This window comes from Mytilus galloprovincialis, chromosome 10 (genome assembly GCF_965363235.1).
Source record: "Mytilus galloprovincialis chromosome 10, xbMytGall1.hap1.1, whole genome shotgun sequence".
Lineage (NCBI taxonomy): Eukaryota > Metazoa > Mollusca > Bivalvia > Mytilida > Mytilidae > Mytilus > Mytilus galloprovincialis.
This window is the reverse complement of record NC_134847.1, coordinates 68,466,359-68,527,306: the sequence shown is the minus strand read 5'-3', so window position 1 is coordinate 68,527,306 and position 60,948 is coordinate 68,466,359. Positions and strand designations below refer to the sequence as shown.

Sequence of the window (60,948 nt, the reverse complement as noted above, 5' to 3'; positions counted from 1 at the left end):
GAAGGGCAAAGCAAATATCCAAGAACAGTGTAAAGATTGTTGCCAATCTTTAATTTAAAACAATATCTTTGGTTTCTGGATATTAAATAATGACTAAACAACTTTTAAAAGTATCAGAGATTATTATTGTCAATAATAATAAATACAAGTAAATGAAATACAATATGTTAAAACTAGGGATGTCATAAGATCTGAAATTTAATACTCGGATACTCGGTCATAATACTCGAGTACTCGCAAGTACTCGGATGAATCTTAAACGTCTATTGAAAAGTTTAAGTTAGATTTTAGGTGGGATGCAGTGCTTTTGTTATTTAATACCTTTCATAAACACATTGACGAAATACAAACGTACTACAAACATAGCTTGCTCCTCTGTTTTTTGTGTCAATAAAACAATAAATAAACGACTGCCGTTTTTTACAAATAACCTATCATAATAATAATTATTGTTTGATTACGTGTTTATGAACCAAATTTCAATAAAATCAAAATATTTTATAAGCAAAAATCAAAAATATTTGCATTTTAAGTCCGACAAAGTAGACAATATATTTAGCATCTGTTCCTGAGGAGTTGGTATTTTTTATAACACGAGTTGTCTATTTAAAATTTGTCAACAACAATTATGATATTGGACTTCAAATTACTTGTGCTTTTTCGTGTTGCTCAGTATTACTTTTTCTGTGTTTTTTTTTGCACTATCGTTTGTCTGATTTTTTTTTCTTTAATAGCCATGACGTTGTTAGTTTATTTTCAACTTTTGTGGTTGAATGTCGCTCTCATACTTTCGCATATCTCTAAATTGTAAATGAAACAATTATAGTTAAGCTTTAAAAAAAGAGTAATTAAATTAATTTAAATATACATCTCATACCAATCAGAAGTCTTGATTAACAAACAAAGGTTAGTTTTTACGGCTTGTGATGAGCTAATTATTAATCCATGAAAGTGTTGATCCGTGTACAAACACCGTTAAAAATGTCTCAATCAGTTGTGTAGGGTTCCCCGCAGGTTACTTTGATTTTGTGTTCGTTTAAAAATATGATCTGGTCAACAATTTCAGACGAAAGACTGTTAAACTCTCTATTTTTTTGTTACAAGGAGTGCACATGAAAATATTCCCTCGAAAGGAAAGGACGTTGCTGTTACTACTATAACAGATATTATCATCAGGATAAACATAGTAATGTTATTAATTTATTTTATTGAGTATTACGAAGGAGAAATTTCAACAGAACTAAAATTGAGTGGAAATGTGAAGAGAACTATCTCAAGATGTATAAAAAGCAAACGAGTATCCGAGTACTAAAACTGTACTCGAGTACTCTGTCTTCCGAGCGAGTACCCAAGTACTCGAGTACTCGTTGCCATCCCTAGTTAAAACGTTTGAATGTGTTTTTCGTGTATGCGTTGTTACCTCTTGTATTCTTTCAAGCTTGGTTCAAATTCGTTTCGTTATAAGAAAAATCCGGTTTTTATAAGACTTAGCACGCCTTATCCTTGCGTGTAAGAATATAGTCCGTAGCCGGTCAAGGTTAAATCATGTAAATAACTGTCAGTACGTACATACATATGAATTATAAAGAAAGCAAGCATAATTTCGTACGTCTCGACACCGATTCAACGATATAAAGCATGTAAATACAAGTAACTAAAGAAATGAAGGATTCATAACAAGCTAGAAAACAAAGATGTTATTCGAACGCCACATGTTGGCGGAATTTCGTAACGTTAAATCGGCAACTGTCAAATTTGCCGGGAACGACGTTACGTTTACAAACAGGTACTGCCGCGATATTTAACGTTCACAACACTGCCCTCCGTCAAAAATAGAATTTCGTCTCGAAATTTAAATAACTACGAAAGATTAAATCATTATATACAATCGAACAAAATTTAAACAAGCACCTGCTGTCTCAATAGAATATTAAAATTAAGAAAATTTGTTTTTGTCTAAATCACGAATAACCTACCACGATCTATGACACGTATACATAATGATAAAATTGTACGAACGGCATACAAAACAATATGCATATAAATAATATCAACAAATGTCTAGTTTTGTGTCTTTTCAATATAAATAAATGTTTTTTAAAATTTTCAACGTCTTCTTTTCCAACAACTTCACTGTATTATTCGTTCGTCTCTTTTTGTCCTCTTCTGTTCTTTGCTCCTTCTGTGTTCTCTTCTGCTATCTCTCTTCTGTGTCAACTTTTCGTCTTTTCTTCCGTTTCCTCCAATCTTTTTGTGTATCTCGAGTTACATGTTCCTCATTCTCAAATTCATTCGTAATTTGGTCTAAATCTGTTTTATGTAAACCTTCTTTCAGTTGACTTATCTTTTCCTCCTGACAGAACATGTTTCCATCCTCTTCTGTAACTATAACATTTACAATTTCTTCAGTAACTGGAACATTTTCATCTGTAACACTTAAATTATCTTCTGTAGCATGTTGCAAAAGTTCAGGCAACATTTGGACATCGACCTTGTCCGTCTGATTACCCTTATAACTTGCACTTGTAATATTTCCTATATATTCACACATGTCTGCATGCGTACTTGCTACCATAATTTTTCTACTATCTTCAACAACTGGTTCAAGTATAGAATACCGGCTGGACAATCCTTCCGTGTCATAACCCTCTCCAGCAATAATTATCTCAGAATTGGCTTGTATGGTAATTGCTTCTTTTATCCTAACTCTAGCTATACCATCTATTTGTCTTGTGGTTTGACATTCTATCCACTCACCATTTAATTGGAGTCCCCTCTTGCAGTTGATAGTTATGTCCTTTTCATCAATCAGGTCACATCCTAACAATACGCTGTCTCCTATTGGGGCTACATACATGGGCCATGTGAAAATCTCATTTCCTAGTTTCATCTTTATCTGTTCTATTCCCCTTGTTGTCATATGCTTCCCAGCCTCTGCAACCACTAAATTCCTTGTTGCCTTCTTCAGTTCTGGTCGCATGTCTTTTGGAATTTTAGAATACAGTTCCTCACTCAAAACTGTCACCTCCGCTCCAGTGTCAATAACTGCCTTGGTTTCAACCTTGTTAATGACCAAAGGAACAGTAATGGTAGCTGCCTTCACCCGATCAATGACGATATTTTTCCCTATTGTCTGACTCGGTTCAGCACTGCCAATTACATCACTAGGTGTACTCTTTTGTAATTCATCAAATCCCTCAAACAACAAATTCAAGCTCAGATCATGATTCAATGCATCTAATTCATCTCCACATGGTCCATTCCTGGTAGTTATATCCTTAACTTCAATAATTTTATCAATGGCTGATACTTGGTCGACAGTCTCAGCCCTTATTAGTTTAAAGAATCCTCTTGTGCCTCATTGCTGTTGGAAAAATCTCTGTTTTCCGCACTGCTTTTACTTTTTCTTGGTTTCTTACAGTCTTTGATGTAATGACCTTCTTCATTGCAATTAAAACATCTCGTGGTTCTTGTTTTTGTTCTATTGTCTTTGTTATACTGCTGGTTTTGCCTATAACCTTGGTTAACATTTGTTTTGTTAAATTTTGTCATTTCCTTCTGAATTATCTCCCCTAATGACTGAGGGATGGACTGGGTGATGGAGTCTTTCATTCCTCTTTCAAATTGTGTCAGCCTCTCCTCAGTTACATATCTTTTCCCACCAACTTTCCTGATTTCAATATCATCTCCACCTTCATCTAAATCAACAGTTTCTTGCATACTCAGCTGACGGATGTTTCTATCTTTATTTCCTCTTTTATATGTTTCATATAAAGTCACCTGGTGGATAGCTTCAGTCATACTGGTAATCCTCTTTGTCAGTAATTCTATAGCAATGCTCTGATCGGGTAATCCTCTTAACATGTACTCTACACTCAATGTACTGTGAGTGGCTACGTCAATAGTAGGAAATGACCGTCTGAATAGCATTTCTACTCTGGAAGCATATTCATGGATGTTTTCTTTGCCCTGTTTCCTTAATGTGTGCAATTCCTGTCTATACGTCTCTGGATATCCATGGTCACCAAATCTGTTTGACATAGCTGCACATAGCCCAAAGAAAGATCTTTTGGTCTCTGGTGAAAGGTAGGAAGCATAAACCATTGCCTCATCTTTCAGTGCGGTTACTAATTCAATGGCTTTAGTATTAGTATCCCATCTGTTGATCTCTGCAATAAGTTCAAATTGCATAAAATAGGCATTCCAGGGATCTCTGCCGTTGTAAAATGGCACTCTGTTTCTTCTCCCATTGTCTATCTTGGAGTTTTCATAATTATGGTGCTGTTGCTGTGGTCTGCCATACTGTTGCCTAGGTAACCAGTTTGGTACTGAGGAATTGTTTGGATACTGATCGTAATCTGTACGTTGCTGGATTTCAGGCATGATTGTACTTGTACCAGAATAGTTTGGACGATGCTGTATCTCAGGTATTGTCATATTAGCATAGGCATATGATTGTTGTTGCTGGGTTTCTGACAATGCTGTATCCATGTATGTATGTGTAGAACGTTGCTGGGTGTCTGGCAATGTTGTGTTATTATAGGAGTAGGTTGGACGTTGCTGGGTCTCTGGCAATGTTATACTATTGCAGGAGTTTGTGGAACGTTGCTGGGTCTCTGTCAATCTTATATTATTACAGGAGTTTGTTGAACCTTGCTGGGTTTCATAACTATTTTGACTGCTGATAACAGGGTCAGATTTCATCTGAATGAAATGTTGAGCATCATTCTTCATCTGAAGGTTCTTAAAATTTCTTAATGCCTCTAACTCTTGTCTCATCTTTACCATTTCTTCACTCTCATATGATTTCTGAAGGTTTTCATTTCTTAATGCCTCTAATTCTTGTCTCATCTGTATTATTTCATCACTCTCACATGATTTTTCTTTTGTTATAGTCGCTATAGCACTATCACTCTTACTTTGAGTTGGGAAAAGAAATGGGTTTGTGCTTACTTTTCTTTGAATATTATTTGCAGTACTACTAAATGGCATGGGGCTTGTATTTATCTCCCCCTGGTTTAAACTAATAGCCTGGTTTGAGGCTAAATAATTATGAGAAGTGACATCACCAAATGAGCAGGTATCAATATTTGTAGATGCAACAGACCAAGTGGGAATGATTGGACTAGCTAATGTGGTAATTCCCCTACTAATAGAATTGGACCCCTGTGGTATACGAGATCTGTCTCTTAAATTATACATTTTACTTTTAATTGCCAAATGGAATCAAGAGTTTCAATTTACTAATCAACTTGGATTAAACTTTATCCTTGTTAATATTGTACTTTTTCAGAATTATTCAACTTAGATTACTTTTTATCCTTGTTGAAATTGAAAAAGAATTTCCTATGTTTTACTTATAAACACCTTTTAAATTATGAATATATCCTTACTTTGTGAAATAGACTATATAAATAACAAATTTGAAATAGACTATTTTTTTCCAACTTTGACCTTATCCAAATATTATTATCTACAACTTAGATTTATATATCCTTGTAGTAAAAAAGAAACTTTTGAAATAGACTTTAATTTACAACTTTGAAATAGACTATAGTTTTTACAACTGGACCCTTTTGAAAAATTATAGTCCTAATACTTAACTTGGATTCAGATTTATCCTTGTTAAAAATAGACTCCTAAATTTAAACTCAACTTGGATTAAAATTTATCCTGGTTGAATATGGCATTTACTTTTACTATATTTAAACTTTCAACTTAGATTTAAATTTATCTTTGTTGAATTGTACCCTTAACTATTTTCAACTTGGATTTATATTTATCCTTGTTGATATATATTCTAACTAACTATATTATCACTTTTCAACTTGGATTATAATTTATCCTTGTTGAATTTTAAATTATAACCTTTTCAACTTGGATTAGATTTTATCCTTGTTGATATAGATTCTGACTAACTAATATATTTTTCCTTTTCAACTTGGTTTAGAATTTATCCTTGTTGATATAGAATTTAACTAACTATATAATTACTTTTCAACTTGGATTAAAATTTATCCTTGTTGATATCTTTTAAACTCAATAACTATTTTATTTCAACTTGGATTAGAATTTATCCTTGTTGAATTTAAAATTACTTAAATATATACTATAATCTAATTTATATTCACCAACTGTACTATCTATTTCTTTCAGCTTTCGTTGAAGTGTCTTTTTTTTTATGTTCAGTTTTTTTTTTTTATGTGTAACCAAATATCATAAAATATGGACAGAAACAATGTATATACTTAACAATTGCGTGCCTAATAAAATATTCACGTAGATTCTTAAAATTTTCTTAAAAAAGAAAACTAAATTCGCTGCCACCAGTGTAAAGATTGTTGCCAATCTTTAATTTAAAACAATATCTTTGGTTTCTGGATATTAGATAATGACTAAACAACTTTTAAAAGTATCAGAGATTATTATTGTCAATAATAATAAATACAAGTAAATGAAATACAATATGTTAAAACGTTTGAATGTGTTTTTCGTGTATGCGTTATTACCTCTTGTATTCTTTCAAGCTTGGTTCAAATTCGTTTCGTTATAAGAAAAATCCGGTTTTTATAAGACTTAGCACGCCTTATCCTTGCGTGTAAGAATATAGTCCGTAGCCGGTCAAGGTTAAATCATGTAAATAACTGTCAGTACGTACATACATATGAATTATAAAGAAAGCAAGCATAATTTCGTACGTCTCGACACCGATTCAACGAAATAAAGCATGTAAATACAAGTAACTAAAGAAATGTAGGATTCATAACAAGCTAGAAAACAAAGATGTTATTCGAACGCCACATGTTGGCGGAATTTCGTAACGTTAAATCGGCAACTGTCAAATTTGCCGGGAACGACGTTACGTTTACAAAAAGGTACTGCCGCGATATTTAACGTTCACAACAAACAGTAACAGGCCCTGGTTTGCGTTTTCAGCCAAGGGGATTGACAATATCCAGAGCGGGCGATATTGTAGCTTGTAATGAGGCAAATGGAGAAATATATGTTTATGATGTCAAAGGACAATTGATGGAAACAATAAAATCTCAATCGATTGGAATAACCGATATACCATGGAGTTTAGCTTTTGACAAATGGGGTCAGTTAATTGTTGGCACTATGGTTAACTATCAACTGAATGTTCCGACTATTTGCTTTGCTGAATACCTCTACCGCTAACCATATTAATGATTAATAGCGAAAAACTTATCCATTTATTGAAATACTTCCGCTAACCGTGTTAATGATTAATAGCGAAAAAGTTCAGCTTTCATTCATAGAAAAAAACCAACTTAAGGTCTAATTTTGTATTTTTATTTTTCAAACTTTTACGTCTTACTTACTTACTCACTTTACTTCACTTTACTTACTTACTTACTTACTTACTTACTTACTTACTTACAGCAAACAATTTGACCAAATATCAGATGTATTTTGTCTAACTCTGAGGAGTAGCATTTTGCAGAAAAGGCACGTAATGGTTAATTTTTCAAATGTTTGTGTTACTTCTAGTAGTTTAAAATGTCTATATGTCAGATTCCGCTTAATTCTTTCATTGATTTGTACAATTAGTGTCTAAAAATTATAATATGCTGTATATTGTCTATTGGCTTATTATATTGTGTAAAAATTCAATAAGCTGCATTTGCTTACGGAAATACAGTAATATCCGTAATGTATGTAATCTAAAATTTAGAAATAATTGATGCAAGTTATACTTTATTGTAGTTTTAAAATGAGTAAGCATTATATTCGTGATTATTTTTGGCCGAGCGATACAATAAAGTATAGCTTGCATCAATTATTTCGATTCTGATTAGGATAATTAAGGTAACTTCTATGTCCGATGTGTATAAGGGTAATGCGATTGTGTAGGCACTTTCATGAACCTCCTTTTCTGTTTGTAAAGAAGCAAACAGCTGGCACTGTGATTTTTCAGAGGGAGGAGTCTTGAACAGCCAGCACGAACGGTTGTCGTATTTAGGTCAAATATGTCAATTTCGGAATGCAACACATTACAGTCGTAATAAATGAATCAGTAACAACATGTGCATCATTTAATAGTTTGGAAGTGTTTAAAGTTAATGAAATAAATTAAATGCATGCCAATTTGATAAAATTCATTATTTTGCAGTAGTCAATATACGCATGTGAAAAAAACATATTGGAATAAGAGCATGGGTTTACTCATAAAGCGAAAGAAGCACGTCATATTATAATAACAAGTTATTCATGTATACCATTTCATAGTGAAAGTCCATGAAATGGTATACATGAATAACTTTTTATTTTAGATTAATTATGAAAGTGAACTTCTAATTGTCATAAAAAACTGTATGACAAGCCACTGAGGAAATATCCACAGGAAAAGAGCAAACTAACCAAATTCATGAGTATTGTTGTTTGTCAAATTGTTTTAAATGAAAACAAGATAATAGAACTATAAAAAATGATAAAATAGAGTTTTTTGAATATTGCAAAATGTATGTAATGTTACAAATATTGAACACACAAGAAATGAAAATGTGTTAAAGGTTAGGAGCATATATATTTAATCTTCTTTTTTTTGATACGAAATCACAAAGTCAATATTTTGAAAGAAACCATGACTGTTGATCCATAAAGCAAAGGCAATTTGTGAAAAAAAACTTTCGTCAATATAAAACTTAGCATTTGATTTTCAATAGATAGTCATAATATCTATTTATAAAGTTTTATCAATAATAAACAAATATATATTCTTGAAAAGGCGTTTTTTATCACATAATGTGCTCTTCAAAATGAGATAAAGTTGTATAAAGTACAATGTGTTTCTTTTTACCCGAGGTAAACAGACTACAATTTTTGTCCCTAAAAACTTTCCTAGTGCTTCGAAAGGGCCCTTGTTGAAATGGACATTACATATATGGTTTACATCTCTTTTATTAACCATGATTACAAATTTAGATTAACTCTTTTAAAGATAATTCATGGTTCGATTATTTCAATTAGAAAGGATTTATTTTTACTTGAAGGTTTGAATATTAAACATTCTTAATTGGTCAGACAATACTTGGTAATTTTTTATGAACATTTAAAACCCTCGACTACGCTTCGATATTTATAAAACATGAGCAAGTATTGTTTAACTTAAAAATAACACTTATTTGGGAATATCAGGTAAGGAGAATGGGTGAAGCTCAAATAAACTTAAATAAAATTCTTTGTCTTAATTAATATAAAATAGGGATGTCAACTCGATGAAGATTACTTGAGTACTCGCTCGGTAAATTATTTACAAAATGGAAACACAAAATCATAGTTTGTATTATATTTATGTATTGTGGGTCATTGTCGTGTGATCGTAAAACCCTAACATTATTACCTAGGACTAGATAGTAGTTAAAGGAGTTTACTACGTGTACCAATTATGTAAACTGGTAGTAATCTAATCAAGTAACCAATTAATATCTATGGTAAAAAAATATTACTCCAACCACTCCAACAACAGTATTTGAGAACCGTAAACACACATTTAATGATCAACACAGGGGAGATGATAATAATGTACTTTTTTGAGGGTCGATACAGGGTGCATCGAATTTGTTCTTATTCAAGAATATTTGTAAGTCAACTTTTCTTTGGATGTGGCAATTTACGCAATTTTTACGCAATTTTGTTAGGTAACTTACAGTACTGATGATGAAAATATATACTCTGGTAGTACAGAGGTGGAAGAGTGACTTAGATTACCTAAAAGTGTAAACCTGGGAAAAATACTCTTGTTCATATATCCTTCATGTACCTCTCTTTGAATGAATTTTAAATGACATGTTTATGCAAACATTGGAATCAACCTTAATTTTCATTAACTTTGATTAATGTATAATTTCATGGGAGACGCGTTCAATATAAATATTTTTTGTTTAAATTTAAGAAAGCAACAACATTATAAAAGAAACCCGATTAATAGAGTATCATTTCGAATACTCGTTGACATGCCTAATAAAATATTATATTTGAATCAAGGAAGCATACAAAAATGGTGCATTGTTAACTGAAGTAATATTTTGTAAATACAGTATTTATAAGATCACAACAACATAATATGTGTTAGACTGTGTTTAATTGAACTCCTTCACAAAGCTTAAACTTTGAGATTAAACTAGTTACACACGAGGTAAAATTATTGATCTATGATATACACACATATCACATGATAATACTTGGTTTACATACAGGTAAATATAAACAACAATTTGAATCCGAAGGTATGTCTTATTGTTAAGTTTTTATGGTTTAACTGTTCATTATGGGGCTTTCTGTGACGATATAAGACCAGCCGATTTCACAGTACAACATACAGGTACAGTGTTCTTACGTACAGTTCCGGTCTTAATGTCGTAAGTGTTACATAATGTTGACGTTAAGACAGCACCTGCTACAGTCAATCAGTTCGGGATTAAAAAAAATTCAAGAAAGGGATTCTAAACAGAAATATAACGATAATGAAATGTCCTAAGTCATAAGCCTGTAAATCGGTGTTTTTCGTTTATTTCGTTGATAATGTTTTACGTACATTTGAGCCAAGGCTCCGTGTTGAAGGCCGTACTTTAATCTATAATGGTTTACTTTTTAAATTGTTATTTGTATGGAGAGTTGTCTCATTGGCACTCACACCACATCTTCCTATATCTATTTGGGAGTTAGTTTGGTTTCACAGCCTTTTTATAGCTGACTATGTAGTAAGGCCTTTGCTCACTGCTAAAGGGCCGTATGGTGACCTTTAGTTATTAATTTCTGTGTCATTTTATCTGTTGTGGAGGGATGTCTCATTGGCTATCATACTGCATCTTATTTTCATATATTAACAAAACGATATCAATAAATTTTTCAGATGAACCTATACTTGAATGAGAAGGAATGAGATGTTGTCGAAGATTCACAGTTCTGAATTTTGATTTAAACAATAATAAAAAATTATTACTAGTCCTTCTATTCAAATGGAACCACGAATTACGAGGCAAACTGTTAGAGGAACATCACAAAGCAACATACAGCTGAATGAACAAAACAAGAAGATGCGTAAGAAAAAGACAAAGTCTGTAGTTAAAACAAATAAAAAATTAGTATCGAACACGTCATTACAAAGTTCGGTTGTTTCAACATCTCATCATCGAAAACGGAAATGTGACCAGAGAATAGAAGAACCAAAAACAAAGGTAGCTAAGGCGTCAGTGCCATCTACAGAAACAAAGGTAGCTAAGGCGTCAGTGCCATCTACAAAAACAAAGGTAGCTAAGGCATCAGTGTCATCTACAGCAACAAAGGTAGCTAAGGCATCAGTGCCATCTACAAAAACAAAGGTAGCTAAGGCATCAGTGCCATCTACAAAAACAAAAGTAGCTAAGGCATTAGTGCCATCTACAGCAACAAAGGTAGCTAAGGCATCAGTGTCATGTACAAAAACAAAGGTAGCTAAGGCATCAGTGCCATCTACAAAAACAAAGGTAGCTAAAGCATCAGTGTCATCTACAAGAACAACTGCCAAAAAGAATAAACGAAACTCGAAAGATTCTTCAATACTAAGGACTGGAAAAAGAGAAAGAGGAAGACTGTCTTCCCTCCACTATCATCGTACAAGAAAATCCGAAGAGATTAATTCAAAAGATATTAAACCCGACTCAATAAAAACAAAGAAAAACAAAACTGTAAAGGTAAGACGACAACAACGGACACATTTAAAAGTAACTTCTTTAACAAGTAATAGAATGATAAAAAGGAAAAGATCAAAAACTTTGGATTTAAAAAGTGAAACACAAATGGAGAAATGTAACATACATAAAAAGAAACGTTTAATAACAAAACCTCCAAACAAAAGTAGACGTCAGAGGTTGCCGTCAAAGGATATTAAGTTTGATAAGATAAAAGAGACTACGGAGAAAACGTCGTTCATTCGCCCATACTTGAGTTTTGATACAAATCTTCCACGTCTTGTCTCCAATATATGTTGTGTTGACCGAAGCACTTTATGGATAGGACGAATGGCTTATGGTAGCATCTTGAAGGTGACATACAATTCATCAAAAACACTCGACATCGTAAAAGAATTTAAGCATCCACAGTGTGATTTTTATGACTTTTGCTATGATCGGAACAAAGATCAAATATTATACACGGATCGAAGGAACAACAGCATAATGTCTATTTCATCAAATTATAAGCTGACAAAGTTCAAATGTGTAAAACCGCTGAAACCAACATGTATAACAATTTCTCCGGATGACTTTATTTTCTTTGGCCTTGTCGATGAGTATTCATATCAGGCATCTCCAAAAAGAGAAATTGTGAAAATGGCTAAAAATGGGACCGTCATTTTTCGAATTCCATCAATTCATGACAATATTGTACGCTTTTCTATTCCCCACCGAATTGCCATTCACCCTAACAATGATATAGTAATAGCAGCTAACGACATAAATGGGGGAGTGATACTCATGTTTGATCCTGAAGGGCAAAGCAAATATCCAAGAACAGTAACAGGCCCTGGTTTGCGTTTTCAGCCAAGGGGATTGACAATATCCAGAGCGGGCGATATTGTAGCTTGTAATGAGGCAAATGGAGAAATTTATATTTATGATGTCAAGGGTCAATTATTGGAAACAATAACATCTCAATCGATTGGAATAACCGATATACCATGGAGTTTAGCTTTTGACAATTGTGGTCATTTAGTTATTGGCACTATGGTTAACTATCAACCGAATGTTCCTACTATTTGCTTTGCTGAATACCTCTACCGCTAACCGTGTTGATGATCAAGCCAAATTGAATGCCAAATATTTGATAACTTATTTTATTCTGTGTAAAGGAGAACGGTTTTATCAATTTATTAAAATGTAACTATTATGGTCTAATTACGCATAGGCATTTGGTAACTGAAACAGTAAATACCAAATGCGTAAGTTAAATGAAAGAATACCTAGCTGTTGAAATTGAAATACCATTGAAAATTATTAACCTTAAACTACTGAAACAGAATTACTACGCCACAGCAAAATATTCCCGCCGTTTATATAAATAATGACTTATGAATTACCCTTCCAAAAATTTACGGACGTTACCACCAGTTCACCGTTATGGAATATTTGTTGCACAGATGATGACGGAACTGTTGTAAGTGTTGTATTATCAATCCCGTCTCCTTTCCTCGAATGTGACCTACTGAATTTGACTTATAATCTGGTGTGTACTTACATGAGCAAATATTGGTACCATATGTGGAAGAAGGTCTGGTTATCTTTCCAGAGAACATGAGATCGCATCTGTTTGTGGTGGGATTTATGTTGCTTAGTCATTTGTTTTCTGTGTTGTTTTTGTGTGCTGTTATTTGTGTCTTCGTCGTTTTTTGTTTGTTTTTTAACATGGCATTTTCAATTTGTCATCGACTAACAAGTTTGAATATCCCTTTGGTATCACTTGCCTTTCCTTTCTATTGTTGTCATACACCATCATTGTAGTAGAGTCAAATATTATTAAAGCCCGATTACTCCTTCGAAAACAGTCAAATAAAATGACGGTTAATAATTCTACTAAATATCAGATGTTTTTGTCAAACTCAGAGGAGATGCGTTCACAAGGTGTCGAGTTTTACATTACTAGAAAAATCGCAATGCCCCATAGCTTCCGCATACTATGAACAATTATAAATAAATGGTTAAACAATCAGTACAATTAAAATATTCTGTCAAATGATCTCAAAGGAGTTACGTTCACAAAGTGTTTCGGATACCCAAACGGACGGACAGATGAGTATTATTGTCATATCTCTAACGCCTCGACTCGGTGGATATAAACAGATGCGAAAGATACCAAAAAGATATTCAAAGTCGAAGACAAAAGGACAAAATCATGGGAAAATATACAAAAGAGAACCAACAGTCGTAAAAAACTGACTGCATACTTTCGCATTCTTAGCTATAGGTCTTCAAATCAAGAAAGGTTGAGCAGTATGCCGACGTTGCTTTTAAAAGAGATAATACTTAAAAAAAATACCTCGCAAACTTGCAGTGACATTATGGCCTCATGGGTGTTTCAAATACATACATTAACTTCACGATTGCTTAATTTTTTCAATTCAACTCAAGGATTATAAACACAACATACTATAGGATCAAAAGGCAAGATCTTAAATTTATTCACAGCACTTCTTCTTAGAACATACTCATCCTTCTCGTCCAATGGAAAATCAGTATTTTGCCTTATACTTTTCATACTACATTGCTTTCACTATGAAATGGTATACATGAACAACTTTTTATTTTAGATTAATTATGAAGGTTAACTACTTACTGCACTAACGAAGTGTATAACAAACCCATGGGGAAATTACCACAGGAAAAGAGCAAAAGAAAAAAATCATAAGTATTGTTGTTTGTTTTAAATGAAAACAAGATAAAAGAATTATAAAAAATCTCAAATAGGAGTTTTAGAATATTGCAAAATTTATGTAATAGTACAAATGTAGAGTACACTAAAGAATGAAAAGGGGTTAAAGGTGAAGGAGAAACAATATTTAACCTTATGTCAATGTGTTGAAAGAATTTAAGATAATTGTTTCTATTTATGTTTAGTGCAAACGGATAGATTTGAATAATTTAAAAGATATATTAAGCAATTGCGTATGTTACTCTATGAGAGAAAAGCCTGATACTTGCAAGGTATACAATACACCTCATGGAATATGGAATAGGTAACGAATAGGTAACGAATAGGGAATAGGGAATAGGTAACGAATAGGTAAAGAATATGGAATAGGGAATAGGTAACGAATAGATAACGAATAGGGAATAGGAAATAGGTAACGAATAGGGAATAGGGAATAGGTAACGAAAAGGTAACGAATAGGTAACGAATATGGAATAGGGAATAGGTAACGAAAAGGTAACGAATAGGGAATAGGGAATAGGTAACGAATAGGTAAAGAATATGGAATAGGGAATAGGTAACGAATAGATAACGAATAGGGAATAGGAAATAGGTAACGAATAGGTAACGAATAGGGAATAGGGAATAGGTAACGAATAGGTAACGAATAGGGAATAGGGAATAGGTAACGAATAGGTAAAGAATATGGAATAGGGAATAGGTAACGAATAGATAACGAATAGGGAATAGGAAATAGGTAACGAATAGGTAACGAATAGGGAATAGGTAACGAAAAGGTAAGGAATAGGGAATAGGGAATAGGTAACGAATAGGTAACGAATATGGAATAGGGAATAGGTAACGAAAAGGTAACGATTAGGGAATAGGCAATAGGTAACGAATAGGTAAAGAATATGGAATAGGGAATAGGTAAGGAATAGATAACGAATAGGGAATAGGGAATAGGTAACGAATAGATAACGAATAGGGAATAGGAAATAGGTAACGAATAGGTAACGAAAAGGGAATAGGGAATAAGTTACGAATAGGGAATAGGGAATAGGTAACGAATAGGTAACGAATAGGGAATAGGGAATAGGTAACGAATAGGTAATAGGGAATAAGTAAACAACTTGACGTCCATACTTTATTCAAACTTTTCTAATGTCATAATAATTGATATAAACTGCATGTGTTTCTATTGACACAGCCTTGCGATTTTTAACTGGCAATATTCTAACGACAGAAAGCTATGGCGTCAGAAATTCAATATTTTTAAAGTATTGAATTTATACAAAAATGTAGATTGCTAATATTATACAAAAGATCATAAAATATAATGTTTAAAAACTTGAAAAAGCTTTGAGAGTCTTTGTTATATTGTGACAATTAAATTCCTTTACAAAATATCCTAAAATATAATGTTTAAAACCTTGGAGAACTTCATCCATTGTGTACCTAGTTATAATTAATTGTATTGATTCCTTCAGAAAAGCTTTAGCTAAGTAAACACACATTACAAAACTATATAACTATATCACATGATCAGATTTCTTTACATGTTTAGTAACGCATGTAAATATATAGGTAAATGTAAACAACGTTTTGAAAAAGCCGGTAAGTCTTTATATTACTAAAGTAAGTATTAATTTTTAATGATTAATTTTGTGGTTTTATATGGTAAAATATTAAATTGAAAATGGAAATAAGGAATGTATGTGTCAAAGAGAAAACAACCCGACCAAGGAGCAAATAACAGCCAAAAAGGTATCAATAATGGCACGCCACATTTTTAGTACTGTACAGCAGATAAGATATTCTTTAATAGTTATCCCATAAGGACGCGGTGTGTCAGTGTAAGATCATCCCGATGGCCGGAGGCCAGAGGGTGATCTTACATTGACACACCAAGTCCGAATGGGATAACTATTTTACATCCCAGCTGTTTTAGATTAGACGAAAAACCATTTACAATTCATAAAATCTAGTTTAGAACGCCACACAACCATTATTATGTACTTTATATATTACTATATGATGTATACCCTTTATGACCCCTTAACACGATGAGTAGATGTCAAACAATGTCAACTCGCCCCAATGACCTATACATTGTTGCATTTATATCCACGCCATATTGACTTTGGTAGATGGTCTCTTTTGTAGCCATACCATATCACTCTGTTTTTATAACTTGAGTTTAACGAATTCAGCGAGTATTAAAAATCAACTTCATAAGGGCAAAGTTGAACTTTTTTTATGTCCAATTTTGGTGATATAACCCATCAAGTATTTATACTCCCATCGCTTTCATTGTATACTGAAGTTTTCTCTGTAAAGGCTAATCCACGAGGGCATTACTTTTCACTTTACATGAACTATTTCAGAAATGTTCATTTTCTGTAATTTAGTGTTTATGTAACATTAAAACTCATGTTTGTTTTTACTCGATTTAAAGATAGCCTTAGCCGTATTTAGCACGCCTATTAAAAGTTTGGTTAACGATGCTCTTAACATTTGATTTGGCTCTCAAATTATTTTAGTCCAGCGCCACTGATGAGTATTATGTAGACAAAACGCATATCTGCCAAATTTTGAGTCTATTATCTTTGATGATTTTTTTTAAAGATTACATGTATGTATCATCAGAAATGTTGCCAATGACAAAAGGCCAAAATGACCAGGATGTTAACAACTACCGTAAGGTAAAACAATTAAGACAATTATTAAACGTAAGACAATTAATTATAAAACGTAAAACAATTATAAAACGTAAAACAATTATAAAACGTGAGACAATTATAAAACGTAAGACAATTATAAAACGTAAAAACGTAAAACAATTATAAAACGTAAAACAATTATAAAACGTAAGACAATTATAAAACGTAAAACAATTATAAAACGTAAGACAATTATAAAACGTAAAACAATTATAAAACGTAAAACAATTATAAAACGTAAGACAATTATAATACGTAAGACAATTATAAAACGTAAAACAATTATAAAACGTAAGACAATTATAAAACGTAAGACAATTATAAAACGTAAAACAATTATAAAACGTAAGACAATTATAAGACGTAAATCAATTATAAAACGTAAATCAATTATAAAACGTAAGACAATAATAAAACGTAAAACAATTATAAAACGTAAAACAATTATAAAACGTAAGACAATTATAAAACGTAAGACAATTATAAAACGTAAGACAATTATAAAACGTAAATCAATTATAAAACGTAAGACAATTATAAAACGTAAGACAATTATAAAACGTAAAACAATTATAAAACGTAAAACAATTATAAAAACAATAACCGTGATGGAAGATGATCACATTAAATCAAAATTATTGTGACTTACAGTAATAAACGACAGCTATCGGACTATAGGTTTCTGGCTTGTAAGAAACATATAATTTGGAGGATTTAAAGATTTGTTAAGCTCTCAGTCTTCACCTAAAACAGTGGTGTTTATGGTGTCGGACCGCAAATTTACCCTTTCCAATTTGGAACGTATGTAAAAACTAAGGCCCTACTTTTACACAAAATAGTGCTTTTTGATGTTGTTGTTATATCAAACTAGCCAACACATTTGCAGAAATGAAACTTTTGGTGAAAGAGAAAAAATGTACTTGTCTATGCGTTGGCATTTAAAATTGAGGATTTATGCGCTCCCTAGTATACTAAATTTACTCTTTCGAAGTAAATAGACACAGATATATAAACCATGAGACGACTGGATGCAAAGCAATACTAAAGTATTGCTAAGAAAGGATCAAATCGAATTAAAATAAAACATTTAATTTTGGCAAATTATCGGCTATCGACGGCAGAATGAAAAACTTAAATTTCTTTAAATCACAAGTATATAAAGGAATTAATCAAAATGCATTGTTATGTTATAAAATTCATAGCAAGTTGTATCATAAGCTGTATGTAAAGAACCGAAATAATTCGAACAGTATAAAGTCATTTCTTTAATCTCCAGTCGCCCAGTATAATATATATATTTAATTAATTAAAAATAGCACTTTAAGATTTTTTCCAAAAAAAAACCCGCCCAAAAACAACTGGTTATTTTAGTAGTACATCCGAAAGGCAGTTCTTTCTTAGAAACGTTAAGACTGATAAATAAGGATTTTGAATTAGTGGTCCGACTCTTTATGTGCAGTATGTATGGCACAGTATATTATTAGAACGAACCGTTAAAATACTTTAGGAACGTATGGACACATTATATCTGTACTTAGTACAAAAGCAAATAACCCAATGTCAGAAGACAATCATCAATTCGATTTTCAAATAATAAATAGATCGAGTTCTCCTATACTAGAATTGCAATCAACATATATCTCAAACGGATTAGGTTGTAGATACGATAAGTAGTTGGAGACATGCCTCAATTTGTGTGCAATATGTTTAACTTTGTTCGACCCACTGTTTCGATATTTACCTATGAGTTTGTTTTCTTTTTCAGCAAGAAATTGTAAATGTTCGTTGAACATGAACCAAATATGATATACAATTGTTTGCATGCTTAAAAAACAAGAATAAGTCAACAAAGCTATTGGATAAAATCCAAATTAATAGATATCGAACATGGAAGAAAGCAAACACCCCAAACAATATAACTTACGAAAACGTCAAAATATCAGCAAACCAGATGACAATAAAAATGGACACACGATCTCAAAAGAAACAAGTACAAAGTCGAAGTATTCAAAGAAAGAAAACAAATCATCTGAAACAGAAATGATCTCGCACCGTAAACCAACAATAGAACTGCTAAAAGACTGGCAGATCATTTACACTAAACTTCACCAAGTATCAACCATCTGTTCTGTTGATGACTATACGATGTGGTTAGGAAGTCCTAGTGGCAGTATACTGAAGGTAAAATACGACCTAGTCAGATCTAGCACAATTACTTATATAAAAGAGTTCGAATACCCAGATGTTGACTTTTACGATTTCTGTTACGACTTTGAAGATGACAGAATTTTATACAGTGATCGTAAAAATTCCAGTATTACTGCAATAACTTCTGAATATGAAATATCTTTATTCAAATCTTTCCGCCCGTTGAAACCGTCATGCATTACTATTTCGTCTGATAATTATATCTTTGTTGGTCTTGTGAACAAATATTCATACGACGAATCACCATCTAGATCGATAATTAAGATGTCTAAAGATGGAACAGTCTGTATAAAAATAGACTCAATTCAGGAAGGGAAAGTTATCTTTACAATGCCTCACCGATGCATAGTAAATAATATCAACAATAACCTTATTGTAGCTGCTTTTGAAAAATCAAAATCTAAAGGAAGGATATTAGTTTTCAATGAAGAAGGACGTGTAATCTCCATGTATACAGATGACAGACATGATGTTAAGTTCAGTCCAAGTTTCGTAACGTGTTCACCAGGAGGTGACATTATATGTTCTGACGAGGAGAGTGGTGATATCTTCATGTTAGATAGCCATGCAAAACTCCTCAATATCATAAAAAAGGGAGATTGTCGAATATATGGCAATTCGTGCAGTATGGCTTGGGACACAAATGATCAATTGATAATTGGAACGAAATCTCATCCTTCTGCAAAATCCACTGGTGCTATACAACTAGCACGGTATATTCACGATACAGAGAGTAAAGACTAGGCAAGATTAAAAAGATCATTAAGTAATGAAGAAAAATATAAATATACTGTTACGGTTGTAATAAACTAGTTCTATCAATTTTAAAAATATAATGTATATATTTATAATTCGTCTAAATAACAGCCTAGCAATGTTACATCTGTAAACTTGCGAAAGCAAATATTTGTTCTTCCTTGGACGGATTCGAACTCATTCTACTGAGATATCTTGACACCAAATTGCCTTTCACTATGCCAAGCGCCACTCAACCACCTAGGCTCGACAAATATTCATGTTGTGTTCTGTAAATGGATATAGTGCGACACATAATCTATTTGTTATTTACATGTTGTTTAGTTTAATGAAAAGTTAAAAATGTATTGTGCCATTATTGAATTTGATAAAGCTTTTGATAGTGTACGGAGAAAAGACTTGTATAAGAATTTGCTTCAACACAAAATTACATGTAGTAGTAGAATTGTAAGTAATGGTCAATCATCTTTCCTTGTAATATTAGGATAAGATAAGGAGACAAATTCTCTCCGTTTTTATTCGCTATTCGCCTTATACTTGAATGATTTGGAATCTTTTTTTACAAGTGCATATGTTTTGGGCCTAAGTTATATATCTGGGTTTGGTTTAGTATCGTGGCGGCTACATAGGGATACGTAGATTTATGACTATTGAACCTGTAGCTAGCCTAGCAGATACATAGATATTGATAGCAACTAGGCTAGCTAGCTAGGCTAGTTACTCGTTCAGTAGACACAATTCTACGTAGCACTACGTAGCCGCTACGGTATTGAACGCAACCCTGGTGAAATTGAGAATGAGATGAATAAACAAAGAAGATGTGGTATGCTTGGCTATAAGACAACTTTCCACAAGAAACTAAATGGCACAGAAATTAATAACTGTAGGTCATCATACGGCCTTCAACAATGAGCAAAGCCAATTCCGCATAGGCAGCTTTAAAAGAAATGACAAATATAAAACAATTCAAACGAGAAAACTAACGGCCTAATTTATGTACCAAAAAAATGAACGAAAAACAAATATGTAACACATCAACAAACAATAACAACTGAATTACAGGCTCTTGACTTGAGACAGGCACATACATACAGAATGTGGCGGGGTTAAACATGTTGACGGGATCCCCCTAACCTGTGACAGTGGTGTAACAGTACAATGTAAGAATGAAATATTAAAATCATTTGAAAAAGGCTTAACTTATCAGATGGATACAAATAGAAATATATCTAACAAAAACGTAGAGTGGACGTTGCCGGATAGTTGTATATCCAAGCAACAAAACGACGCTAAGTACTGACCTGAGAGTACTCGCAGTTGCTGACGGTTAGTTCAAAGCCAGTTAAAAAAAAGTCATGCATCAAAGACCAAATTATCAATAAGTACACATCCAACATCCAATAGATTTCGTGTAAAGACGTCATAAATAGTCGGGAGAAAACCATGACCTTGAATATTTATATTAAACGTTTGGCTTTATTATATTGTTGATTATTTTTATTTCTTTAATTCTTAATTTATCGTAATTGTCATAAACTATTAGTTATGTTGATAATATCTGTATAATCATAAAAACATATATTAAATATATGTCAACTTTCTATAGCATCTATTTTTAGTTTATTCCTATTCAGTTTTTTGTTTATGGCTGTTTTAAGTTAGGGACAGTATTGATATAAGTATTATCCATTTTAATCTAATTGACTAGAGAAATGTTGAATCATGGGAGCTCAAAACTAGATATGAACAGGCCACTCTTTTATAGCGTGCAAGCTTAAGATAAGGAACATGTTAGTCTATAAGGGAAGATACTGTAGATGTATATGATATGTTCAAAAACATGTATGAAATAAAAAATGTGTGTCAAGAAGGTTTTTGTTCACATCACCAACCCTCTTTTTCTAGAATTTCTCAATAACCTTAAGATAAGAATTTAATCAGTATTCCATCAAAAGAAATACATTATCTAATATATTTTTTTGTGTCAAGAATTACTATGAAAGTTCGGCCTACATGTAAATGCAAGATGCAGGAGGGTGCAGATGTGTAAAAGTGGGTCACTGCATTACACATTGAAGAAACAGTCATAAATTATTAGTTATGTTGATAATATCTGTATAATCATAAAAACAAAGGGTCACGATAGAATTGCATATATATATATATATATATACAACTCGTCTAAACATCAACCCAACAAAGTTAGATCTGTAAATTTGCTTTCGCAAATTTTTGGTTCTTCCCTCGCCGGGATTCGAACCCATGCTACTGTGATATCGTGACACCAAATCGCCTGCACTGCAGCCGTCCCGCTAGACCACACGACCACCTGGGCTCTCAAAAAAAGAGCTTTCGCTGGCCATGTGTTACCTTTCCACGTCAGTTTTAATCTAGCGGCGTACTACAGTACATGATATATAAGGCATGAAGATGTTATTGTTACAGATCAGCTAAATTATCTATAGTAAAGGATCCTACAAATGAATGTAAGATACAGTCACAGAAAATAATTACATTCATAAGTACGTCTGAGTCAGTGACAACCCTACAACAGATGTATCCATCGGATCGCTATCAATGATGGTGATACATGGCTGTGTACATGTACTATATATACCATGGTTTTTACGAGTTAACATATTTAAACAAACGAATCCGAAGGATGAGTTTGTTTAAATATGTTAATGAGTAAGACACATGGTATATAAAATTTGTAATATAAATAAAATGATTGACAGCTTCAAGACCTTCAACTAATATTGGAAATTGATGACGTTACAGTTTTATCCAATGAAATGGAAGCTAGCGCAAGTCACTTTTGCGCTTCGTGTATGATCGTCTGTGTATTTCATGTAATAGAACCCCTGAATTTGCAGAAAGTAAAGAAAATGTCGGATTTTCCCGATTTTCTTTTTAGTTTTGCGCCCCGCGCAGGTAATTTCATAATGTCATCAGACTGAGGTAAACAAAAATGTCGGATTCCAGCGACAAGGATTAAATAATTATTCTAATGACGGTAAGAATTGTTTTTTTTTTTGTTTTCAATGTATCGTACAAATTAATCATATTTTACAGAATTTTCATCTAATTGAAAAATACTTTTCTTCCGTTATTTTATTAGATTATTTATTAAAACACAATTTTAATGACTAAAACAATATTTTAACAGTGGCGAATCCAGGGGCGTAGATAGTGTACGTCCCCTAATCATGTTTTTTCACAGATATTTGTAGCCGATATTTATTCCTTTTTGTATAGGTACCCCCATTTTTAAATCGAAATTTAATTGAATTTTCGCAAAGGAAATGATAGTTTTACATTTTATTTTTTTTTCAAAACTGAAAGAAGAAACATTTAGTAATTGTTTCCAAAATTAAGGGAATTCGTAATACTCCTATATAGTTTGTGCTTTTTCTTATAAAATGAAAACAAATGAAGATCTTGACCTTTTAGTACGTTTTACAGTTTCCTAAATATTTTAGAGGCGGATACATTTAAAAAAAAGGTGGAGCTTCAGCCATGGAATAACATGAAAATGAATATGTTATACCATGGCTGAAGCTCCGCCTTTTTTCCTTTGGATTCTAGTCGAGTTGCATATTTAATTAGCAAAGTATGGTACAACATAAATTTGCATATAATATACCATGGTTTTCCCTCACCCCACTTTTTAAGCAAATTATTTCATAAAAACATCAAAGGAAAAAATCCAATTTATGTTACAAAATGTATATACAACTCGTCTAAACATCAACCCAACAATGTTAGATCTGTAAATTTGCTTTCGCAAATTTTTGGTTCTTCCCTCGCCGGGATTCGAACCCATGCTACTGTGATATCGTGACACCAAATCGCCTGCACTGCAGCCGTCCCGCTAGACCACACGACCACCTGGGCTCTCAAAAAAAGAGCTTTCGCTGGCCATGTGTTACCTTTCCACTTCAGTTTTAATCTATCGGCGTACTACAGTACATGATATATAAGGCATGAAGATGTTATTGTTACAGATCAGCTAAATTATATATATATAAAGTTCCTAGATGATGCCAGATCTCTTGTTTACGTACAGTAAGGGGGGATTTTGAGGAGGGGAAACGAAAGTGATTCAATTTTTCAGAGGGAGGTAAAGGTTTTTTCTTCCTTTTTGTTTCACATGTTTCCTTGCCAGGTGGTCTTTTCTTACAGTACTTCGTGAAAATCATCAAAACAGCTCCACAATTATTTCTGTGCAATGTTTTTGCGATTTTAATTTCATGTGTTACAGTGTTCCGGTATCAAGTCTGTTCACGCTTTTGACACTTTCGCACCCTTCATGTTTACACCACTCATGTCCCCCCCTAGGTTGGTTCGCACCGTATGCATGTTCAAGTCAAATTTTCATAAAAATTCCAGTTGAATTATTAGATATTTTTTCATACATGTATGTATACAAATGTACATTGTATGTATTCCAAAAGAAATATATACTTTGATGTAAAGTTCTGCATGTATGTTTAGCTTGGAACATGTATGAGTAAAAACAATTAATGCACTAACCAAAATTTGATTAAGATTTATTCAACACAAAAAATGTTGTCTCTGACTCAGAATGACACTTTATTTTAAAACAATAAAACAAAAAAATTTATAACCATGCATGCTGCACAATGCACAAACGACATCAGGATTAAGATTTATTGAACAAGAAAAAAAAATCAGTATCTTATATACTTTATTTTGAAACAATGAAAAAAAAATAAAATTAAGCACTACATTCACTGACCAAAACATGATTAAGATTTATTCAAAATTGGATTTATTTACAAAATTATTAAACAAAAAACATCTTACCATACAAATCCTTGACAAAAAAAATAAAACGAGTTTGAATGGACTTTGGATGTGAACGTGTAAGGTGAGAAAGTGAAAGTGAAAGGGGGCAAAAGAAAACGGGCGAAACATGTTTTTGGGCGAACGGACACAGATTCCCAGAAGTGGATTTAGGGGTTGGGGGTTGTGGGGGGGGGATTTTTCTTGGGGAAATTATTAATTGTTGATATATAGGGATTCACTGAAGCATGACCAGAGCCCCCCTCTTAGGAAGTTATGAAAATTTCTGGAACCTCCACTGATTTCTGTGTTCAGACCTCCACCTATCATCATGATTGTATTGCCACATTTTGGACAAAATATAGGATTATAGGTCATAATTGTGATGCATAAAAACCTAATTCTTTATTCCATGCATGTTAAGTCCTGGATGCATGATTTTTTTATTAGTTGTTAGAGGCTTTGAAATAGCTGTCAGATAACTGTGAGTTCTCTCAGATCTGTTCCTAGTGTCTTTTTATTGTCGGGATGTACCCGGCCATGTCAAATTGTATTTTTGTCCATCTGATGAGATAAGCCTTTTTCAACTGATTTTTATAGTTCGTTCTTATGTTGTACTGTTATACCACTGTCTCAGGTAAGAGGAGGGTTGGGATCCCGCTAACATGTTAAACCCCGCCACATTATTTATGTATGTGCCTGTCCCAAGTCAGGAACCTGTAATTCAGTGTTTGTCGTTTGTTTCTGTGTTACATATTTGTTTTTCATTCATTTTTTATATAAATGAGGGCGTTGGTTTTCTCGTTTGAATTATTTTACATTGTCATATCGGGGCCTTTTATAGCTGACTAAGCGGTATGGGCTTTGCTCATTGATGAAGGCCGTACAGTGACTTATAGTTGTTAATGTCTGTGTCATTTTGTCTCTTGTGGATAGTTTTTCTCATTGGCAATCATACCACATCTTCTTTATTATATAAAGGTTTGAACAGGTCAGATTTTTTTATCTTGGGTTATATAGTACGTACATCTTGACATCGAATATGTGACTGCCCCAATTCCAAGTACAAAATTTTGCTTTCTAAGAAAAATAATATTATAGCCGTCATGGCTTCAAGACGTCATATTTGTTTGGACTACCCACGTTTCCATACTTAATCCTGCTGCAAATGTTTGCACCTGTCCTAAGTCGGGAATCTGATGCATAGTAGTTGTCGTTTGTGTATGTTATTTATATGCGTTTCTTGTTTCTCATTTTTTATATAGATTAGACCGTTTGTTTTCCTGGTTGAATGGTTTTACACAAGTAATTTTGGAGTCCTTTATATCTTGTTGTTCGGTGTGAGCCAAGGCTCCGTGTTAAAAGCCGTACATTGACCTATTAATGGTTTACTTTTTCTAAATTGTTATTTGGATGGAGAGTTGTCTCACATCTTCCTATATCTAATTAAGAAAGTTACTTACATAGTTTTTTTTTTATTATTTTAATTTACATATATTACAATATGTATGCAGGCATTTCGTAAATAAATGAGGCATTTCTTAAAAAATCTTACATTTCGAAAATCCAATGTGATGTTCAGGGTTAGCATCAGTCCAAATAATAATTACGTCTGGCAAGGTTATTTTATTATATTTCTGGGACGCCTTCCTACGACGTTGTAGGGCGGTGTCCCAGAAAAAATAAAAAATAAAATAGCCTTGCCAGACGTCATAATTATTTGGACTAGGTTAGGATTATCATGATGATGATGATGTTATTTTCAAGTTCCATCGCCACAGACCCTTTCTCACTTACTCGTCGTATTCTGTTGTGTTGAATAAGAGTGATCTTCTTGCGGTACATTCCAACGCTTCTTCTATGCCTCAGAAACTTTCTCGTATCGTGACTTGTACTTTTTTGTGGGAGAAACCACCTTTCTTGAATCGTCCCATTGTCAGATTGTGTCGTCTGGCGATTTGTTTACATTGCCGGGAAACGGCGCGTCATTCGAAGTGTCGTAAAACTCGTTATAACTATTTTATTTTAACAATAAAAATATTTTTAATTATTCTGGAAATATAACAATAACATTTTTGTTCTTTATTATTTAAATTAAAAAAAAACTTCGACCTCGTTTTACGATAAACAACTGATTTACCGCAGCCAAAAGCTGAACAGCAAAGTCTCAAAAGAGAAAATACACGTATAATATAAGTGACATATCAATTTAAACATCCGACACTTTCGAAAAAATATAATGTCCTAGTTTCCTATAATTTAAGATTGATCAAGTGAACATGCCGAAATCGATCGGTCACTGTGAAAACTGTCTAATGATGAGAAAATAAAGGTTGGCAGGTAGGTGAAACTTACATAAATGAAGAGATAAATGAAAAATGAACAGATTGATGCCAGATTTATATAATTCCAAGGTCGTCAGTCGGCACCAGATGCGACGAAGCAGCGCATCTATTTTGGGTGGGCAAATATCCACTTTTTGATATGGGACGAGCTCTGACGTCCCACGGCCCCAGCTTGTCTGGCAAAACAGCCGTTGGACGTCAGAGTAATCTCGGACTAGTGAACATGTGTGCACGCTTCACATATTTTTTAAAAAGTACATTGTTGTAAGACTGGTCACATACGATTTACAAATATTAAGATAATACGAAAAACGATACTAAGAAACTTATCCAAGAAGTCTGATTTTAAGACATATTTATTTACAAAATACTTTTTCAACTTTTAGTTAAACGAAACCAATACTATGACAATACCGCATAATAATGATAGAAATATGACAAAAAGGCTGCAAATTAATGTGCACAATCAATGTAGTTATAATTGTTTAATATATCTATTTTTGTTCAACGACAAATATTTCATCGAAAAGCTAATTCAGAACGTGAAGAAATCAACAAATGTTTAAATAACGAGAAACGTGGGCAATTTTGAAATTATTATATGTGTTTCATCATTTGTGCCAGAAGTAGGATTAGAGGTATACGTCGTTGCAGTAGCACCCTCAAGGAAATGGACGATTAAAAAGACAAGATCACAGCAAAGAAACTCATAATAATCATTGACATGACTCATCATTAACGCTCGAATCAAAGAAGTTAAAAAGCCCAAATAAAATACGAAGATGCTTATGCACAAGTATTCATGTTCTTTTTTTTCCCGAAACTATTAGTTCTGTGATATAATTTATTTCCTAATATGGACTTTTCATCTGACAGATTTTCTATGTCTAAATTTTACAAAAATAAGGTTGCAAATTCCAGAGACAAAATTTACTTATACAGTTAATGTCTCTTCTGCGATACTAGAGTCGGCAAACCATGTAATAATACAAAGGTTAAAGAACTGATCAAGTGAAAAGGGACCTGAAGTATACTAGCATAATCCAGACAGTAAGGGATACATATATATATATATTCATAAAGTCAAAATAGATTTGTAAAATTGCATTACAGCAAATTTCGATCAAACAATTTCCATATTGATATTGTTACCGAAGTACTGTTTACTTAAAACTGGTGATATCCTCGGAGAATAACGGTCCCAAACAGAGGTATCGACAGGCTAGGAGTAAAAACATTAACAGTACCAATTTTACCACAACAAATGCTCATTTCGACAATTAAGTTCTTTTTATTGACGGTACAAACAAAGCACAATGTAGTTTTAAGGCACTGGAACTATTTGTATGAGAAATGTTATTAAGGTAAATGACGATAATTTTGATATCGTACTTTAATTTCTTATCTACACAAATATATACACACTCAACAAATAAAACACACAAGGGATAATATATCTGTTAAACAACACAAGGAATGATTATTTACGCACAATTTAATTAATATTTGCAAAGTTCCACAGTTGATGATATTCTAATTGAATTCTTGTTATATATAAACAGACATAAATACATGAATACACAGAGCAAAATATGTACACTATTTACAATTACACTGATAGTATTTAGCCAGGAGAGCACACAAGGGAATTTATAAATCTAATGCAAGTACACAGCTTTCTCAATTTAGATTTTTTATTTAAATTCATAATTTTCTTAAACATTATTATATTTGGACGATTTACATATATTTAATCAATACATTTGTTTCTTTTTACTGACATCTCTGTGCACATCATTATATAATGTTAGAGTTACATAATTTACAATTTCGTCTATCTCTCTGAATATTTGTCCATCTCCCTATCTCAATGGGTAATTTATGGTTGATGGTTCTAAATTTGCATAAAGTATAAATATCACGAAATTCTAAAATATCAAAATAGTTCTCAAAGCCAAAAGTATCCTTAAAAATTCGATAATTTAATGTCTTCGAACATGCTTGCACATTTGAAAACCATGTTTGTTGAAACGATCTTGTAGTGATGTTCTGATTGTATTCTTTAACTTAATGTCACTAATACATGTTTTAGATGACCCCACAAAAGATAATCCCGTTTCATTAAAAATGGATTCAACAAGGTTTAACCAACTAAACTTTACATCATTTTCATTTGGCAGCGTACACAGTAGTTTATAAATGGTCGCTTATAAATTTATTCGGTTTAAATTACCACATACTAATTTCACCCAAAATGATACCATACGGACTTTAATATCTAAATTGATAGGATATCGTCCAAGTTCACCATATATTAAACAATTTCGGGTAGAAGACTTTAGGTGCAGAAGAAGCTTACAGAATTTTAATTGAACTCTCTCCAAAATGTCGTTATTCCCAAACCCCCAAATTTCACAACCGTACAATAATACTGGTTTCACTAATTTGTCAAATAAATCTAGTTGACAACTAACAGATAACCCATGTTTTTCCCCCTTTTTGATCACCTCATACATTGCCTTCGTAGCTTTTTCCGCTAGGTGTTTTCTACAGTATTCAAATGTGCCATTTCGTGAAAAATAGATCCCAATAAAGTTGAATTCTTGAACGATATCTATGACAGAGTTATCATAAGTAAAACTGCGATTTTTGGGTTGCCTTCCATTACTAAAAATTACAATTTTTGTTTTTTCTACATTAACTTTCATTTTCCAGACATCACAGTATGAGTGGAATTTATCTAGCAACAATTGAAGATTTTTGGCCGATTCCGCCATTAGCAAAGTATCATCTGCATAGAGAATTGCAAACAGTTTAACATAAATTATATCTAAATTTTCTTCGAGTGCATCTTCAATAGTGTTCAAACCAGTTAAGTTCTCGTTGATAAAAAAAATTAACAAATCATTTAAAAAAAGTTTGAACAGAAAAGGAGATACGTTTTCCCCTTGACGTAGGCCAATATTACATGAAAAATAATCTGATATATTGCCATAATAAGATAAACATGACTTAATATTATCATACATCTTATGAATTATGTTATACATATGACCATTAATGTTATTCAATAACATCTTATACCATAAAGCGTCTCTTCTGACTCTGTCAAACGCTTTTTCAAAATCCACAAATGCACAAAAGATTTTGAATTTATTAATAAGAATTCATCGAAAATATCGTCGCCACATGCTTTGTTACTTTTAGTTTCTTAATACACTTCATAATCTCGTCATTTGTAATTGGACTATTAAGTGTACCATTTAAATCAAATTAATTTTTAAAGCATCTTGATCTACATTTGGTAACTCAATAGGATCGGGGGTGCCTGAATTAAGATCTCTGAAAAAAATTAAGCAAATTATCAAAATTGATGTCCGGTTGTTTCGTGTGTTTCCGCTTATTTAAAATATTCCAATACTCTTTTGAGTTTTGAGATCTGAGGTTTTTTGATTTTTTAGCCATATCACGTCTATGAGTTTTAATGGCTTTGTCCATAACTTTTTTATATTTCCTCTCAGAATCTTTAACTTCGTTATATAAGGAAAGCGAAGGTGAAAATTTGAGCCTGCGCTTAAGCTTTCTAAAGTTTTACCACGCAAAATTTGCAGTCATAATTAAACCATGGCTTGTCTCCCTTCTTTTTAGGGGCTCGCTTTTTTTAGTTTATCAGTTCGTGTTCCAAACGTTGTCTTAGCAGACTCTAAAACAATTAATCCAATTTCATTTACAAATGCGTTGACATTGTTACCATCAACTTTTTCCAAATTCACAAGTAATTTCTAAACATAAAAAAATAAACATGTTTTGGCGTTCAGCACTTCGCAGTAAGCATGTTATAGCTTTCAGCACTTGGCAGTAAACATGTTGCTGTGCTAGGCATGTTTAGCTACTTCGTTAAGTATATGAAGCTAAACGTGTTTTAATTCTAAGCACTTTCAACATTTAGATACTTTCCTAAACATGTTTAGAATTACAACACATTTAGGCCGAAGACGGCATTCATATCACGTGATACTTTTTGAGCGGGAGGACGAAACAAAGAACCCGAGGTCAAAAGCCATGCTGTTTACTACTGACCATAACTGACCATAACTTGACTATTTTAACAAGGTAAGGAGTTATGATTATACTGTCTTTTATTTTGTACTGCCAATTGTAAATGATTATTGGCAATTATTTACAAGTACACTACCGTATAGGCAATGCAGGAGAAAAAAGGGGGTGGGGTACCATCTCACGAAACCTTGAAGTCAGTGCTTGTAGGAGTTTTAAGTGTTCAAACTATCTTGTGTAAAGATATAAAGAGTTGTTTAATGTTCAATCATATAAGTTTTCATTTATATTTAATTAATGTGCTTGGAATAAAGAGTTTGCGATGATACTCGGTACTCCTCGGCAGATTATGATGTAACAGGGAGGGGAATCTACAGAGTCTCACTAGGATGAGGTGCATTATTTGCAAAGCCAGTGTCATTTCGAGTTCATTGTTTTTGTAACTACTTCCGAAATGGAGAATCAACATTTTTCTCCAAAATATAAGAATTATGCTTGTTTATTTCAATAGTTAAAAGAGGTTTTGCTTTTCTTATGAGTTATATCCCTGTATTGTTTTATTCTAGATTGCAGAGAGCAGAATAAATCACTATCTGTCTTGACATGCTACAAGAGGAAATAAGAACAGTGATAAATCTGTTGCAAGAAGGTAAGAATCAGAAGTATATTTTGATTTTAAAATGCCAATATGTATTTTAACAAATTTAATGAATAAAGTGAAGTATGAAAAGAAGTTTTTATATTAAATCAATTGATACATCAGTAAATGTATGCTACCACTTTGGTCTAAACGTTGTTATCTCAGTTGGGATCTAAGAAAGAAGAAGTTCCATGACTCATTGTTCGATGATAAACTGAAGATAAACCTGCCAGAAGTATTATTATTATTACATTTCAAAAACTTCTAGAACATGGCATTTACTATTCTACGAAGAATAACAATCGTCAAAGGACGTGAATTGAAGTAAAGCAACAGTTATATGGTCTAAACATGTTTACATTCAAAACACTTCACAGCTAAACGTGTTTCCAGACAAAACACTTCACAGCTAAACATGTTTCCAGATAAAATACTTCACAGTTAAACATGTTTACAGTCTTAGCACTTTATAACTTGACACGTTTAGGCTGTTAGCACATCAAATATTAAACGTGTTTAGACTTAAAACATGTGAAAAATCGGTTTCATAAATGTGTTTAGGAAAGTGTTTAGGCTCTAAACACAATTTTTAGATATAAAATGAAGCTTGAATAGTAAAAATAATATTTGCCAGATTTTGACATAATAAGTTTACAAAAATGGGAATATTACACGAGCACTATTTAGAAAAAAAACTTATGTATACTCTTGAATCATGACATTTCGGTCAAATTAAAGTGGTTAAAGTTATGCATGCAAATTCACTTGTATAAGAAAGAAAATATAAGACACTAGATGCAATAATCTGTTGAGCTGAGCATGTGTATCCATTAACAGAATTATGCATGCACATTTATCATTCTAATCGTCTTTTTCAAATACTTTTTTATATGGACACTAAAACTGTTGTAAATGATTCAGCAGTCAGATTCTTCCACTTTTGAAGATTTCCATACTTTGATATTAGCTCGTAGTATCTCTTCATAACAGTTAGTTTGAGTATCATCAAGGGGTGCTATGCACGACATAGAATTGTAGCGCGCAAGTCTACCATCTTTTACATACAAATCCTCGTCACTTTCTTCAAAATAAAATGTGGCATCGTCCATTGAGTTTGGTGACTCTGAAATAGTAACAGCAGAAGTCCAGTAATATACATTTCATGTCCCCCCATAAATATTGTCATATTCACGCCTAGCATGACGCCTAGCATGCAATATTGAGAAAAACAAGGAAAAAAAAATGTTATCGTGCATAAAGTTAGATTCCTCTTAAGCAGGTATCTACTACCAAGGAAATCATGATCGGGAAAAACCTCATTATAGATACTGGGGTTAAAATTGTGTACGCAAAACGTGAAATTCGTCTACAAACGACTCATCACTGCAGCTCGAATAGAAAAACATAAAATGACAAGATAAAGTGCGAAGTTGAAGAGCATTGAGGACCCATAATTCCAAAAGGTTTGACCAAAAACAGCTTAAGAAACTCACACTCTGAAATACTGTATCAAATTTATTTATGCAGGCGCTGCTAAAATATTGCTACATAGAAATACTTATGGAAAGGTTACAATTTGGTATAACTGTTAGTGTGTAACAAAAGTTGCCAAAAAGCCCCCAAAACACACGATCATCACACAGTTTCAATACAATGTATTACAAAGTAGAATGAATCTACAAAAATGTAGATCTACCGAAAAAAAAAATCCAACATAAAATCCGAACCTTCTAAAAAAAAGGGTTAACATAAAAATCATCCAGAGTTATAATAGTTATCAAAGGTACCAGGATTTAGTAGGCTACAGTAGAATACATGACATATTATCTTTATTCAATTATGTATTGGTGGTTACTTTGAACAATAATTTGAAATAAGTTTTATCTGTGAATGAAAAGAAACGAAAAGGTTTAAAGTAATTAGCAAACGATGCAATGCCGTGTATGTTATTCTATACAATGCAAAACCAAACAAAGTATCTATGTATATGTTGTATAGTTGAAGCAATAGATTCTATTCTATTGTACAGTTTTGACTGTACACACAATGTTGATGAATTAGTTTTTGACAATACTGTCTGTTATATTACCTTGTTTTTCAAAGTTTGACGTTGAATCGGTACTGCTCAACCTGCAGAATGATGGTGTACTCTGTAGTCTTCTTATTGGTTTCTCAACTCTGTCTTTTATATGCTGCAATCGTTGTGACCTTTTTGTACTGATACGACTTTTACATGACTGCGTTCTTGTCATGGTGTGACCCTTGGTAAGTTTCTGTATAGTGTCATTTATAGAGAGTAATTGTTTCATTAACTCAACATCAAGACTTCTCATTTGAATCTGAATTGGACATGTTAAAATAAATAAATAGATAAAAAATAATTGTAACAAAGTTAGTGGACGATTTTCCCCCGCTGCAGCTTATCTGCCGCCACTGTCTGCTCTTCGGCTTCGTAAGAGATTGCACATAGTGTTATTGGGAGTAATAGTGTCATTGTCTCAACATCAACACTTCTCATTTCAATCTGTTAAATAAGTAAATCAGTCAACAAAATTCTTTCGGTGCAGATTATCTGCTGCCACTGTCTGCTTGACAGCGTCGTTATAGATTTTACATTACAACTGTTTCCAATCGAGCGCCCATGAAGGTGAAACACGTATTTGGCGTTCTCAAATGTAGAAGCTCTTTAAAACCTATAAACCCTGTACAATCATTGTTGTTTGAGGCGTGTAATAATCTGTTCGTAACCTATGCGGGAAATTTTAATTTATCATGAAATCAGTCAGTGAGTATAAACAAAGTTATGAGAATTATTTTTATCCTAGTATAATTCAAAATATCTCCATGGACAGTTGTAATTAAAGATGGATATGAGATTGTCATATACTTTACTTCAACTCCTGCTTTAGTTATCATTGACGGACTATATTCATCGCTCAATTCAAACATACGTTGAAAATATCTACATTACTTATATATATAAATATCGTTGCCACAAGTTAATTGTTTTCTGTTTAGTATTAAATTTATATTAAGATCCATTTTGTTACATCTTGTGATCAATTTTATTTGGCAATTGCCAATGGCAGTCAGCAGGGTTAAAGAACATAAGTTGTTCGACCTGTTAGTCAAATGCGTTTTGTTTAAATATACTTTTTCACTTTTTTGGTCTTTTGGAAAATGTTGTTTATGCTGTTTTTAGACCCTTCTACAGCGAAATTTGTTTTACATGCACATGTATAAAAATTGCGGTTTTTATCCAACGCAATCATAGGTTTGAACGTAGTTTTCAATTTAGACTCGTGTATATATATATAATTTTTTATAACGTAACATATGAAATCTATTTATACCACCGATGTAATTGTCCAAATAACTGCATTTAACCGTATGTCCTATTTTGATGCATGTCAGCCATTTTGGTTCGCAAGCAGGGTCATCGGATACATTTTTAAAACTAGATATCCTAAGGATGATTGTGGCAAAGTTTGGTTAAATTTGTCTTCGAAGTTTCAGAGGAGAAGATTTTTGTAAAAGATTACAAAAATTTAATAAATATTGTTAAAAATTGACTATAAAGGGCAATAACTCCTTAAGAGACCAACTGACCATTTTGGTTATGTTGAATTTCAGTGCAGACATAAATTGACCTGATAAACAATTTTACCCCATGTCAGTTTTGCTCAAAATGCTTAGGTTTCAGAGATATAAGCCAAAACCTACATTTTACCCCTATGTTCTATTTTTAGCCATAGCAGCTATGTTCGTAGGCGGGCCGGGACATCGAACACTTTTTTAAACTACATACCCCAATGATGATTGTGGTCATGTTTGATAAAATTTGGCCCAGTAGTTTCAGAGAAGAAGATTTTTGTAAAACTTAACGACGGACGACAGACGACGGACGGCAAGTGATGAGAAAAGCTCACTTGGTCCTTTTGGGCCAGGAGAGCTAAAAAGGGAGGGAATTATTGAGTAAATTAAGATTTACTAAGTGATTAAGAACCGATCACGCTTTGGCGCTGTCGTGCTGAATGACAGAAACCCCTGTTTCGGTATGAAACTGACCACAGGATAGGTGGTACTCATATACGTACATTATGAAAAAGACAAGATAAAATAACGTCACTCTTCTTCACTTCGCTTAACAGTATGAAATTAAATATATATAGTTACAAAAGTGAAAATAGTTTTCGCGCGGAAAATCTGTGATCAGATGGTAATATCTTTATCTAGATGAATAATATACCATATGATTCAGAAATATTATATCATTATTGAGTATTTTTTTTTAAAGAGAAATATATACGTACCAATTCTGTCTTTAGAGTTTCCAGGGCAATATTTATTCGTTCCTCTGCAGTATTTTCCATTTCATAACTTCATTAATACCTGAATCATTTTTAAATCCGTAAATACTCCGAAAATATAAAACATTGAAATAACTCAGATTAGGTACATTTTCAAGATTTTTTATTTGGATCATTGAATATTAGCCAAAACTGAAATGTGTAATGCATTGTCGATTACAAAAATGTCAGAGAAAAAAAGAACACTTAATAAATATTTATTGATAATTTCTTTGATTTCAAGCTTAATTAACTTAAATAGATTTCTTACTTATATACTATAACACAGGTGTTTATTTTTACAATGGTTTATTTAATGTTATGGGGTCGATTAGAAATATATAACGTTCACACGATTTTATTTCAAAATAATACTAAATAATTTACTTGATTAATCACAGATTTGGAAATTAAATATACATTATTTGAAATTCATTATAAAGGAGCATGATATTACAATAAATTTATGGTATACTAAAACGAAATCAACATATTAACATTTGAAAAATATATGGACTGAAATGATCTAGTAATGCATACATTTTGAGAAATTATCGTTAATATATATCTTTTTAAATTTCTGTTAAGTCTAATGTGAATTTGCTACCTGCGTCCATTAAGCTGACCTTTATCGTTTTTTTCTCTCCTTTATATATATACTTTATTGGTTTCGTTGATTGTTCCTTCTCCTTGAATTACTGGGCAATATTTTGACTTGAGCATTCCTGGCGAATCTTTGTTTAGATATTTCGAAACCTTTCTAATCTTAAGTCCTAATAGTTAATAAATGATGCCAAAATGTTAAATGGAACAAAAGTGATAAGAGTGCTTTCCATTTTAAACAAGAGAATATCTCTACTGCCGTATAACCAAAAACAATTAAATACTGTATACTTTTTTTGAGTAATGTCGTCTGATTCAGAAAGGATATTTTTTCTATATAGGGGCTTCGGTGGTCGAGTGGTCTAAGTGGTTGATCGACTAACACTAACAATAGAAATTTTTAAATATTGCCCAAAGTCATGAAAGTGAAACTCAAATAATCAACCAATCACGTTTCATTTATGTACAAAAGAGGGGCGAAAGATACCAGAGGACAGTCAAACGCGTAAATAAAAAGATAAACTGACAACGCCATGGCTAAAAAAGAAAAAGACAAACAGACAAATAATAGTGCACAACACACAACATAGAAAGTAAAGACTAAGCAACACAAACCCCACCAAACACTTGGGGTGATTCAGGTGCTCCGAACGGATAAGCAGATCCTGCTCCACATGTGGCACCCGTCGTGTTGCTGATGTTAAATCAAACCCGGTAAATAGACTTATTCGGTAGGTCACATTCGTGAAAAGGAAATGGGATTGTAGGTACGATGGCGTCTGTAAATAAAGGCAACAGTAGTATACCGCTGTTCAAAAATCGTAAATCTATGGACAAAAAACAAAATCGGGGAAACACACTAAAACTGAGGGAATTAAATATAAGAGGAGAACAACGACACAAGATTCAAATGTAACACACATAGCAACGGACTAAGCATTAGACAAAATTCGATGAGAATAACCAATATAACATCAAAACCAAATACATGAATTTGGGATAGAAAAGTACAGTGACACGTCTTATAGTAATGTGAATTCACACTCAAATATAGGAGAAAACAAACGACACAACGGAAACACAACGTAAAAATGTTACACACACAGAAACGAACTATGATATAACAATGGCCATTTTCCTGACTTGGTACAGGACATTTTTAAAGAAAAAAAATGGTGGGTTGAACCTGTTTTTGTGGCATGACAAACCTCGCACTTTAATGGCATTGTTAAATTCAACATTAAAATGACAACATAATAATACAGGACTTCAATACAAATAAATAGGAGAACGTATTAGTCAAAGAAAAACATGAATAATAGATAACAAAAGGCATCAAGTTTAAAATTCAATACGTCAAAACCGCGCCTCGTCCACACAAGACTTACCAGTGACGCCCAGATATAAAAATTCGAAAGTCAAAAAAAAAGGGGGTACAAAGTTGTACAGCTCTGAGGATCAAAAGTTGAAAAAGGTTGTGCCAAATACGGCTAGGGTTTTCTGCTTTTCTGTAAAATTTACGAAGGAATGATTCAACTTAATCACTTGTAACTCTTGGTTTAATAGATTCCTTGTGAGTAGCAATTCTCTATAAAGGAAATCATAATAGGAAATACAAGCCCGGGACTATCGTATCGGTTTGGAGATATATGTTCCGTTTCAACTCAGAACCCAAAATGTGAATACTGTCGTCTATGCAAATAAATATACTCCCCTTTTGGTATCTGTGATGAGTTCATTTACCAAAACATTTACTGAAGACAGTTTATTTTACAATTTAAAATACAAGTTTCTATATTATGGTCATAATTATTCCCTAAACAAAAAGAAATTAAGGAAACAGTTAAAAAAAAAGTGACCAAAGATTAGGTAACCAACACTAAAAAAGATTTAAATAAAGTTTTGTAACGTTTTTAGTTTTTAACAAAATGTCCTTTAAATAGAATAACAAAGAAAACGCGAATGAACTTTGTTACGGAAAATAACTGGACTACCCTTTCGAAGTGTATAACATGGAGATATACTAAGCCTAAATTATCATTAAATGTTGCCTGTTAGCATGCCATATACAGATAAATCTTTCACTAGTTCAATGAATAAAAGTAACAGATCTTCCAGTTTAAAATATTTTTAGCTTACAATTAGAAATAAAAAAATAAATTATGCAATAAAATGCAATGAAGATTGTTTTTCTTTTAAAATTCATGTAACGAAGCTTAATATACAAGGAAAAAGCAAGTTGTTAACATATAATGATCCCCTATTATGGCCAGATGTTGCATATTATCAATCTTTAAAATTGCACTGAATCACGAATTGTCGTGAATATATTTCCCAGTTGTTTGTCTTCAACATTAAATTTACAAAATTCCCCTTTAATTTATTCCTTTGAGTTACCAAAAAAAAGCTTAATTGCAGAAGACCATTTGATATATTAATATGGGGTAATGGATAGAGGAAGATTTTGAATTCGAATGTTCTGGCCTTGTAACTGAAAAATAAATAACCTACCAAAAGCATAAAAATCAATGTAAATGACTGGAGAATATAAATGTGTAAAAAAGTGTATTTAAACGTTCGCGCAAAATGAAATTTTTTAAATAATTATTCCGTCAGTAAATGTCCTAATGTTTCCTTCCCCCCCACCTCTGTCTAGAATTTAGAATGTTGTCCTCTTCCCTTAATTAACAGTACACCGACTAGTTCAGGCATATTATGGTATGGTATCAAACATTTTCTTTTTTTTAAGATAAATTGATACGTACTTATTCTTTCTTCAGAGTTTCCAGTGCTATATTTGTGCGTTTGGCTTTGAGGGCCCTTAGGTGGCCTGTTGTAAGGCAAAATTTCTGTCCCTATCCAATATACCCTCATTTTCCAGTGGCAGTCGAAATTTCCCCGACCATCATCCCTTATGGCCTCTATTGTGGCAATACCTACCTATTGTATTTATTGTGAACTTGTTCTCGTCCTTAATATATGCATGAAATATTTGCTACCGGACGTTAAGCAACCAACAATCAATCAATCAAACATTTTTTTGTTTGTTTTTATTTTTATTTTTTTTATATTTGGCTTGAATGTTCTTTGCGGGGGTTTATTCGGATATGTAGATCCTGTTTTACTTGAACATTGAGTTACTGATGGGTTTTGGAAATATACTTCAAATGCAACAGAAAGCGAGATGATTGATTTGCATTAAAAAAAATACCCTTACTGTCGTGGTCAAAGTATAGGTATTTTCTAATTATACCTAGATTCTGAACACTGAAGTTTTGAGATGGAATCAATCACGTGTTTTTTGACTCCAATCTTAATTGACTAGGATTGTCAATTTCCTGCCAAAGGGTGTTTTTTTTAACGAGAACTCCTCTACCAATAATACTGACAAACACGATATATTCTTCGTACAGTACTGTACACGCTTCTCTTTTTAAAAATCTAAAATTCTAAAATAAAAGAAAGGTTAATAGAATTAAAAATCAATTGTTCAGAACACAATTGAAGGTCTTTCCACTTTTCCACTAACGATTTATTTTGATATGAAAATATTAGAATTCGGTTTAAAATGTAATTTCCAGTGTCAAAGGAAAGGTAATTCTTAGCTGATTCCAAAAATATATAGTTTCTTTATACTTTTTAATGGAATAAGTCTCAAAAGAGCTACTTCCGGTTTACAAAGGTCATTCCGGTTTGCTTTTTTAAAAGTCATTTGGTTTGTAACCTAAAGCACAGAGTCATTATGGCTCTATCGTGTATAGAAATGAATTTGAAGCAAAGGCCAAAATCTAGAACGTCCAATTAACCTATGACCTTGACCTCAATTTCAAGGTCATTGACCAAGAACTTCAAATGTTTTGTTGATAAGTTATATCACTTTACGCATTATTCTAGATATAATATGGGCGAAAATTCCCATTTATTGTCTACGCACCTTTCAACCCAAATTAATAATTTACGACAAGTCACAACTAATAATTAAGTAAAAATAATTTGACGATATGTTAAATAGTTTTTGAAAATAAGTGAAAATAAGCCAAAATCAAAATTTAGAATATGATCTTGACCTTTGACCTTGACCTTATTTTGCATTTTTTTTTACCAATGATCTCAAATCAAAAGACCCTAGGGCTCTATCACTTATGGCTTACCAGTTAGAAATGCCTATTACTTATATCAAACATAAAAGGGGTGGGAATTTGATATGGAATCTATATACGGCTTCGGTCAAAATAAAACAGAACATCCTGAGGATATAACGAGCAATTTGGAAAAATAAATTTGTCGGTTTCTTATACAGTTGGGAAGCCTTAGAGATAACAGGAAAAACAGAGTTCGGGGAGATAACTCTTATATGGGAAATTAATTTGGTTAAGCAGAGTTGGTTTCAAAAGTTGGTATAAACTGATCGATATCATATTCCAAATATATAAGCGACATCTTGCGAAACAAAAAAACAGCGAAGGAAAAAAATTAGGCGGAAGAAAAACAGAATCAGAAGAAAACAAATAGGTCTTTCTACGGAAAAATGAAAAGACCTGATAATCAGAAGAAAAGCAATAGGTCTTTCCACGGAAAAAAGGAAAGACCGAATTAGTCTAAATATGATTCATTACAAATTATCAACGTAGAAACAACTATCTTACAATTGTTTGTGGAAGAGATAAATTAATATTAATGTTTTGTGACTTACATCTATTGATAATGGGGGTCTGTGGACTAATTAACTGAACAACAATAGAGATGATCTCATCCTTCCAATTTTCAAATTCTCCCACATTATCTAGAACATTTCACTAGCGCTTGCATTTGGACTTTATATCTCCAAGGTGATCCGATATTTCATAGGTAACGTTTCCTATTATTATTTTCCAGACTTTCACCGCCGGCTGAATTCATGCTCCATTATTCTAGTAATTCCATTTTTTGCCATTGTATTGTCTTTTTTCCTTCGGATAATGAATTGCTTTTATGTTCCCCTTGGTGCTTGGTGCCTCTTTTTCGAAAAGAAAGAGTTTAATAGAATATCATCACATAAAGGATGTTTGCTAGTCATGTTTTGACATTTTTGTCAGATTTTCGAAATCCTCTGGTGTTATCCATTTGAATGCCTTAAAAAATTTTGCCCTTGACCCCCTCTCCTTTTTTTATAAATCTTTTACATGTATACTATAAGTCATTTGTAAAAGTCTTATAAAATCTAAGTTATTTTTTGATAGTTTTTGAGAACTTTAACTAGTCAATGATAAAGCTATAAAAAATCAAGAGAGAACATTTTCCCGCCAAAATTCCAATGGATAATATCTTGAAAACAAGCACATTGACCCCTATATTGTCTTAGCTTTTTAGATTCCTCTATTAATCCGCTATCAATATATACTAGTTTTATGGAAAGTTATTTATTTTGAAACTGAGCAGCGAATTTCCTTAAAGCTTATAACTTATATACCCATTCATATGTATTTCGTCCTGTTGCGTTTGACATATATTTTGATGATTGATAGAGGTCTTAAAGTGTTAGAAATGATATCAGTATTAGATGTAAAAATTTGTAAATATGATGGGATAAATTCTAAGACTTATTTAGGCCACACCAATTTAATTTCTTGTTCTACGGATTTTTGGACTCCAAAATTTGGGGCGAACGAGCGATTTGAAAATTTTAATAAAAAAATATTTGATTTGGCAATTTTTGAGGCGAAGCTTGAAAAGTTAAGGCGAGCGATTATTTCGTTTTTGTAAACATAAAATAGTAGGTTTTAACATTTATTAAAACTTGATATATCAATTGTACTTTGACATTTCTTTAATTTATGAAGTAATTTTTCCCTGTTCACCAAGAAATAACTGAATAATTAAATCTGGTCTATATATGTGTGACTGACAATGAGACAATTCTCCATCCAAGTCATAATCAGTTTAGGAACAACCCCTTAATTTTATAAATATCCCATTTATGAGGGGTCAATATAAGTAGTGACTTTCTATACTTAGAAAGTAAGTATAGAAAGTCCCTGATATAAGTTATAATATATTTTTTGTAAAAAAAAAAACTTTTTAGTACAAAAGGGCTCATATTTTCCCAAAGAACTAGAATCATATTCAAAACAGTGTGGTCCTGGCCATTGATTGACGACCTAAATTATCCCATCGACTGGGACAGATTAGGTGAACGTTTGTCTGTAACGACCATTGCTCACCTCTTGCTTATTATAGAATTTAAACTGTGTGGTCACCAAAGGTTCTTAACGCCTTTAATAATAAAATAATTCGAAACATTATTCAGGAATAACCTTTAAGTTTTGATTTATATTATTGATATAAATCAACACATCGTATTATTCCGGATTCGTTTTTCGAATTTTTTTATTTAGGTGTTGAGAACCTTTGGTGACCCCACAGATTCAGTGTCTTTAACAAGTACATAGAGAGCAGTGATTGTTACCGACAAACGTTCACCTAATCTGTCCCAGTCAATGGGATAATTTAGGTCGTCAATCAATGGCCAGGACCACACTGTTTTGAATATGATTCTATATATTTATCTAACATTAAATGTTCAAAACATGTCCAAGAATTTTGTAATATTCCTGGACTTTTACCATGTTAACGTATTTACTTTAACAGTTCAATATTATTCAAAATAAGTGGAACCCTCTTTTAAAAACGTGGTTTAAAATATGATGTATTTCTCCTCTTTTTGAGTAAAAAATTCTAAGTTTTCAAAGATTTTTTAGTAGCACTATACAACTTCTTGGTATTTCTATTTTCATTTCTGCATCAGTTAAATGACCCTTGTCTGAGGGAGGGTTGCTCCCAACCTGATAATGATAAACACAGGTCAAAGTACGGCCTTTTACACAGGGCTTTGATCCAGACCGTCATCAAACAGCAAGCTATAAAGGACCCTAAAATTCTTAGTGTACATAATTCGAACAGGAAAACCAACAGTCTAATTTATATATCCAAACCGTCAAACGGGAAAATACCAATGAACCGCATCAACAATTGACAACTGCTGAACGACAGGCCTCTGAATCAATCAGGACAGGTGCATACACATGCAGCAGCTATGGATAGTTTTGTTTCGCCAGCATACAATTTAATTGCAGTTGAAGGCAAATCATTCAGAAGTTCTTTGTACTTTTTCTAACAACAAACATTCTTTTTTATAGGGAATATGAGTAAGGGGAAAAGAAACCAACGTTTTGTTCTTTACAGGTATTTCCGCTGTTATATATATATATATATATATATATATATATATATATCGGAGCACTCCCACTTTGGATATATTGGTTTCATGCTGAAACAAATATTCTTACAGATATTTACACAGTGTGGTGGGTGCTTATAGGTTTAAAATCGTTATAAACAGGTTTAGACTGTGATTTTAAAAACAAATGTTGATATCTTTTTATATCATTTACAAAAAAACGCTGCGGGAAATAGACGTGATTACATTTCCGGATGCGGGAAGCGGGACTATTAAAAAAAAAAATAAAAAAATTCTGTTTTGAAAAAAATATGTGTGGGCGGGTCCGTCGAACAAGGAATTAAATTGGTATGGCCTCACATAGAAGTAAAAAAAAAAGATATTTTATCAATTATCTTGTTCTTAAATGAGCAAATAAATTTTATTAAACAGGAAAAATGTCATAGCCTCTAATTTTCCAGCAGCAAATTTCAGAAGTTAATGATTACTAATGGATTCGGAATGAAATCGTAATTGCGTCTAGTTTTATATCATGAAATTGATACCTTATCATTGATTTTAAATGGCAATATAAAGCACTGTGATGTCTTGTCTTTTCTGCCTTTATTGTCAAAATCAGTGTTTTTTCCCTGATAAATAATACCTCTAGGTAAATGCACATACACAGTCATGGTAATTGATTTCTCAGAGATTATTCCGCACGTGATTTAGAGGAATGCATCCAAGTTTACCAAGTCTTTTTCAACACAATTCGTTATGTATTTCACACTATTTGTTTGTCTTTTGATTTGTTTGTTCAGATTTTTCGTCTTCAATTGATTGATAGCTTGATTGTGTTTATAGATATTTCCAGCACATGTTGTTATATTGTGTCGGTCCGTTTTCGTTGGTTGAGAAAGCTCGTAGTGCCATAAAACTTAAGATCTTCATGTGATCGTCTTTAGAGAGATTATAGTTTATGTCATTTGTTGTGTTTTGTGTATAATCTATATTCCAATTTTCCAATAATTATGTCGATGTATTTATCTTGCTGGTTAAAATGCATGACAATGAATGACCTTTTGCATCAACAATTAAACCGTATTGTCATATCATTTGATTCATTCTCATAATATCAATTGATATCGTATTATTTCGTTTTCCAACTTATCCAATATTTCAAATTTTGTTTATAACAGAATATGTAAAAACTAATCAACATTTATCATCAAAAATTGGTAACTACATCATTTATAAAATGCTATTCCATTAACAACATGCCAGCAAACGACGATAACACATTACTTAAAAGGTTTACACTGGTGTTGAAAAAACCAACATTGGTTTCGATAACAAAAAAGGCTCCCACAAACACACATTCTGAGTTTGCGGAAGGTTTTTGTGAAATTCGAGAAGAAGCATCATTATTTCTTTGGCGAATCACAATTGAATTGATTATTTATTCCTTTTTGAAAATTTATGTACCTTGTAAGGGTATTTTAATTTATTTGGATTTCAATGGTCTATGATTTATCTGCTAGAAAATGGATCTATTTCGATTTAGAGACCAAAACTTGATCATTAGTGTTATAGTTTCTACTCTGTCATAGATTACATATTTCCGCTGTAGTACACATACCATCCTTACGAGTTTTGTTATTTTCTTGGCGTTGACACTTACTACCGTATTGGGCTTTTAAATCGTACTTCCGACTGATGCAAGCATGGGATAATTCATTTCAATGCCATGATGCATTGCCATTATGATCTATTACACTATAATCGTGTATAACTTTTTGATCACACAAAAAATATCTTACTTCGAACACGGTAAAAAAAGGGAAGGCTTAAGAAAGTTAAACAGAAAAAGTGGTGTTAGTTTGTGCAGCAGAGCGATACGTATTTAAAACACGAGTTGAGAATATAAATGTAAAGGAAAGCAATTTAGTTCTTTAAGGTATTGTGATTTATTAGTTAGATGTGTTTGAGCTTTTGATTTTGCCATTTTATAATTGATTTGTTAAGCATTTCTCTTTGAGTTTGTTATTTTTGTTCATTTACATTTCGTTGATCGAACCATATAACGTATTGCATAATAAAAAGTAAAAACAAAAAATCATATTTAATTTTACAGATCATAAAAAATTCTGATGCTTAAATATATATATATGTAAATAGAAATAACGTTCCTCTCAATGTTAAAAATAAAGTGACAAAGAAATTAAAATGTAACTCTGGGGATGTAATTAAAATGTAGTTGTTGGAGTTTCAGGGAAATTTGGTTGATGGTGTTCTAAGCAGGAAGATATTTTTTTTGCCCAGTTATTATCGTTCCTTTTTTTACACACAGATTTGAAGAACTAATCAGATAGAATTCCTTAAAATCGGTAGGTTTGAGAAACAACAGAAAGTGGAAAAACGAGTTTCGATTCTGGTCAATCCAATCTTTATTTACCAAATCAAGCTAAAAAAAACCCGGAGGGTATAAAATGAGCTGCAAACGGAGAGAGCTTGAATGCCTTGACCGAATTGAATCTCTTGCTATTCACCACCAGGCATGTGCATTCACGCTAAGTGAAAATCAATCGGAAAAAATCTATAGATCAGACGAAATCTCTGGTATATAAAGTTCTTTAAACTCGAATACTTGTAGCTTGTGAGTACAGACACAGAACATCAATACGGGCGACCAATACGTGATGGTGATCGTTTATCAAACGCAGTGTTGATTTTAGTTGGTTTTCTTCATAACCCAGAGCATTTAGATTTTTTTTTATGTCGGGGGTACATTTCTGTCCATGAAGGCAGTATAATGGGAATCCACACACATAACGAATAAAGTTAAATGTGTAAACACTATACAATGATGCAAAGGTTATATCACTGCTAAGAGATGGGAAGTTAACAAAAGGAAAACTGAAATCGTCGCCTTTGTAATAGATCCTTGTTTTTAGTCGTCCATCTTTTCTGTATCAAGACAAAACGTAACATTCCGACTGTTTAACTGGTGTTGCTATTGGTTAGTATTATTGTTTAAGAAATAATTCATGACAGCCGTAGAGTTGTTTTCATTTAACCATGGATTGGGGAGTTCTATTCGATTATTTCACCCTGAGCGTTAGCGAGGGGTAAATAGTTATCAAAGGTACCAGGATTATAATTTAGTACGCCAGATGCGCGTTTCGTCTACATAAGACTCATCAGTGACGCTCATATCAAAATATTTATAAAACCAAACAAGTACAAAGTTAAAGAGCATTGAGGTTCCAAAATTCCAAAAAGTTGTGCCAAATACGACTAAGGTAATCTATGCCTGGGATAAGAAAATCCTTAGTTTTTCGAAAAATTTTAAGTTTTGTAAACAGGGATATAACAAAAATTACCACATTATTGATATTTATGTCACCACCGAAGTGTTGACCTCTGGGCTGGTGATACCCTCGGGGACGAAACGTCCACCAGCAGTGGCATCGACCCAGTGGTGTAAATAGTTAAAGGTACCAGGATGATAATTAAATCAAATAATATGTATAGAAAATAGAAAAAAGATTTAATGTTTATCAAACTTCTTTTAAAATGGATCTTATATCGGATTTAACTCGCTCATCAACTTTTTACTTGTTTGCCTTTATAATTATTTTGATCTGAGCGTCACTGATGAATCTGTAGACGAAACGCGCATCTGGCGTATTAATGATAATCTTGGTACCTTTGATAACTATGTAAATGTTTAAACCTAGTTTGAGAATCTCTTATGAGGCGCTATATCGTTAAGTTGGTAACTAATATTTTACAGTGGGTACTATAATTTTCAGGGTTTTGTATTTGGTTGAGCTAACATGACCGTTATTCACATTAACTCGGCAACATTAATCAAACCATACAGTTTAAATCAAAAAGATAAATTTGTATCTTGATATTAATGAAAGCAGTTTTTTCCTGAAATGAAGAGATTCGGAGGCCTTATATACTATATTATCCAAATTGCATGGATCAAATCACTGGCTGAAACAAGTCTCTTTCAAAATAGTATTTGCCAATAACAAATTGCTGTAGGGTCGTCGTAAATCTATGAAGAAATATGGGTGGCATTAATGAAACAAAATTTCCAAATGAATCACATAGGTAATAGATCATAAATATAAATCTACTTGTCAAAAGTTATAAATAAGATGCTTACATATTTACATCAAAGAAAACCAAAACAAAATAGTGAGATTTTAGACTTTCAGTATCAGATTCGTAGCTGGTTTTACACCCACTAATGATAACCAAAAAGACTCATGAACACAAAGCTTTGGGACGTCAAACTTATTAGTTTGCAAATAGTATTTCTCTATACTAAGTAGCATACCTGTATCACTTGTATATGTTACATACATTTGAAAATCACAATCGATGTTAAGTTAACAGCTGCAGTCGATTCCCCCAGTTATAACAAACCTTATCTGATATTAAGTATCTCTAAAGTTTCGATTACATATGGGTCGATTCCTGTCATGTTTTAGTAAGACCTTTAGTTCCCGAACGTATCATCCGCCAAGTATCGAGTAGTTTGGAATTCTTCCGTGATTCGAATGTAACGTTTCGTCGTTAAGGTTTTACTTCTTAATGATAACAGGCAAAGTAAATTAAAACTTTAGACGGTTTTGGTTATTCTAGGGGTCCTTTTGGTCTTGAGGCTTTCAAATGTTTTGTATTTTCACCTTAAGATTTATTTGTTTGGTGAACTTGATGAAGTTATTTAAGAAACATGTACCGTGAGCTACGTAGTCAATTTCATGAGTTTTAATTTACACACAGTGCATGTAAAGAGCTGGACGATAAGACGATTATCACAAACGAAGCGGGATATGTTCAACTTGTTATAGCATCTTTTGAAATTGTCACTTTTTTTTAACGTGAATTGTATTGGTCAAAGTCAAAGCTTTAGTTTAAAACACTGTTTTCGTGAGCGTCTTTTACGTCTTTAACATTTATTTATTCGTTTCGTGTATGAGATCATTATATACAGTGCGTGAACCGGTGACAAAATATTATCGCCCCTGTAAACAGTGGGCTCTTCTGACTAGAGGTAATCGGTAAAGAACAGCGGAAATGGTGTACATTGTTTACGAGCTTGAAATGAGCTAACACAGACGAACTGAGACGTGTCAACGTAATGTGAATATGATAATACACCAGGTAAATTTTTAATTGTAAAGTTTATCACATCATCGTATCTTCATATGATAGGTAAATAAGTGAATTTTCGATTTTAAGTGTCGTCAGGGTTCAAACCTGGAATCATGCCAACCTTTCATTATTTTTTTTTAATACTAACCTATAGTCGGAACATCTTGATTTTCTCCCAATTTGTAAAGTTAATTATGCTGCTTGACATATATTTGTTTTGGGAAAAAAAATTGATATGCAGTCAAATGTGGCAGTTTTTAATATTTGTTGCTATATGAAATAAAGGGAAGTAAATTAAAGTAAAAGAAGGCGCGCTTTTTCAAATAGTAAACAATTTAATTCAGATGCATAGTATTTTGTCAATGATAAAGAATATCGTAGAAACTTGCTAGAAATTCATCTAATTTATAAAAGATATACAACATGACATACTGAAATCTGGAAAGGGGTAAAACCACCATACCTTGAACAAATTCAGTTAAAAAAAGGGGGGGGGGGGGTGGTAAAATGCTACGAAATTTAGATTTTATTTATTTTTTGTCGACAGCCAAAAGATGATTTGACATGTAACTAACTACTTTTTCAATTTCATTGTAAAGTAAAATTGGCTTTTTTTGGGGTCTTTGTTTATTGTGGTCTGATGTTTTCAGGTTCTCTTTGGATTGCCAAATAATATTATAATCATCTAATTGAATGTTCAAATTATTTTGCAGCGATGGTGTGTATGGAAGGAAGACTGTCATAAAACCCAACAGTTCCGGATGGCCCTTTAAATAATTGCTTAACATCAATAGCGATTTAAGATTCAAGTGTTTGATTTAGCACAAGTTTAGCCAGGTTTTCCTTGTAATTGTGGCAGAAAAACCACTAGACAGTGTTATGCATTGAAAGGATATCAAACGGATATTTTATGGAATGATTCTCGTACATATAAAATCATATGCATAGGAATGTGGAGCTAGTGTCTTTCATGCAGCAATTTTTAATTTCCAATATAAACTCTGAAAAGACAAGAGCATAGAAATGTGTACCAATGAGAAACATTCTTTGTGAATAAAATCATTCCAAAACTTAAATGTGTCATTAGTGTTGCATTATTTATCAGTAGAGATAATCAGATTCCAGTAAGATTGTCCAACTGATGGTTTTTGTTTGTAATCGTTTTTGTAAATCTTAGTTGTTTTGACAATCCGGGATGTGCATGTTGCCCGGCTGACCCTTTCAGTGTGAGACAATATTTTGTTTATGATAAACAAAATCACTGATACAAGACTGGAGCGGACCCCTTTTAGGCAGTTAGTGCGAATCCTTTAGGTTTAAACCATTACATGCAATACGGGGGGAGGGGGAAGATTTTTTTTACCGAGTCAAACATTTTTCCTAATTATAATACATTGAGATTTTATATATACTTTGCTATATGTTGTGTGTATATTAAAGTATTGCCAACAAAATTCATCAAATTTGGGATCATAATATTGTTTAAGAAAAACCCTTACCCCCTGTACATCATAAAAGTTCATAATCTTCTGTAGCACACGTGCATGGTTAATTCGGATTACATATTTTCCATTCCGATGTTATAAGAATTCGAAGGTTCATATCATTTACAATATCATTCAAAAAATTTCTGTGATTTTTTTTTACTATCAACGTTGAACCTCGAGGTTACATTGTAGTAAAAAAAAAAATCCAATAAAAACGTTGAATGAAAATGATATGCACCTTTAAATCTTATATTGTAGGACTCATGTTGTTCAAACATAATGTGTTGATCAATTATGTTATGATGATTTTGATAAACTTCACATTAGGTAATCTTTCACGTATATTGATTACATTATATCGAGTTGTCCCAACGATATACTTGTCGGTGTGCTCGATCATACGACATTCATATAGACAAAATGATACAACTTTGAAAAATTCTTGTGACGAAACTACATTTCGGAACACGTTAAAAATTGGATACCCAGAAAGCTACATTATTAAGGTTTGATATATATTTTTTTTCAAAAAAAAAGAAAAATATGCAGTCAAATCTGGCAGTTTTTTACACCCCCCTATGTTGAACAATAGGTTGTTCAATTAACAGCATGTTTGGCAATTAAAAAATCATATATTAACACATTTAGCTTTAACATATACTTTATTTATAGTGGTTGTATAAAAGTTATATAATGGTTTTGTGTTTTAAGAGATATTCATCCCTATGCATATCGGGTTTTATGCGTAAATTGTCTCTCCTGTTCTTAGACCTTTTCTATCTCTTTCATAAGAAGAGTGACTTTTCTATTGTTCTAGTGTCACTGGAAATCCCACTGTATAAAGTCATTACATAAGGCTATTATATATGTTAAATAATTTGTGTTTTCAATTATGTAAATAATTGTAATAAATTACTTTTTAATGGATCCTTTAATTTGAATAAATTATTCTTTATTCTTTTCTTCTTTTGTGTTATTCATTGGTTCCCTTCACACATACGATTCGATATCATATGTTTGTTGATTATAATCCTTATCTGTTTATCAACTGTGTGATTTTATATTCATATAAATTCGGATTATATAAGATTTTTATTTTTACCGTTTGCTAAGGTGCAAGTTTTGTATTATATGCATTCAGGATGGAAAGATGTTTACAAAAAATCCATTTTTTTTATAAAAGATGTTGTGGCTCAGTTCAATCAGCTATTAAAATCTTTACTTGCAATTCAAATTAATGTATTCAAGCAAAGTGCCTAAAACCCCGAAGAAGGTGGCTAAATTTAAAGATTATGCAGATGATATCTTTCTTATAGTTAAAATCTACATGTTTCACAAGTTTAATGAATATTAATTTCTTATATTTACAAGTAATCTGTTCATGCGCATTACCATATATTCTGCATCCAACGAACTTTTGACTTTATTAATTTGCATTATAACTCTTGGAAACAAACCATAAATTGTTTAGATTTGTTCATAATTATGTCTAATTTTCCCCTCTTTATTTTAACGCTTTATTGGAAAGATCGTCAATTTTTTTGAAAATTAAACAAAAATTACTATGAACCACATGTAAACAACTAATTATAAAATACATTTTTGACCTAGTGTATGCGTTTTTATCCAGATTTATTATTTGTTTAGAATATAAATTAAAAAGTAGCCAGTTATCGATGGTTAAATACAAAATCATAATTTTAGAAAAACAGACAAGACCATGGTTCAAATTTATATAAGATCTAGAAGAAAAAAAAAGACAATTAAAAACCAATTGTTCAGAGAACCATTGATGGTCTTTCCACCAGCCAAAATTAAAATTTTGAACATGACCTTGACCTTTGACCTTGACCTCATTTTAATTTTTTTGAACCAAGGACCTCAAATTAAAAGACCCTAGGCCTCTATCACTTATGGTTTTCCAGTTACAAATTTATTTCATTTATTTCAATATAAAAGGGGAAATAACTCTTATATGGAGTCTTCGTAAAGCTTCGGTCAAAATAAAACGTAACATCCTGAGGATATAACGAGCAATTTGGAAAAATAAATTTGTCGCTTTCTTTTATGGTTGCGAAGGAGATCTGATAACAAGAAAAACAGTGTTTGGGGAGATAACTCTTACAAAGAAAATTGTTCGGTTAAACAGGGTGAGTTTCAAAAGCCTATAGACTGTATGATATCATATACAAAAAAACTAAGCGACATCTTTTGAAACATTTTTACACCGCAAGAAAAAAATTAGGCGGAAGAAAAAAAAATAATCAGAACAAAATCAATAGGTCTTTCCACACGGAAAGGTGGAATGACCAAAAAAATCTACAAAATACTACAACTAAAGATTGAGAAACTCGAACACCAACAAAAATCATGGTTGATCTCAGGTCATCTTAATCAGTAAATCAAAATCAGAAACTGAATATTATTATAAAAATAAAGTGATGTGGTAATATTGCCAAAGAGACAACTTACAACTTAAGTTAAAAAAGTGATTGTAAGCAATTATAGGCAGCCGTACGGCTTTTAACAATGAGAAAACCCTATACCGTATAGTCGGCTATAAGAGCCCGACATGAACCAACGACACAAACTGAACTGCAGACTCCTGACTTGGGACTTATATTTGGATGTTTGATTACTTTTTGTGGTGTTGATACATTCGTGAGAAACACCTAGTTATTAAATCTATTAACCTGTTTTTATATACGACCGCAAAATTTTTTGCGGTCGTATATTGGTATCACGTCGTCGTCGTCGTCAGCGTCGTCCGAAGACGGATGGTTTCCGGATAATAGCTTTAGTATAAGTAAATAGAAATCAATAAAATTTTAACACATAAAATTTTATAACCACAAAAGGAAGCTTGGGATTGATTTTGGGGTTATGGTCCCTAAGGTTTAGGAATAAGGGGCCCAAAGGGGTCAAAAACAAGCATTTATCTAGTGTCAGTACAAAAAGTTGTGTATAAGTATTTCAATTGTTCTGAAATTGTACCACAATGTTTAACACCATAAGTAGAAGGTTTGGATATATTTTTTGGGTTATGGGGGAAACAGTCTAGGAATAAAGGGCCAAAAATGGGCCAAAACAAGCTTTTTTGAAGTTTCAAGACAATCAATTGGAGTTATCCTTCTTTGTCTAGAATGATTGTTGAATCGCTTTATGAAATCTTTGAAAATTAAAGTTATCTTTCTTTGTCCAGAATAGTAGTTGAGTCATCTTAAATCAATGCTATATACAATATACAAGGCAATATTCACTTTACTACCAACTGATAAATTAAAACAGTCTTTACCGTTCAGTGATTAGAAGCACTTTGATTACCATTCGAGGGTTATGGCCCTTTACAAATGGAAAAATTGTAGATTTTTTTTAGTTTCTGTTTTCTTAACTTAAGTTTGTCTCAAAAAATTTAATGAAATGTGTATATAAAGCGTATTACCTCTAAACTCATTTTAAGTTCATTTGTTTGGCAGCTTCACTTTTACAGTTCTTGAGTTATGTCCCTTCATAACGTTATATGCTAGCGGAGGCATCATCTGTGTCCCTTTGGACACATTCCCCATTTATTTTTTTAGAAGTTACTATTAATTATTATTAATTTTAACCATGACTGTATGACATTTTATATTTTGATATTTTATGATGTATTTAAATGAGTAGTTATTGTTGAAACTGCATTAGAAATTTGAATTGAGATCATTATTGGAATAAGGGAAAAGGGGAGGTGAATTTTTTTTTTGCGGGGAGGGGGGGGGGGGGTTCAATTGTCATTTCAGATTTCAGAAAAGAAAAAGAAATTTCTTCAAATATTTCTTTTTTTGAGAGGATTTATATTCAACAGCATAGTGAATTGCTCAAAAGCCAAAAAAAAAAATAAAAAAATAAGTTCATTAGACCACATTCATTCTGTGTCAGAAACCTATGCTGTGTCAACTATTTAATCACATTCCAAATTCAGAGCTGTATCAAGCTGGCATGTGGTGTCCATACTAGCCCCAACGGATCAGGGTTCGACCTCTGCGGTCGTATAAAGCGGCGTCTTGTGGAGCATCTGGTTGTGTACTGTTATTCTGAGGTTAGCATTTCGAAATGTACTTTTATATTATTGCTTTATGTATTTCTCTGTCTTAAATGTTCTGGCATTTATTTGTACTGTATTCCCGTCGTGTAATGTTGCAATTGTAGCGGGATTTTTTAACATTGCCATAAAGTACGAGGTTTGGTTAGCCATAAAATTGTTTTGTTCTTAAAATGTCAAGTACCAATTCAAGAATATTGCAGTTGTTATCTAATAGTGCGTTTCTCTATGTGTTGCATTGTCCTTTGTGTTTGTTGCACTTCAATGTCCTGTTGTTTCGTCTTTTTTCTCTTATAATTGTTGTTTTTCCGTCGGTTTAAGTTTTTACCCAGAATGTTTTTTTCTAAATCTATTTATGACTTTTGAACAGTGGTATACTACTGTTGCCTTAGTTTATACCTGATTAAACTTAAAATCTCTTTTATTCCCATTAAAACATTAAACAGACTTCATTTATTTTTTATCTTTTATATAATTTAGTTTAAAATTTCTGTAAAATATAAACAAATTATTTTACACAATACCTGTTACATCACTTGGTCTATATGCCATTTTGTGCTTCTTTGTTACATATTTGTATGGTTTTGTTTAATGATTAATATTATACCACGATATTGACTGCTGTATTTTTGCAATTTTAACTATCATGTCTGTTTGTTTTGTTCACGCATCGTTGTCAATATAATGGAATTTGATGCGACTGTTATACAAGTGAGAGGTTTATCTAGCTGTAAAACCAGGTTCAATTCACCATTTTCTATATAGATAAGAAAATGCCTGTACCAAGTCATGAATATGACAGTTGTTATCCATTCGTTTTATGTGTTTGAGCTTAAAATAATAATGCTTTTGATTTTGCCATTTGATTAGGGTCTTTTCGTTTTGAATTTTCCGCGGAGTTTTTTTTTGGTGATTTTACTATTTTTTGTCTTACTGTTATGCATTACTATCTATAATATGTACATTTTACCAACATATCTATAGTTAATTTTGAATAAGCGCAAGATTAACTAGTCTCCAGTTCCCTTCACATTTTCTATTGTCAGAGAACTTGTCTTTGACCCCGGATCTTACCTAATCTACGAATGCATCACAGGGAAAAAGTTACAAAAACAAAATGTATACCAGTCAGTGCAACAAGTTTGGCTGAAATACATTTTGCACTTTTGAAGTAGGGTTCACTGTACAATTGCGCTTAAATTCAATCAACTTTAAAAAGATATTGCACAATGTACATATAAACTACGCAGAAATGCGTAAAGTTAATTAAACACTACCTGATTGTTTGCTGAAGAACGGAAGTAAAATGTGAAGGTTGTAAGCCAAGGTTTTTTTTATAAGAGTTCAATCCAAGCAATCGAAATCTATAGCACATGGCAATTACGAACGAATACACGAAATGACGTATATGTTGCGTGATTTGTATATTTTATATTAAAGTGTTATCGTTTTTTTGAAAACCTTTCAATCGAGTTCTAAGAAGACGATATTGATTCATAGCCAAAAGCTACAACTAAACACGTCTTACCTTATGATCGTTCTTAATTTAACATGATTCCGAGGAAAAACATGTGTGATAATATTGTTAATTTAATTTTATTTTGTAGATGTGCTTTCTCGTATATTTTACCGTTATTTTAATTGTGTTTCCTCTCCTTTTTGTTTGTATATAAAAAGAATCAGATATAAAATAGAAAGGAGTTAATTCCCTCCAAGATTATCATGTGACTACCAAGTCAGCCTCTTTTAATGTCAAATCTTAATGATTTTTTTTATTATAACAAAAAAAATCATGATAGTTTTTTTTATTGATAACATTTCATTGATAGTTTCTATGTACAGTGTATCTATGTATTTTAATCATCAAAACACATTGTTCTCAAATGATTTACATGATAAATATGTTTCAAGACAAATCTCAACAGACTGTGTCGATTTCCATTCCTGAACACTGAACTTCAGAATGTCTTCATATTTTTGAAAGCTGATAACGTATTTTCGGATATTTGGGATATTTCTGGTGTTTCAGATATATCCTCGTCACTTTCAGCGAAATAAAACATATTGTTTACTGGCGACGACTCTATAACAGTAAAACAAAAATGTGTTATTCCATTTATATAAGAATCGCATGTTATATGTATACATTAAATATTGTAACTAGCCGCAATATCAAAAATTAACAAACGGAATTAACAAAACTACAGTGCTGTATAGAGCGAAACATTATCTGAAATTAAAGTATTGACGTCAGCAGAGTTATACATTTACTAAAATTGAGTAGGGTAGGCTGATTTTGAACGTCTTGCTTTAGAAAAGGGGTGAAGGGGGTATTATATTTTTTTTAACCAAAAATCGCATGCAGCAATTCCTAAATCTGTAATTGATGTACACACACTTTAAGAAAATCTAATAAATTGATTTGTTGATGTTTATCAACTGTACAATGTATTTCATATGATTAAACGACGGTATTTGAATACATTCTCTAATGGATATATTTCTAAACTTATAGAAAGTAGTGTTAACTTACGTTAATGAAATAAGAAAACATCATGTTACACGCGACCTATTTATTTCAATAATCTTTACACCATATACATAAGGTACTGTGTTTAAAAAAAATAATATTCGATAAGTTATATCAATCTATATAGATGCTATCTCTTTGAACATGAAATCAAAAGCTCGACTGAATCAAAAATGCTTGCCTTATACCAAGATTTTCATCTATCAAATGACGTTTGAGTCCAAATCTATGTAAAAAAGATCAAGCTAAAGATTTTCAAATAGTGATTTTTTTAAACCAGTTTACATTCATACGTTGTTCACCCGTAAATGGTTCGTTTCAAATACATGAACGCTTTTGAGAGAACATAACCAATGCCAAAATACCATGTAGCTAGACAGGGTAAAATACAAACTAATAATTTAGAGGATGTCGTTAGTTACTGTTCATGATATATCATATTTGTTTTCGTTCATTGTTGTGTACACAAATCAAACCTTTAGTTTCCTCGTTTGGGATATTTTATGTTTGTCATATCGTGGCCTTTCAAAGCTTGCTTTGGGAATCGGTCTACTTGTATGTTGAAGGTCGTATGGTTAAGTATAATAGCTAACATCGACGTCTTTTTGTCCCTGGTAGAATGTTGACTCATGGATAATAATACCACATCTTCTTATTCTTATTAAAAAGTCGCGACCACATGCTTGTAAATACATATCAGTTATGATGATGACGCTTTCACATTAAACAGCATGGGTCGAGGAATTATAGGTACAATGAATAAATGAATTTTTTGAACTGATATTAGTGCAAATTGTATCTGTTCTGTACATCACCCATCAATCTAGTGAACTTACTTATTTATGTATAAATTCTGTATCTATTCTTTAAAACTAAGCATTAAACACGCACAAGTGTCTAAGGTTAATTGATGACTTCCAAGTAAATATTTACCTGCTAAACTAGAACACGAACTACTTAAGTTACAAAATGACGGCATGCTTTGTTGACGTAAGATTGGCGTCTCTAGTTTGAGGGATGTTATACTGCCTAATTTGTTGTTACTTGTTAAACAGTTGTAACACGACTGTGTCCTTGACATTGTTCTGTGCTTCAGTAAAGTCTGTATTGTATCATGTATATTTAAAAGCTGGATCAGTAATTTGATGTCAGTGTTTCTTAGTTCAATCTAAAAATAATGAAAGTATGATTTTTTCGATTCTTCGCTATTAATACGAAAAAGAAATATAAGTTATATTTATGTTATACTGAAAAATAAGATATTAATTATCAAACTTTGGTTAAAAAGCTGATGAGAAGAGTTTTAGGTTTGAATTTTCTATCAAAGTTCCTGTACTAATCATAGATAAGAGGGCAAATATGGATATAAGGAATCCCTGTTTAATTGTTTTGGCTTTAATTTGTGCGTGTAGAAATTTTGTATCATACGTTCACACACCATATAAAAATGTACCCTTTCTTCTACTAATTCCAAACACAATTTAAATGTCATTGTTATATAAATATATTTATATTTTGAGTATATGTATACTTTATCTTCATTGATCAAAGATCTTAATCTACTTTTTGACTTTCAAATTGACCAATTGAAATAACACGTCTCATATATAATTTGAAGTAACATGCCATTAAGAGGTAAATATTGTTGAGTACGTTAAGGCTAAAAGAAAGACGAAAGATACCACAGGGACAGTCAAACTCATAAATAGAAAATAAACTGACAACGCCATGGGTAAAAATGAAAAAAAAAACAGACAAACAATAGTACAAATGACACAACATAGAAAACTAAAAAATAAGCAACCCGAACCTGCCCGTGTCATTATTTTTGTGATATGAAAAGAGATGTCTATTTTGTATTAAAAGACATTTTAGGAGCGACCTAATCTAGTTTTAATTGAAACAGAAAGAGGGAGGACCTTTGAATTTTATTCAAAGGTGGTAAAATTTAAAATGATGGAGGTGAAATTTATATAATTTATAAGTTCAAAATACTTAATCTTTTGAGATGATGATTATAGAGCGCTTTTTACTAGTAATGCCCTGTAGCAAATTGAATGCAAATCAAGGACGAGAATATGTTAATGCGATATTAATATGAACCCTGCTTTGTACTAGATCGACATGCTGAGTTGCATATTTAACGTCGTAGTGCACAAGGTAATAATCAGAAAGACAACATGTCATTCTATATGTACACACAATTATTACTTCTAAAATACGTCTGCTAAGAGGAGCAGCAGATTATATAGCCTTCATCAATGACCTTTTATAGCTGACTATGAGGTTTGGGCTTTGCTCATTATTGAAGGCCGTACGGTGACCTATAGTTGCTAATTTCTGTGTCATTTGGTCTCTTTGGCAATTATACCACATCATATTTTTTATATTTATAGTTAATGCCTATCATTGACTTAACTGCCTGATATTTGGAACAGTTGTTATGATATTATATACCCCAGTCAAGAAGAAAATAAGAATATTAGCATGTAACAAACAGAAGTTGAAATACTAAAAAAATAATAATTGTTGGTTTACGTCCAGTGACAAGTATTTTATTTCAACCGGACTTGAACTTGACAAATAAACAATTGAATATTCGAAGTCAAATATGGCTTTTCAGAAAATAATCCTTTATTAAACAAAGTTCCAGACTGTCGGATTCAGAGATGCATATCTTGCATGATAAATTAAGGATGCATGTTGGTCCGTTGTAAAATTGAGGACACCAGGCGTTCATGAATACATATGAAAACGGATTTACGGTGGCTTTTAAAATGATAACAGACATGCTGAAATCTCTGCATGCTTATTCATTTATTACCTGAATTAACTTGTCAAAAGACCATTTAATCGCTCAGAAATGATCATATGGTGTTAATACATGTCTATGATTGAAGACCGTATGCGTTTTTGTTTTGATGTGTTATATCTGGGTTGCTATCTAGTAAGGAAATCGTATACCACCTTCCTTTCATAATAATGTACAGATATAAAAAAAAATATTAACTTTCTTTTTACAAAATTCAACATATTGAAAATCATTAAAAATATTTAAACACTTACAAGATCATTCCTTAACTTGTCCAATGCAGTAGTAATTCTTTCCTCTGCTGAGCGCTCCATCATTCTAGTTACGTAATTAATCACATTAAACACACACCACAGTCATTAATACACAGGTTAAATTAACGTTGTCATTAAATGTTTTCAACTGAAAGAGACCAATTGAGATTCTTGTGGTTTAAATCGCATAATTAAAATCTGGCCTTGTAATGCAAATTAATCCAAAGATCACGCTACGTGCTAGTAAACCCTAAATAATATCCCAAACTAATTTAACTTTCATAAAAAGATAAATAGTATCTCCTCAGAGAGTATCTCCAGTTATATCTACCCAGCAGTTAAAATGCATACATTATAACTTTTAAAAGTTAATGTGCTTATCAGTTAGGCGCGTGTTCAAATACTACTCTATCCTGGTTTTAATGGACAATTAACTGCCTGCGAATGAACTGTTATATACACCACACAACATATGCATTACATTTTCACTTTCGCCGTCTTTGATTCAAATGCATTGGA

At 32.2% G+C, this 60,948-nt stretch overlaps 1 protein-coding gene and 3 long non-coding RNA genes across 5 annotated transcripts in view; 2 read left to right on the top strand and 2 right to left on the bottom strand.

Annotated features, from left to right (window-relative positions):
- The first annotated feature begins 10,869 nt into the window (after window positions 1-10,869).
- On the top strand, window positions 10,870-20,440 carry LOC143048221 (uncharacterized). 2 transcript variants are annotated; one of them, XR_012969766.1, is made up of 3 exons: window positions 10,870-13,155; window positions 14,306-14,403; window positions 18,895-20,440. It is a non-coding gene; the product is annotated as an uncharacterized LOC143048221 (long non-coding RNA). The 2 variants fall into 2 exon arrangements; XR_012969767.1 differs by lacking the exons at window positions 10,870-13,155; window positions 14,306-14,403 and adding an exon at window positions 14,414-16,023.
- An 8,185-nt stretch (window positions 20,441-28,625) lies between these two features.
- LOC143048220 (uncharacterized) lies at window positions 28,626-36,431 on the bottom strand. The gene is made up of 3 exons (XM_076221771.1): window positions 36,257-36,431; window positions 34,033-34,282; window positions 28,626-33,066 (listed from the first exon to the last, which is right to left on the bottom strand). Exons 1-3 carry the CDS (start codon window positions 36,314-36,316, stop codon window positions 32,861-32,863), a joined length of 516 nt encoding a protein of 171 aa, XP_076077886.1. The 5' UTR covers window positions 36,317-36,431; the 3' UTR covers window positions 28,626-32,860.
- Window positions 36,432-49,102: 12,671 nt separating this feature from the next.
- On the top strand, window positions 49,103-50,341 carry LOC143049306 (uncharacterized). The gene is made up of 2 exons (XR_012970172.1): window positions 49,103-49,274; window positions 49,979-50,341. It is a non-coding gene; the product is annotated as an uncharacterized LOC143049306 (long non-coding RNA).
- A 6,468-nt stretch (window positions 50,342-56,809) lies between these two features.
- LOC143048216 (uncharacterized) overlaps window positions 56,810-60,948 on the bottom strand; it is a 4,144-nt gene continuing 5 nt past the window's right edge. The window contains exons 1-3 of the long non-coding RNA XR_012969765.1: window positions 60,430-60,948; window positions 58,297-58,531; window positions 56,810-56,916 (exon numbers count right to left, since the gene is read on the bottom strand). The exon at window positions 60,430-60,948 is cut by the window's right edge and continues 5 nt beyond it. This is a non-coding gene — a long non-coding RNA (uncharacterized LOC143048216). The remainder of the gene's footprint in view (window positions 56,917-58,296; window positions 58,532-60,429) is intronic.

Excerpts from the sequence above, each read along its gene's own strand:
- LOC143048220 (XM_076221771.1), bottom strand. The coding sequence starts at position 36,316 with ATGGAAAATACTGCAGAGGAACGAATAAATATTGCCCTGGAAACTCTA. Across the intron at positions 34,283-36,256 it reads AAACTCTAAAGACAGAATTG|ATTCAAATGAGAAGTCTTGA; the intron begins GTACGTATATAT and ends TGTCCAATTCAG. Across the intron at positions 33,067-34,032 it reads GTCAAACTTTGAAAAACAAG|AGTCACCAAACTCAATGGAC; the intron begins GTAATATAACAG and ends TTACTATTTCAG.